Below are 72,089 nucleotides of genomic sequence, written 5' to 3'. Positions count from 1 at the left end.
TTCTTTCTTTTTCTTTTTCTTTTGTTCTTTCTTTTTCTTTCTTTTCTTTCTTTCTTTTTCTTTCCTTCCTTCCTTCCTTCCTTCCTTCCTCCCTCCCTCCCTCCCTCCCTCCCTTTCTTTCTTTCTTTCTTTCTTTCTTTCTTTCTTTCTTTCTTTCTTTTCCTTTTCTGCTTTCTCTAGAACATGTTGACTCTTCTCATTATTTCTTCCTCAGTTAAGGCCTTTTGTTTGCTTTCTTCTGGATAAATGATAATATTCTAATGAATAAGCCATCATAACATGAATTCAGATTCTGATTTTGTGTGAATATGAATTCACACAGAAAATAGAAAAACAAACAAACAAACAAACAAAACCCTCACCTTAGCAAATGTTAACCTTGTGGTTCCAGGAGTTTAATTTATTCATCGCAAGTAGATAAATTCTTGAGGCAGGGCACTTTTTAAGACTTCTAACTATTTCTAGGTTACAGAGATATTTCCATCCCAATATTCACAGTCAGCACCTCTACAAAGCAGATTTATACTGGTTGCAGTTTCCTGATAATAGAATAGCACTACTTAAGAAATTAATATGCTACATATAATATCAAAATATCTCCCTTGGGGATAGGGAAAAAATAGAACTAGCATTTTTTGTTGTTGCTTAAATTTTACTATCCAGCCTATAATGCAGAAAAAAAATGTAAATTGGGTTACGTTACTAAATCTCATGCCTTACCTTGTCAAATGTGGTCTTCAAGGTTTATTCATTGTTTAGGCAATGCCTTTAATCCTTTAACAGTGAAACATGAATGGGGAGAATGTACCCTGGACTTACTTTTTAATGACAGCTTCATACATGAGACAGAAAAAAAAGAAAAGAAAAAAAGTGCTTGAATTATTTAATTTGAAAATAAAAATAATTTGTAGAAAGGAATACTGAGTGTGTGAGAAGGTCAGATGTTGAACTTTAGAAGGCAAGAGAGCTAGTCATGGCCAGGTGAATCTTAATTGTGTATAGTGCAGATCTTTAGCTGGATGGGGAAGAGAACTAGTTTTTCATTCAGTTAACTGAAAACATAACATTACCTCAAAGTTTGGGGAAGATTTGAACAAATCATCTTTTCTGTGTTTGCATTATGTTTGCTAAAGGCTGAAACTTTTTTTTTTTTTTTTTTAGGCAAAGATGTCAAGTGAATTTTGCGAGGAGAATTTTTAGTTAAGCCTACTATTGACTTTCTACATCTCAGTGGTTGGCTTGTCTACCTGCAGTAATAAAACGTTTCTGGTTTGGGAAAACTAGCCTGTCTTATATTTACACATTCAGACCCATTTATATTTTTGGATTGGTACAAACCTACTTTCTCATGGATAAAGCCCTCCTCATTTTAAAGGAGAATGGGTCCACATACACCTCAATCCTATGTGGAAGAGTGGAGGTCTGTAATAGAAAGCCTTTGCAATATGGATATCTTAGCCAGTAGCCTCAGCCACTTCACAGGTGCCTTTTTGGAGTAAACAAACACTTTCTCACTGGCAGTGACATTTGCCTGCTTGAAACTGGTCTTGTTGTGAAATATGGAAATGTTGGTTTCCCATCTGCAAGCTATGTTGGGCTGTTTCATGCACTGTCAAAGAGCCTTGGCAATCAGTGAAGTGATCTCATTCTGTAGTTTTTAAATCAACCAGAACTTTTCATTTTATTTAAAGTACATCTCTTACACTGTCTTCTTTTGTTTTCTATACTGTTGACCTGCTACAGCTGCTTTCATTTCTGTTGCATGCCAGATTGCTTGGACTGTGTTTGTATTATGGGACCAATCACTTTTATAGGACTGGATTGCAATTTTTTTCCTTTTTTTTTTTTTTTTTTTGCTGTAAGCATGTCAAATAAGATACCTTACTCACCTGTTTCTTACTGAAAATTTAATATCTTTGAATATTTTTCATTTTTGATGAGGTAGTTTTTATCATGCTCATTTTTGCTAAAGTAGCATTTCTTCAATATGAGATACAGCTCCTGTTACAGTTCCGATGGACATAATTATGGAAAGAAAATAACTCTGCTAGGTCAGAATGGGTTTAAAATTACAGAAGTTGCTTGATTACACTTCAAACTGCCACATACGTTACATTTCAGTTCCTAGCTGTGTCCCATGAAGCGGGCTGCATGCCATTGGGCAGTATCTACACAGAGACAGAAAGATCAGACCTGTGTTGGTATTTGTATCAACTAGAATATTTCTACTTGCCTATCACCTCACAAGAAAACCTTCCTCTAGGAAAAAAAGGCAATGAATAAGAAAAGATTAAAGGTGCTGCTTTCAAAAACAAAACAAAACAAACAAACCAAAACAAAACAACAACAACAACAAGAAAAAAACATCTACCACACATTGTTCCTCTGCAAGGCAGTGATTTCAATGCAAGCAGAGTCAGGCTAATGCTGAACTCTTTTAAACCATCCCTGTCCCTTATGAGTTTCTCCCTTCCACTTCTGGACTTTCTTGGGAGCCTGACTAAACCTGTTCATCAGATAGTATTGCTTAGATCATACCATTAGATCATACCATTTTATTACTGAAGTTTTTCATTTTCGGTATTTTGGTATTCTGAATGTCTACAACTTCTACAGCTCTCTGATACTCCATGCACTGACAAAGAAACTCATCAGCTGTTGAAAAGCTTCTGCGGCAGTGTGGAGAGCATCCTGGAGATATCCAGTGTTTTCTTTAACTGACCATAAAGAGCAGCCTCTAGACAATATAAAAGATGCATTAAGTATTAATGTTTCATAGCAATCAATAGATATGTGAACACAGTTGAATTTTTTTTTTTCTTAACTGTCAGCACCACTTCTCCCAGGATGGCTTCAAAGCTTACATTTTGGAAAAGCTGACAGTTATAAGCTTGTGCAATTTTTTCTTTTCCTTTCATTTTCTATCTACATCCTTCATAAGGTGTATTAAAGTTTATGTGTTTATCTTGAAGACTTAAAATGTTGATATATTTGGGGGGGGGGGGCAGGGGGAAAACAAGAAAGTATTTCAAAGTGAAACAGCTTTAGCAGGGGCCATAGCTGTCACACATTGGTGGGTGACAGTACATTGAGCCAGTTCTGGTTGTTTGGTTGCTGGTATAGAATTTGTGTATACGATTAGATTATAAGCTGTATATATGTACATCTGAAATATGTACAAACACTATAAATGAGTACTGCTGCATGAGTACTACACATACTGGTAAAAAAGACCAGTTAGGCATGTGAGAGGGTCACAGACCTGAGCTTTTCCCAGCAGCTCAGCCTCACAAGAGGCTGTCTTGTCCCCTTCCTTTGCTCTCCTCCCTCCCCATGCAAGCAGCATGGGCAGCTGGCAGCCCAGTTCCTTACTCAGAATCCTTTCAGTACTTCTCTTGCAGCTTGACAGAGGCACTGGGACTATTCTCTCTTGTGCTGAGAGAAGAAATTAGCTCCCTACCAGTTTTTCAGGTGCATGAGGCAGATGCCTAGTGTTTCAGCTATATTGGAATAGGCATTGCTGTGCTTGCTGTCCACAGATAAAGACTGATTAAATGCCATGTAAGCATGCTGTAGAATGAATCACTGCTGCCTGCGAGAGTGACCTAGCACTCTGCTGAAGGTAAGGGCATCACGTTGGTTCATATGCTTTCAGGAAGAAAACTCTTGAAAACATTTTAATGGACTTTCTTTCATGAAATACTTACATCTTGGGATCTGTGAAAAGCAATCGTAAAAGAAGTGTCTGGGTTCACTACAGATTGCTTTTTTCTGCTTCCTTGAGTGATGGGAGAATAATAGTTTTGTTTATCTCCCGCTGTCCTAGTTGGCTGGCAATTCCTATTCTCCTTTTCTCTCTAGATTGTTTTTTTCCTCCTGCAGGACAGATGGGATATGAAGACCTAATTTTCTCCTACTTCATATCCTATGCAGCCACTTACAGGTGTGCGTGTAGTGTCACCTTACCCAAATGGCAATGTTTTACAGAGGTATAAATTTTAAGGTACAAGCAGTACAAGAAATTTAGAGAGCAAGACAGGAGATAATCAAGTCCCAGCGTGAGAGAGGAACTATGTTTAAGTCTTATACCATCTGGACATGACTTTTTGCGAGTGCTTATGAGTTTAAAATATCTGTAGGTGCTGAGGCATCTGAAGGTTCAGTGGCATATGCCATTTTCATGTGAGAAGCAGCTGAGTCCCAGATCAGAGATTTACTAGCTGCTAAAGGGAGACATTCTGTAAAGAGACTGCAGCAGACAGATTAACCTTCCTGTTTTTTCAGAAGAAACAGCTTTTATTTCTGTTATTTTCCTCTCCTTCAGCCTGGCTTTTGCATAAAGCCACGCCAGCTTTGGTATCGGGAACACACGGTTGTGCAAGGATATTGTCTGCACTGGTAACACAGGGCTTTTTGTCAGGAGTTGAGAAAAACCTGGCTGTAATCTGCTCAGGCTGGAAAAGGCTGAGCACGAAGCTTTAAGTCACATAAAAGCAGGATGCAGAAAGAAAAGGACCCAGAGGAAGGCTTGTAACAGCAATGTCCTACAGAGTAACCAGTGAATCATCACACACTACACGTTACCATTAAACCCCATCTATTTGGGCCTGTTTATTACAAAAATCTTGTACTGTGTCTCATCCCTTTCACAGCAGTGCAACACCAATCACTCAAATATTCCTTAATGTGGCTCTGAGCTCCCAATACCACCTCTGAGTATCTTTTGCCCCAGCCTTTTCTTTTCAAGTGCTTTGGTGGAAGGACAGCATAATGCCACTTAGGCTAAAATATGCCTGCACTGGTAAGGACATAATAAAGGTTTTGTTGTGCTGCTGCATAGCTGAGCCAAGACATAAGACAATGCTGAGGTAAGGCATTGCTGAGAACTCTTCACTAAGGGAACCAAAAGGTGTACAAAAATAATTTCTCACAGTTCAGCTCATTAAGGATGTTACTGAAGTATAGGGGAAAACTGGCTCCCGAGTTACATTGCTCCTTTCCTAATATTTATTTATTTTTTTTTTTGGAGGGGAGGAGAGCTGAATCAAATTTGCTTAATGAGCTTCGACATGAAAAATGATCTTTATTTCTTCCTTCGTATTGTTTTCTACAAAAATAGAGCTGAGAGAGGAAGGCTACCTGGCAAACAAATAAGTATGACCATTAGGAGAGGAAAAAAAAAAAAGGAAAAATAACACTTCCTACTGCTTCTACTGTCCCTTCCTTGAGATAAAGCAAGTGTCAGGACCCAGCGGGGCCATGCAGTGGGAGCCGCAGGTGCTCCCTGGGAGCAGGGCAGGTCCTTGAGGTTTTCTTCTCCTGCCTCTCCATCCTGTCCTCTGCCTGAGATGCTCACTCCTGTGTCCGTGCTGCAGTTTGCTCTGTTGTGCTAAATTAGGTTTCTGAGGCTCTGGTGAAAACAAGATTTGGTCTACTTTGGGTTGAAAAGGAGAGTATTTTTGAAATATTCATCACTTCAGGATGCAGTGTAGGTCTTGTGATGTGGGCCTACAACATCTTCACTGACCTGAGCAAGTGCTTACTGGTTTGGTAAAAACTTAATTTGCTCTTGCATGTAATCTGCCCTCACAGGTTTATTCTGTTTAAAAAAAGGTTTTAAAAGGCAACAAGCTGATTAGACTGTTTTTCAAGAAGTAGTGGACACATGTTCTGGAAGCAATTGACTCCTGACCAAACTCTCAAGCAACAATAGTAAGGGAGGATGTATGCACAGATATATTTAAAAGTCTTAAAAAAATAAAAATAAAAAGACTTTTAAAATGAAGAACGAATGAATGCCTCTGCATTTTTAGCATCTTTTAAAATTTGAAATACTACACCTTTTATTTCACTCTTTGAAGTTATCTTTCATTAAACTGCCACTTAGAGATTTTGAGCGTAAGTCCTTTTATTTGCCTTATTAAAACAGCACTGTGCTTGCTCAGAATGAGATCAGAATTACAGCACGGGGTGACTGTTTCCCTGTCTGCACTTCAGGTCAGGCTTCTGCTCTGCCAGCCCTGCCGAGGCTGTAAGCGATCCCGCTGCCTGCAGTGCACCTCATCAAGAGCTGAGTAATATTTAGCATGTGGATAGCTGTTCAGATAACCACTAGACCAAACAAATGTGGGAATGTGTTGACACACTTTGATTCAGAACTGCACATGACTAAGGGGCATTTGCAGTTTCCAAGGTCTAGAAATAGGATTGCAGATTTGCTTTAGTCCCCATCAGATAGCTGGATGGAGTCCTACTCCATGCAATACCTGCAGGATAATGGGAAAATTCTTATTTTCTTCCCTGCTGGGAAAAGAAGGGAGAAGAACAGTCCAGTTTATGGGCTCCTTTTCTTTTCCCCTGGCTGCTGGTTATTAGCCTTCTGTCATGTGAGAAGGAATGGGGGCTTCTCACCCAAGCGAGGAAGGCGTATCTTCCCAGACAAATGGACCTTGGCAAAAACTAGGGAAGAACTAACATTAAATAGAAATCTCACCTTCTCTCCCTGTTTTTGAATCTGTAATATTTGAATAGGTTGTGATTAGGTGAAGTGAATTCACTGGCTCTAAATGGTACCACAACTATTTAAAGTGACTAAATACAAAATGAATTCATTTACTTGCAGTAGTCTCAAAAGAATATTCCCTGGTTCTTGTTCAGGAAACTATCCCATATTCACTAGAAAATTGAGTTTCTTCAATTCTTGTTTTAAGAACAAGGCTTTCCAAAATGCTGCTAACAAATATATATATATATGTGTATATATATACACATACATATGTATATACATAATTTGGTTTTCCTGACTATGGAGAAGCCGGATGAAAGGAAAGCAAATGTGTCTCGACAGTGGCATCTAGTGGCCAAACACTGTACCAAACACAATGAACATTCAGTAGTATATGAAAATGCATTTTTCATGATGAAAAAAAATACTCATAAATTTTCAGTAACCTTAAAGACTATAGCCACGGTTCTGTGGTGATAAAAAAGTACAGTGTATATTTATGCACTGTAAAGCAGTGGTTCATAAATACGCTGCTGCTTGGTTTTGTAGTTAGAATCCGCAGCAGAAAAATCAGACAGATGTATCAAAATTGCTATAATCAAACTTGAAATCCGTAACAAAAAAATAAATAATGCATTTCTTTTTAAAATGTATAGGTATATATTCTATATATTTCCTGATACATTGTCTGAAATATAAATGTACATATGCATGACCTTTTTAAAGTGGTCCTAGATGATAGCTGGGTAAGTTGGAATTACTTGAGAGGAAATATGAACCTTTTTAACACCTCCTTCTCTCCCCACCCCAATTTTGGCACAGCTTTATTTTAAAAACTGTAGAAAAAGAAACTCTACTCATGCCTTTTATAGTTTTGCCTGCATATTCATTTGTACTTTTGTCATACACTAAAGCAAAAGTGAATCTCAAATTGTAAGTAATGAAATGTTTATTATTTCACATACAGCCTTTCATTCACAGGTTTCAACACAATTTTGGACAAACAAAATCGCATTCCACCCTATTTTGCACTGAGTCAACGGTCAGAAACTGTCTCACACAAGGGACAATTTAAAGCAGGTAAATTAAATTCCTGTTTTGAGCAGTCCTAGCTGAGGAGCACATTCTCTCTCTGATTTTGTATGGAGACAGACCATGCTGGGAATGAGGAATTATGAACATGCCCCCAGTATCTGACACAATACTCAGTGTGCCACTGGCACAGCTGAGATTAGCTCAAGACAAGTGCCTTAAGTCCTTGGACACTCAGTGAGCTCTGAGTATGAACAAAACAGCAGTGCTCTCAAGTGTTGTTGCAGAATTACTCTGCTAACTCTAAGCTGCTAACCAAATAATACTGTGGTATCATCTGTGTGTCAGACGAGTTTTTAGACTGTAGATGGCACTGCAAGGTAAGTGCAAAGGTGTGTCTACTGGCTGTGGGGATTTCATTCTCTGTGCATTCTCTGCAATTCTGTACAAAAGTGGGACTGCTTTCTTATTGAACACAGCTTGTATTGCTCGTGACTAACTATTCTTTCTGTGTCTCTGAACTAGCATAGTAACACAAAATATACCTTGGATATCAGAAATGCTGTCAGGGTCTAATTTGACGCCCTGGAGATCTCACGCGTTAAAGAAGAGATGTCAGAGTATCTGACATGCCTTGGCTACATTGGAGTTCCCAGTCTTGCAAGGTGAAGAAAATGCTTTCCTGAAGCTTGTTGAGTGAAAGCTCCTTGATACTCCTTGCACCTTCATTTCCTACTTTACCTTCACAGGGAAGCTCTGAAGAAGACTGAGTAGACTTCAGGGAGTCTCCACACGTCACCATCCTCCTTTCTGTGCTATTTTAGCCTCAGACTTCATATTTTCTCAGACACTATTGGTATATAGAATTCAGTAAACCTGTCTCTCTGATTTAATAGGGTTTCTTAAAGCAAAATGCATTTTTGTTTATGTATTTGGAGATCCCTTAGTGGTAATAAAAATAGCTTTTTTGAGTGTGTGGCTATCTGATAAATAGTTTATTTTTTGCATTGCAAAGCACAAGCTTTACCTGCTAAGGGGTGCTATAGTGAATCTTCCTCTGTTAGCTTTGTAATACAAATTTCCAAATATTTTATATTCTTCTGCTCTTTTCAAGTTCATAAAACAAAAAGATCGTTGGAAACTTATTTAGTATGAGCAGAAGATAAGCCTGGAGTTGATTTTTTTTTTTTTTTCAGCAGAGAGTATTACTGCTGCCAATAAGAATTATTACTCAAGGCTCCAGAGGACACTGGTAATAATTAGGCCATCTGAGGCACATAAATAGAAATTTGAAGGCAGAAATCCATCACCAGACTCTTAGTGTAGCTGAAAAGGAAAAAGATTAATTATGTTCACTTTTGATATATAGTCTGAACTTTTGGATTACTGGCTGATAAAAGTAATTACTATCTTTTTTCAACATTCAGAATCAATCTCAATAATCTGTTATGAGATTGTTACAGAGATAGCACAAAGTGCAGAGTACATTTTTTCTTTACGATGACTTACACCTTCTCCCCTAATTCCTCCGTTGACCTAAGCTTGGCGCAGCAGACAAGGCACAGAACTCAGTATTTCTGCAGACTGTTCTGGATGGATCGAAAGGATTCATGGATTGCCGGAAAGCTGCCTAATGGGATAATGTCTGCCCTATAGCCTAGGTTAATCTCCCCTTACCTTAAATGAGTATACACATTTGGAGCACAGTCAATCTATAGCTCCTTCAACAGTCAATGAACTGAGATGCATACTAACACAAAAAATACACTCTGGAGGCTAATTAAGACTCTCAAAACTGTTGTTCCTCTGCAAATTATGGAGATGGGTAAGTATACTGTTTTTCCTTTTTAAGTGTTGCTCTTTCCATTTCTGAGGGATTTTTGGCTACAAATCTATTCTTACTATAAAAGGTAACTGCAATGGTCAGAGACATATTTTTTCCTATACAACAATTACATATTTATTTGTGATAATTCAGACCTTTCCACCATAGACTGAAAAAAAAAAAAAAAAAAAAGAAAGATGAACAGTTCCAAACTCTCAGACATGTACTACATGCTTCAAGAACCCAAAAATCTTGATATTGGATCATCCACTTAGGAAAGATTCTTCAGGGTTTTGCTACAGTTTTTTCATCTCCACTGTTTGGAGATGAAGCCTCCTGAAAGGCTTAAAATAGCATATTTTCCACAACTATGTTGTAATTTTCCATTGCTGAAAAACAAAAACAAAACTGACAAAACCAGTAATTTAAACAGAGGTTCAAGTTAGCCTTTTTTTGTTTTATTACAAGTTATTTTATCACCTCAACATATCTCTGCAAATCAAACTACATCATCCTGATACTGTGAATGGCATTCATTAGTTGGCTGCTCTTGCAGAGGTGATGCAAGATAGAAGGAATTTCTACTGCAGGCCTTTGAGCTGAAGACAAGTAGGAAAGCCTCAACAATAAACAATAGGTAAAGTAGTTAATATCCTGCCTTTCTACCAAAATATTAAAACTCCTGCAGAGGAGATCAAACTTTTGCACTGAAACCCATTGCTAAAAGACTGTTGGTTATTCTGCCAAGGCTTTTTCTGACCCAATGGACTACATCAGGTCCTATTCATGACTCATGATTATTTTCAAAGTTTTCTGTATCCCCCGTAGTTTTCTATTCTTTACAGTTGTATTTTGAGCTGTGTGAAAGAGTAAGCACCTAAAAGGCACTCCAGCATGTTAGAAATTATTTTTCTCATATAGAACTTACCACTGTTGTCTTGGGCCTTGTTCTCTTTTAAGCCCCTTGATCTTTCCACTGTGCTGTTTACCTCTCCAAAGGATGCCTGCCCAAGCTATTCACTTGAATTTATTATTGTACAACAAAGCATTGTTTATGGCTGACTTCAGCTGTATTTGGACCTCCTTATCTCCCCAGATGGTCATTACTGTTTGTAGGCCAGCTGGCAGCATACTTGTAGCAAGGCCACCTCTGAGACACGTTCGTGACTGAAGGAGAAAGAAGCTATCACTAGGAAAATAATGCATAAATAAACTTCACACAGTATGCAGAGTTAGTTACAAAGAGGAATGACTGCTGGCAAACTGAACCTTTGTACAGTGAAATACAGAAGGCTGACTGCAGAGTTCACATTAACTGGGGCAGATGGCCTGAGTAAAAAATGCCTGTGATTCACCTACACACAACTTCTACTCAATTTTCCCCAAATTAAACTGCTGCTGAAGAATACTTTTTTTTTTTTTCAACTTCAAATGTTTTGTGGTTAAAAAATAGCTAGGTTGTTTTAAACTCCTTAATGCTTTCACTAATCTGGTAATAAAATTGTGGCGTTAAATAAACACAGAGAAATTCTGGCCATTGGCATAAATATTAATACAGCCTGTCTTTCCTTTCTATTTTGAAAAAAGTGGTATTTTTTTTTCTATTTTACACTGGGTACTACTTGTTCTGGTTCCTAGCTTCCCACCCAACAATGCAAAATCCAAATCCTATTCCAGATTAAACTGTAATTTGCACCTCCTATTACATCATCCAAAAATATATATATATATATATTTAAAAAGTAGAAGTGGAGTTTACTTCAGACACCCACTAAGTGAACCATAGGTAATTACTTTGCAAGATTGATTTGTCAAATCCTTGCGCACTTAACAAGCTTGCTTACGAGACTGCCCTGTGGGTTGGTGTCAAAAGCCTCACAAAAATCAAGGTGTATCATGTAAACTAGACCACTTGCAGTGTCAGTGAGAAATTTCATTGGCTTCAGCTTCAGACAATCTGTCTCGATAAAGCCTTCTGGATGCTTTCTCTTACTTCTTTATTTCCTAGAGACCTACAGATGGGTTATTTAATGATTTGTGCTTGAGACCTCCCAGAGAGGCACTGCCCTGTCAGAAATTTTGCTCACAGCCAGGCAAGCTGCATCTCTTCACCTTTTGTTCCTTTGGGACAGCCTAAGATGCTGATAATAATTCTTCCGAGATGGTTTTAACATTTTTTTTAGGCAGGGGCCTGTGTCCTTTGCCTGTTTCATTCTACCAATTGATAGTGTTTCACGATCTCGCAGCCAACACTTCTAGCTGCGTGGCCACAGTTTTCCTTTTCCCATGAAAACTGACAGGAAAAACCCGTGAACCACCTCATATGTTTTTCCCTCACACACTCCTTCCCCGCTGTCCTTTCCCGCGCTCAGAATACGACGCGCACTACGACCGCGGCCGCCATTTTGTTTTAACCCTTGCGCGCCCCCCCGTGGTAGCGCGGCCGCCATTTTGTTTTAACCCTTGCCCGCCTCACGGCGTCCCTCCACAGCCGTGACGCGCAGGCCCCGCCCCCTTCCACCCTGCCTGTCACTCAATCCGGGCCCCGCCGCGGCGGGCGTGGCCGTGGCGTGAGCCGCAGCCAATCAGCGCGCGAGCTGCGGCGGCGCCTTGGCCAATCGGCTGCTTGCTTCTTCAGGGGTGCGGCGGCCGCTGTTCGTTCGCCGCTCGCTGCTCCGCTGGCACCGGCCGCCGCCTCCTGAGGTGCCGCGGTACCCGTAGCGGCCTGGCCCTGTCCCGGCGTCACTGAGGATGAGCCCCCGCGCTGCCCAGCGCGCCTCCCGCCCTGCCCGGCCGAGTCCATTCATCTAGCGACTGGTAAGGGGCGGGCTGCCGGTGTGTCGGGGGGGACCGGGACGGGGACACCGGGGGGGGCTCCGCTGGGACAGCCGGGGAGCCGCGCGGTCCTCGCTGCCGCGCTACGTGGCTGTTAAAGCGGCCACCGGCCCCCCTGCCGCCCCCCAAAGTCTGGGGCTGGCTCTGAGAGACGCGTCAGGCGCTGGCGGCAGCCTCCGCTCTCCTTAGCTGGAGGTTCCTGGGAAGCCTTTGCTGTGTCTGGCCCTCCCGGGGGTGTTTGCCTGCTGTCTCTGGTAGCAGCTCACGGTGTTGCTGCCGAGCTGCAGCATTGAGCGCTGGAGAGTTGAAATCGCCTAGTTGGGTCAAAAAAATGTCTGTGTGTGGCCTGGTTGAGGCCGGCCACCTGATCTTCGGCGTCCGGCCCTTTCATTGCTGACGTGGTCAATGTAGTTGTCTGTCTTCAGGGACCACAGCTTGGGACTTACAAAAAGTAAATATAAAAGCACATAGGAACATCTGATGTGGGTACTTTTTAACAACACTTTACTAAAAGTTCTGAGTTCATACAGAAAAGTCTGCGAAGTCTAAGACTTGATTTATTTATCTCATGGAGCTTTAAATACAGTGAAATTCTAGAAGGCACTCTTGGTTCGTTACTCTTCACTTTTACTGAAAGACAGATATTCTTAAAATCTAGAGCAGGATCCCAGTGTATTGTGGAAACGTGTGTAACTGTGCTTCTGTGTTACCATTTTTTCTACGTTTTAATTTTTGCTAATGCTATTAAACTATGTAGTTTTCACTGTTTCCAGAAAAGCGAAGCACGGTATTTCACAGTTTCCTGTTCATGAGGTGTTAACAGAGATACCTTGTTATTTCTGATAAGCTGAACTTCTCTGAGGTGTTGCAGCTGAATTTAGCGCTCAGTGATACTTTGGTGCTTGTTTGACAGACCGTCTGCCTTCGATTCAGAGTGTTTGTTAGCAGTCTTGGGAGCAAATGGGCTAGAGTCGTTGGCATTCTCTTAAAGAAAGAAGTTATGTCAAAAGGCTGAATCACTGATTGTCTCATCCCGATAAGGATCATGCCGTCCTCAATGCAAAGGCAAAAGTTGCAGAAAGTCTGGAGAACATCTAAAGGCCACCAGCTGCAGGGTTTCTAAGTGGTAGCAGAGAAGCCCCAGCCTAGTAAATGCAGCAGCTTGGATCTGCCACAACTAAGGGAGCATAGCAGGCATAGTGGAACCTGCTATTTTATAAATTCAGTTGAATTTTGTCCGTAGCTTTACTTCTAGGCAGGTGATATCTATTTAAAATTTGCCAGGTTGCTTGTCTAGTCCATTTTGAGAATACCTGTGGGTAGCCTTATTTGCGATCAGCGTATCTTTTGAAAGTGATTCCTGACATAATCTTAATCTTCTGTGAAATTTGAATGAATGAGTACTTACTCCACTGTCAGGGATAACAGATTGATATTTGTTCTTTTTGTAAATAACCTTCCTGTTTGAAGACTGTGGTCTGTAGAAAGCACAGCTGAGGGATAAAACAGATCCTGTTTGTTCAGGCTATACTCACAGGTTGTTTTGTAAACCGTTTGAATCCTAATTGCTCTTTCCACAGTCGTCTTCCACTTACCTGCTTCTCTTAAAATTTAATATCTGAACTAGAGGCAGAGTTCTACCTGCTGCTTTGTGTATTGAGAAGAGCAGAACCATTACTTTCCATGTCTTGTATGCAATGCCCCATTAAAATTGTTGAGAAAACTATGTTTTTAGGATTCTATTTGGGACCATCTTGTTTCCAAATCACCTGGAGAAGGCATCTAGCTTAAATTTCTTAATTTCCCCTTTTTTGATACTCAGACACCACAAACCCGCCCCCCCAATATGTTCAAATAATATTGTTCAGGGGGTTCTATAATCTTGATTGATGTGTTCAGACTTCCAGCAAATGTGTAGAGGATTTCTGAACAGGTTAAATGCTTTATGGAGATGTAATCTCCTGAGTAGGAATTAGTAGTAATCTCGCTCTTCTTTAAAGCCTTGGTCAATGTGCTGCTTATAGCTCAAGGGTGTGTTTGCTGTTATTTATCTAGGAATTCATCTGTCTTCATTGGCATCTTGCTATGCATCCTTGAGGATACGTTGCTTAATGTCAGTGCTACATTTACTGCATTACCACCTAGCTTCAATTTGCTAGTCCCTTTTGTCAGATTCTAAACTGCTACTCTAACATGTGTTAATGTCTTTAAGTAAGACTTCAGTCATCAGAAGATCCTGGAAAATCAGTAACATGCTAGCAAACAACCAGGTCTTCAATTCTGTAAGCTGTAATCTTTTTTTATGATTACTTCACAAAGCAGATTACTTGATTAGTAAAGTTTTCAGATTTCCCATGCTGTTATGTCTACAGGTCTTCTGTAATGTTATGAAACCACTGTGAATGGACTAACTTGGAGAATATTAGTAAATATCAGTATACTGGTTCGAAAATCAAAACAAAAGCGAAAAAACACCCTGGAAATCTTTAAGAACTCACAGTGCACTTAGTAGGTTCGATTTACCATATTGAAGTCTGATGTTGCCAGTCGTAAGTCTTCGTTTAAGCTTCTAGCAACTTACTATCAAAAGAAAGAGTGAATGAATTTTGCATTTTCTTAAAAGCAATGTTATTTACACTAATAAAAAAAAAAAGAGGGATATTAGTATTGACAAAGAAATCTCTAGTCTTCTTTCTTTTATGAAAAATAGAAACCGTTACACACTTTGATTATAGGAGAGCCCAACATCAGGTAATTTTTCACCAAGTGCATCCTGGATGCAATTGTTAGTTAGAAAAAAACCAATACCACTTAAAAATAAATTAAAAAGAAAAAAGAAAACAGAACAGTGAATGGGATGAGGACAGGTTACGCTAATTTAATGATTAAATAAGGTCTCAAGAAATATGTTCTTATTAAAGCGTCCAGAAGCTGGGTTTCAAAGCCATATCGCTCTTTCAGCAGCTGAGTTACTGTAATGCAGTGCACATGGGAGATGCAAGCCCAGCAGTCCGTCCTCATGGAGCATTGAATTCTCCCTGCCGGAATCTCTTCTTGTTTTCTCTTTTACTTCTGTGCCAGGGCCATTGTCTTTTGTGCTATTGGGAACAACAACAAAGAAACTACCCAGCACTTGGCCACTGCCTTTGTATGGTGTCCACGTCCGTGTTAGCCAGATTTTGCTAGATACAGTACTTTTTCTTGTAGACATAATTTCTGATTGTTCGATATAATAGGCTGTCCTCAGGAAGAATCTGAAATACCGTAGACATGAATTCCAGTATCAAATGTGTGTGCACCTCGCAGGCTGGCACTTTCAGTGTCTGTTTGTGGCAAATGCCAGGTAGGTGTTGGTTACCCTTCTCTTCTGAGAGCACCCCTGTACTTTTAAGCCAGGTGTGTGTGGAAACACTTTTTATGAAAAAAAAAAGTGTTAATAGAGAATAAGGTCGTGCAGAAGTGGCTGTGAACAGTCTGGTATTTTCCTTCGCCTATTAGCTCGTGATCTCTCTGTGCTGACTGTCAGTGTTCCAGACATCACAAAAATGTTGTTGGATACGCTCTGCCATTGCTGGATTTGGCTTCTGAAGACAGTGACCAGGAAACAGATCGGGAGTTCCTAAGGCTGCCTCTATGCTGGCACCTCTTTCTTCAGGCTTTATTGTTCTGAGATTTCATGTTACCAGAATATAATTGATTATATATTTTTATCTCTTCTGGGAAGCATCTCAGATAATGAGAAAGCTCAACAGAACCCTTGGACTAGAAGACCCCTAACCCACCAGCAATCCCTTGTAAGCAGCTTTGATGTGCTGCGAGACTTCTAGAGCTCCCCAGTGGGAAGCTGCTTCTGCCTGCTTTGTTTATTGTTCCAAACGTTGAACAGAATCTCAAGATGCACTCTGATGGTTGCAGGAAAAGACATGTACCATTGTCATCCTTAGTTGTTATAGGATTTCTTAGCTTACTCTGACAGATGTGTAGGATCTTAGTTTCATACTTGAGAGAGATGTGACAGCTTTGAGCTTAGACTTCATAAGAGTGACAAATTTCTGCCTATTTGCAGTAACTCCTTGAAAGAAACAGAAATTTGAGACAGCATAGTAGGTAGAGACTTCTCCTGCTGGAGGAATTCTGACTCTGTAAAGTCAGAGGGCTCCTCTCTATCCATAGCCCTTATACTTGGTAGCATGTAAAGAGAAAACATTCCTTTAAAGCAGCTCTGCTTGGAGGGAGGCTGGCAGCTGAGGAGCGGTGGTGCTTGGCCCTCTCTAGAGAAAGAGCCAAGTAGGAGGTCTCACTTCCAGGAGGCCAGATACCACAAAGGCTTTGTTCCTGCTTTGCAATTGCCTCCAGCTTGGCGGTAATCTTTTTAAGTTTTCTTGGGCTGTGAATATTGTACTAAGTAGCTCGTGTCTCTTGAGGGAAAATGCAGAAAACCACTTGATGCTGAAATAAAGACATCTTCGAGATAGTCTGAGTATTGTTCCAATTCCTCCATTTTGTGTCAACTTTTTTCTATAATGAAAATGCTAATCAAGAAGAATTTGAATTCCAACCCATTGTATCATAAAAATGTTTAAAGGGTGTTAATCTTACTTACATATTTGCCTTTCAATAACTGCAGTGTTAGGAAGACACTAGTGTTATTACATGAATTTAGATAATGGTGAAACATCTATAGAAGTATCTGCTGGTGCTGTACCCATTTTGAGCTTGTTTTAGATGCTGGTCATTAAGCTGAGACATCATATACTAGAACTAAGCATTTTGACAGCAATCGCAAGATTTTCACGCAGACATGAGCATCACTTCACAATTTTAAAGTTGAAAGGTTTCGCTTAAGGACCTACTTCATATTTCAAAACAGCAAGATCTGATTATCAACTCCTTTCAGATATTGTAATAATGTGACTGTTATTGGTGTGTCATTATTGTGGAGGGTTGAAACCTTGAGTGACAGCCATCTGTCTTGAAACGCAAGGTGCATGTATCGATGTACAAATATAGTACCTAGTGTTGCAATGTTTATAGAAAAGGAGGGCTGGGTTAGGATGACTTACAAAGAAGTAATTCAGCAGAGTCATGTTTCACATAGCTGCAGTAAGTATCACCATAATGGCATTCATGTGAGGTAGGCAGGGTTGTATTTCTGTCTATTTGAAGACATTTCATCCTTTTGATAATTGGTTTGTTGTCCACAGTGTTTTGGTGTTTGGTTCCTTAGGCTAGAGCTCAGGTGTTTTAAAGAAGCAGTTTTTCTCTTGCCCGTCTGTTCCTTTCTTGTAATGGCACACTTTTGGAACCAGGATGTACGTTCTCATCTTGAACCCTTTACCCGTGCAGTTCAGTGTTGTAAATAGATGAGTATTTGCCAAGGGAAGGTATGCTGTGGGGCATGGCAGGGCTGCTGCCTTGGGTGGTGGTGCCATTTCGTTCCACTGGGCCTTACAGATTAGTCAACTTTATTTATGACTTCCCTGAGGAATTTTTCTTTGTGCTTTTTATGTTTACTTTTCTTTGTAGCACTACTAGCAATGTCTTAAAAATTAATAATACGTAATATGCGCTTCACAAGGCATGAAGTGAAATTCCTACTTCTTCCACAGCATGATTTTATTGCCTAGTGGAGTATTGATGAAATATGACAAAGTGGTTTGAAGATAATAATAGCACTTCTGATGTTTTTCCTATAGATGTTCAAATAAGTTTTAGAATGATTGCTGTTTAGAAGAGTGTGTGATGCAATGGCAATCTAAAAGTCAGAACCATTTTTTGAATGTTGCTCCCAGACAGATGAGGGACTAAATTATAGGGAATAAAGACTTTTTCTCCACTGCTCTTAAATTGTTTTTGAAAGTACCTAGTGAATGACTGTGATCTGTAGATTTCCAATCCAAGTACTTAATCCCTTCTGAATGAGGAGGAAGAATAATTGTTGGAGGCTTTGTCATGAGATGTTTAAATGCTCTTGGATTAGAACTGTGGGTTATTTATTGGTTTGTTTATTCTCTCAAAAGTTTAGATTCCATCACTAGCATTTGCTTTACACTGATCGTTTTAAACTGTGTGGCAATCAATGATAACTCTTGAAACAGGAGGAGGACTGGGATTTCTGATTTTTCTTCCAAACAGTCATTTTTCCTTGAAGTATCTTTGCAGGTAGAGGCAGTAGCAAAATGTTGTTATATGTTCAGCGCCTGAGAACAAAGGAAGCTGAGATCAACAGGCTTTTGGGGAGAGGGCAAGGAGTGGAGCATGCATGGCTGTACTTATGCAGGTCTACATTGACTGCTGAGCTGGAATGATAGATTTTTTTTTTTGAGGATTTGTTAACATTTTTAGTTTTATGTATCCATCTTTCATGGTAACACTGTCTGACTTCTTCTGGAATATTTTACTCGCTGGTAGAATGATTTTAAACTGCAGTTTGAATAGCGAGCAAAACCATCAAGGAGTTTGATGTGATTTAACACTCCTCAACTCAGTTTGATGCTTATGCTTGAAATGTTAGTGTGAAGTGTTTTGGGACTGAATAGCAGTTTGCTTTATGCAATGCATTGGTGATGTGTATACTTCACTTTTTCTACTTTAGATGGTTTTATGTGTAATTTTTATTCTCTCGAGTTTGTGAGCTGTAACACTCTAAATATACCTGCACATTTTTGATAGGCTAGATGAGTGCTTCTGTCAGGCCTTGCTTACATTTCATAAAGTATATGCCAAAGAAGGATAGATATGCTAAAATACAGTAAGCATATCCATAATATCTGCATATTAAAGTATACATATATAAGTATGCACAGATATGCGCCCCATCGCCATCCAACCTAGACCATCATTTCTTCCTGCCAGTTCCAGGAGCTTTCGACCTTTGCCTTGCATGACTGCAGCAGTCTGAATTCATGTCTCTTGTACTAGTTGCTTTTCTTTGATTTCTTGCTGTCCTCCCTCTCACCTTTGTCAGTAGCTCTGGGAGTGGTGGAGAAAAGCCTGCTTTGTGGGGAAATGGGTGGACGTTCAAGCCAGGGAAGACAACCTGAGGATAATCCGTCATTGAAGTTGCCAAAGGAAACTGCGGTGGTTCCTCCCTCTGCCTGGGTGGGACTGACAAAGCTTCTGTCAGCCAAGATGTACTCAACACCTGTGTGTTTTTTGTTTGTTTTTCCCAGCAGTCCTTCAGTTCAGTCTTTGCTTTATGATCACAAAGTAATAATATGATTAGGAAACTATTAGGGTCCTAAGGAGGCTGGGAAAGGATTTTTTTGTTGTTGTTGTTCTTTAGGTTACTTTTTGCAGCAGTTCACTGTGTAGCCTCAAAGACTTATGTCAAAGGAAGGGAGGAGGTATTTTCTGAGGATGGGGTGGGGAAGGGAGTCATGGATTTTTAGACCGGCTGAATGCCTCATTTAAGCTCAGATGGCATGAGGAGTCAGTTAACCTTTGCCACATTGCTCTTGTATTCATAAGCTCTAATTTGATGTGCATTTAATTTGGTACAGTTGATGGGGAAAAGATTTTCTGTTGACTGATCTGTTCTGTTTTGTTCTCTTTCAGGTCTCCCTTGCAATTATGGAGTTTTAGAAGAACAAGGGTGTGTGGAGGGGGAATCCCCCTCCCCACACGTGAGGTAGTTCTCTTTGGAATTTCTGTGGACAACAGTATTTGTTATATATGATGGTGAAATAAGACTTCTTAAAGTATATATTTATAAATATTTATTTGGATCAAGTGCCAAACATAAGTTTTCTAATGGCAGCTCAATAAAACTGGATTTACGTCCTTGGAATTACAACTTTTTGAAGGCACTGTGTTGTATACTGAATCGGAGTGCCTTGATATACCTTGATGGTTGTTCCCCTTAAGGAGAGGAGCAGCCTCCGAAGTGAAGATGAATTCTCTCATGCCAGACTGCACTTCAAAGTGTCGATCTCTACAGCATGCCCTGGATGTGATCTCTGTAGTAACCAGAGGAAGTGAAGGCCAGATCAAGGCCTTTCTCTCTTCTTACTGCTACAATGCTGCAACTATAAAGGATGCCTTTGGTAGAAACGTTCTACATCTTGCTTCATCTTGTGGCAAAAAAGGTGTGCTAGACTGGTTGGCTGAGACCAAAGGAGTAGATCTCTCAGCAAAAGACAAGGAATCTGGATGGACAGCTTTGCACAGAAGTATATTTTATGGGTACATTGATTGTGTTTTGTCATTACTGAAGGTGAGTAATTTGCAGCTGCCATTTTCCTTGGTATCTACAATTTTTAGAGTTGTATAACTTCTAGAAAAGTAGATTTTTAAACTTGATGGAAAGCCTCTTGAGACTTACTTTGTTTAAATCACAGTGCACTGATTTACTTGAAACTTGTCTTTGTATTTATCAAAGGTGTCTGTCTTTGCCCATACAGAAATCAGCACTGAGTCAGGCTGCTTGATCAATTGGAGACTTCCTTAAAGACTGGTTTGTACGAACAGTATTGGTGTTAGGATCTGAAAAGTGCAGAATGAACTTGATGTGAGACTAAAGACGTTGCAAAAATAGACCCGTGTTGTGGTTTAGCCCGGCTGGCAGCTAAACACCACACAGCCGTTTGCTCACCCTCCCCCCTCCCTCTCTGGGATGGGGGAGAGAAACAGGAAAGTGAAGCCTGTGAGTTGAGATAAAGACAGTTTATTAAGACAGGAAAATAACAATAACAATAATAATAATAGTGTTAATAATAATAATGTGTACAAAATAAGTGATGCACAATGCAATTGCTCACCACCCATTGACCGATGCCCAGCCTACCCCCGAGCAGCCGGCCCCCCCACCCCGGCTAGCCACCCCTATATATTGTTCAGCATGACGTCAGATGGTATGGAATACCCCTTTGGCCAGTTTGGGTCAGCTGTCCTGGGTCTGTCCCCTCCCAGCTCCTGCTGCATCCCTAGCCTGCTCGCTAGCAGGACAGAGCGAGAAGCTGAAAAGTCCTTGGCTTGGTGTAAGCACTGCTCTACAACAATTAAAACATCAGCATGTTATCAGCGCTCTTCTCATTCTAATCCAAAACATAGCACCCTGCCAGCTACTAGGAGGAAAATTAACTCTGTCCTACCTGAAACCAGGACAACCCGCCAGTAATTATACCAATTAGTATTTTTAGACAGCGTAAAATAATATGAGCTTGGATGGAGTAGCAATTAGCAATGGATCTTAGGTTTGAGAGAGAAGCAGTTCAAGATGCACAGCATTTTATTAAGTGAATCTCCATTTCATTTATGGTTTAACCAGGGCTTTCACTCAGTTCCCTTCCTTCCTTTCTTGCAATTGCTGTTTCTTCCCTGCTTCTCAGCAAGTTGGTTTTTTTTAAGTTTTGCTTGCTCTTCCCTCTGTTCCTCCTACCCCAAGTACAGCAACAGGAAGAGCTACATGTGGTTGAGAGGGTCAGGCTCCCTTTAACCATGTGAGATAATGAAATATTTGGTTCAGGGTGACTTAAAGTAAACTTATTAAGGCTGAGATTTTTCCATTTTGACTTTAGCCTTTTACAAATGGCTAGTCGTTGGAATTTTAAGTGTTAAACTCTCTGCTTTCAACAAGCAGTTTAACCAAAATAGCTGTGGCTCCAGTAGTTATTCTTGAGGTTCTCATAACTGATAAATACGTATTTCATGTGCCATACTCCTACATAGTGAAGAGGTTTTCTTTTCAAAATAAATGTTTTTACGAGAATTGTAAGTGATTCTGTTCTTTAGAAAACTCAAAACCGTATGTGATATTTGAAAAGGTATTCCATCCTCTAACGTGTGTCTGCATTTTTGATGCTTGCTTATATGAGATCTGTGCTGGTTTCCCCAAATGTATTCTACTTTTCTATCATTTGCATAAATGAGTGAGGTTTTTATGACAGGTGGCTCTGTTGATATTTCTTTAAGAAGCAGGATGAGTCATAGAGAGTGCTCTACCTTCCAGTTCCTTAACCAAAGTCTCTCTGCTGTACTGTGTTATTAAGAGCAAGTGTTCTTAAGGTATTATAGCAATGACAGGAAGGGATTATAGAATATAATTATGAAATAGCTGAGCTATAAAGGGATCTCTGAGTGATCGTCTCATCCAAACACCTGCATTCTGGTGTTCTAACACCAGTCCAATAAAAATGTTTTTATATGTTTAAATGGAATTTCTTGTACTTCAATTTGTGCCCATTGCCACTTGGATTATCACTGGGTACCACTGATAATGCCTCTTAACCCATCTCCTATCAGGTATTTTTTTATACCTGTTGATAAGATTTCCCCCCCCCCCCCCCCCCCCCGCCCAGTAAATCTTCTCTAGGTTAATCATCTTGTCTGGCTATTTGTGTCCTCTTGCTTTTTTCTCAGCAACTGTGAACTACTGTTCCCTGCTTGTTTTCAAAGTCATAGTAGTTTTTTTCAATCTTTTCACTTCTCTAGCATGTCAAAACTTTTTTTTTTAAATAACAAGAAAAAAACTTGCCAGTAGAAGAAAATGTATTTTTCAAAGATAGTAAATGCTTTTTTGGTACATAGTTGCTTCTTGCCTTTCCTAGATGGCGGTGCTTTACCTTCAAGTGAGTTTCCTCTGTGTCTCCCTGATTACGTCTTATTACTCAATCAGTTTTCATGCAGTAATTTCACAGTTAATGAATCAACATGAAATGTGTGTAGCTGAACAGAATTAAACTATTGGTTTTTTGTCGTGTTATTTTTTCCCCAGATCTACTTAAAATTAACCATAAATATTCTGAAGATTTTCTTTTATCACTATTAAAGTTCAGTTAAAGATTTATTTAGCTTTGTAAATGTTTACCTGGGTTACTTCGAGCTGTGGAGTTAACCTTAGCTTTTCTTTTTCTCTTCCCCTTCTCTGCTTCTATTTCAGCATGGTGTTAGTCTGTATGTTCAGGATAAGGAAGGCTTATCAGCCTTGGATCTTGTGATGAAAGACAGGCCAATCCATGTGGTGTTCAAGAAAACTGGTAGGAAATCAAATAACTTAAATTGTATTTTACAAGGTGATATACGTCAACAGCATATTAATGTCTATACCAGCACAGACAGTATTTTCAGTTTCTGATCAGGACTGTATAAGTTATCAAATACCTGAAGATGTGGTGTCACTAATGTCATAAGACAGCAGGTGCAAAATGTTGGCAGTAGATGCTGAATGCACATATGTAGCCTGAATGGACAAATAATGACTGGCATAGAGGTAAAAAAAAAAATAAATAAAAAGAGGGGGGGTGGGGGGGAGATGAGGAGAGCAAGTGATTTAATAGGTTGCCCGGAGACATTGTGGAGACTCGGACCTTGGAGATACTCAAAACCTGAGAAAGACGTGGTCCTGGGCAGCCAGCTCTCGCTGACTGCGTTTGAGAAGGGGTGTTGGACTAGATGGTTTCCAGAGGAATCTTCCAAGCCATTCCACGATTTTTCTCTTTATCTCAATTCAAGTTATCAGAGAGACTATCAAGTTACCAAAGACAATGTCTTTGAATTCAGTAGGGTAGTTTACATCACTTCTGTGTCTCTTGTGAAAAGAGGGGGAATATGTTCTTGAAGCTTCAGAATACTTCTAAAGTAAGATAACTTGGTATGTTAGCTACAGTCACTCTAAATACAGTAACTTGAAATAGGAAATGATTGTGTAAGAATAACTCATAGCACACAAGGTTTTCTTTGACAGGAAACAAGTTTTTCCGGTGTTTTTTACTTATTTTTATGCTATTTTATTCTTTTTGTACCCCTCTTCTATGTCCTTTTCTCCATGTCTCCAAATGTAGTGTTGTACGGTGAAAGTCCTTTTCAGCTTTTTTTTCCAGTCAATTTAAGTGGTTTTGGTTATGCAAATCCTGAGTTTCATGTATTAATTTTACATTGCAATGTATTGTGAAATTCTTTAGTTCTTATAATAGTAGTGCAACATGATCGAATGTGCATTGATTTCAATTTCCTACTCATCAGAAAATGGTGTTCGGATGTCACTGTAACTGAGAGGTTATTTAAAAAATAATAAAGGATAATGAAGGTGCTTATGGCTTCTGTGCATAAGAGTTTCTGGGAAAGGCTTTTTACTAAATTGAAAAAGAAAAGCATATGTAACCTAGGGTGGTAGTAATGATCTTCTGAAAACATCTACAGTAAATCTACTGCTGTAGAATGCTTGCATTTTATGCAGCTGGAAAATAAGCGTGAATAATGGTGGTGATTTTCTATACATTGTAGTCAAAGTATTTTGTTGTAGCATCTTACTTTTCATAAGAATATATCTTTTTAAACAAATTTTCTCTTCAAATCTTTAATAGAAACAGCAGGAGTTACTTTTCAAATTCAGTATGCATGAAATTCCTATATTGACAAGCTGCAGAGATAATATTTTTCATTGCAGATCCCACAGAAGTTTACACCTGGGGAAACAATATAAATTTTACTTTGGGTCATGGCGGTCAACAGAGTAAACATCATCCTGAATTGGTGGACCTCTTTCCTCGTAACAGCGTTTATATCAAACAGGTATTCTGGAAGTATTACGTAGGCATCTTACTCAGTGAACCTGGAGGGGTGTGTAGGGGGAAACAACTATCAAAAATGTCAACTTTTGAAAACATACAGAGGAAAAAAAATCTTGGGTCTGATTTTTATTTTATTATTACATTTTTTCATCCTATTTTTTTTCCTCGGTAAGCAGTCTCCATTGATCTGGCAAGCAGCTTAGAGCAGCCAGGGAATATTTGACTTGGCCTGCTGTATTATGTTTTTGCTGCTTTGTGTCCCCATATCCCCCAATGAAATTATGGTTCTCTGTGTTTGGTGGGGAGAATGCTTTTTGATAGTTATTGATGATTTACCTTGGATATATGGCTTATAGATGACTAAAATAATGCAGAAGCGTGATGCTTCTGTAACTTCTAAGTTTCTAACCTCTTATGCAGCTCATAGTGAACTGAAGTGGGATAGTGAATTTGTTTGGTATGTGTTTAATTAAAAGTCATCTTGTGTTGAAAGCAGCTTGTGCTGTTACAGCACTTCTGTTAATGTAGTTTGTTCCTAATAACTTGTGACTTCTGTTTAAGAATAGTTTACAGTAGAAGTTGAACAAGCGTTTAGTGCAAACAATCTGCAGCAGTTTTAATGTGTTTCTTTCAGCAATTCTGAGTTGGTATTGTTGCACTTAAAACTGAATCTTTTGGGCTTTTGCTAGCCTGCAGGGCCCGTGCCTTTGATAAATACAAACTCTTCAAGTAAGTTAAGGCAATATATACTAAATTTAAAGCGTTTTGTGTTCCTTGTGACTTGATTTGGTAGTGCCTGTGCTATAATACTAGAATCTTACCCATATTTTCATGAAAAGGTAAATCATAACCTTTGAGAGTATTTGTTGTCTCACTTAAATCTTAGCTTTTAAAGAGGTTTACTACACAGGTAACACAGTGAAATAACTAGAAGTATGCCTAAATCTTGGTGTCCTGTACCTTTGTCACTTAAAATCATGGGAATTCTTTTATAAAGTGGCCTACACCGTAGTTTAATCTGTTCTGGGGACTCTGTACTGTGGTCAGCCTAGTCATCAGATCTGTATGACAAGCTGCTGTAACTTTGCTATCTAAGCAAAGGTCAGGGAGATGCATGCAACAGATGCGTTTCACTTTCAGTTGAATTCTCCCTTTCCTTGTGAGGTGGTTTGTGTTGGTTACAGCGGTAATAGAAAAAATGTTGGCTAACTGAACTAACTTCAGGGCAGGTTTTGCAATTGAGGGGACCAACAGTGTGAGGCTGTAATCATGCCTCTTCCCTGCGTTTTTATCTATTCAGTAATTACAATTTCTCTTCTTTAGTTTGTTAGCATTCAGATGAGATAATTATAAAAGCATGCTAAACAGGATATCATAGTAACAACTTTTGATTATTTGCCTTTTTGAAAACACTGCTTAGGTTATTTAAACCTTGGGTTAAAGATTCTGTATTGCAGCATTGCATACAGTTTCATGGTTACAAGTTCTGTCTGTATCGTGATAAGTTATCTTTAATAAAGCTGAACTTGTTTGTGAGGTAGTTTTCACAGGTGTTTTGGGATTATCTAAGAAAACTAATGTGTCCTGTGTTTCCCTTGACCTGCCCTTTTTTTATCCCTTTTCTTTCAGGTGGTACTCTGCAAATTCCACTCGGTGTTTCTTTCCCACAAAGGTCAAATTTATACGTGTGGACATGGACAAGGAGGACGTTTGGGTCATGGTGATGAACAGACGTGCCTGGTATCTTAATCCTGTCTTGTGTGTAGTCTAGCATGATATTTCTTTGATATCAAACAGGAAGTCTGAATTAGAGTTTCTGTGAGTGTACTCTTAAAACTTTTTTAGTCGATTTACTGTTGATTTTAAATAAACAATATCCCCTTTCCCCACCAAATAACAGAAGAAAACTGCTGCAGTACTAGAAGTGGCAAAGAGTAGAAGAACATACATTTAAATGTATTATAATTTAAGATAACTTTATGCTGAGGTGAAACTTTCAGGTTAGGGTAAAGTTGGATCAAAAGGTAGATGATGTCAGATAAGTGGAAGCAAATGGTTTTCTGTGGGGCTGGCTTCTTAAATAGGTTTATGATGCTGTCAGATGATTGTCAAGACTGGCAGAAGCAGTACTGTGGAGTTGGTAGTGGTTGCTTCTTGTTAGACTTGCACAGCTATTAAGTGAATTCATTTGAATAGTAGTGTTGCAGTATACAAAACCAAAGTTTGAGAAGACAGATATGATGGCAATACAATTCAGATTTCAGTATTTTATCCTGTTTACCTGGTAGTGTGTATTTAGTTTACAGCACAGTACTTCTAATTTTTAAAAATTACTAATATTGGGCATCTGGTAGAACTTGATACTATGTTGCTGGATGCTATGGTGAAGACTGGAGATCTCTTTTGAACACACTTTTTAAAGAACACAGTTCTAGAAAATCAGATTTATTTTTTTTTCAAAAGGGATGCAAACTGGTGTTTTAAAAATGGGATGTTGCCCAGTCAAATAAAGGAGAATTCCTGGTAGAGGGCATAAAGCATTGAAGATACAGAACTGCTTCCTTATTCTGTGTTATTTTCTTTGGATTATCCTGTATTTGGGTGGAAGGGAGAAACCTGTTGCTCATTGTAATTTAAAAAGAAAAACAAAAGATGTAACAGTTAATACATTTTTACCTGTCCTCAAGGTATAGTTCCCACCCTGATTTCAGAGCAGGTAGTTTAAAAATAATCTCTCCCTTGATAGCAAAGGATGTGTTTCACAGAGCTCAAAGAAAGTAATTTGTCTCATTGCATTGGAGGTGGTAATTTTGTTAACGAGTATATTGTATTTTCACATAGGTTTTCATCTGTATTTCAATATTTTATGACTTTGTTTGTCATTGTAACTACTTATGTGGCCAATGATTAATATTAAACTTTTTTTCTTGTTTAGGTTCCAAGGCTTGTGGAAGGCTTAGCTGGCCACCAGTGCTCCCAGATAACAGCAGCTAAGGATCATACTGTTGTTTTAACAGAAGACGGATGTGTTTACACGTTTGGTCTAAATACTTTCCATCAGTTGGGTATTCTTCCTCCTCCTGCTAATTGCAATGTTCCCAGACAGGTAAAAATCAGCCAAAAACTTACTTGTGGTGTGGTTTGGTTTTTATTATTATTACTTCTTTTAACAGAAAGTGAAATATAAAGATTATATAAATAACTTTTAAAGCTTTTCAGGACAGTAGAGTGGAATTGGAATTCAGATAAAATCTTGATTCTGTTATCATACATCTCAATCTTAAATACTTACTGATGTCCTGATTTATGTCTCAGTTTGTAACCTGGAAAATGCTAAAGTTCTTAGTAACAAGCATAGTACAAGCTCCAATTTCCAAAAACCTTTACCCCCAAACAGTTCTGTAGCTGAAATGGACTAAGAATAACAAGTATATATTACTTGAGACTAATAATCTTAAAACTTTTACATCCATCATTCAGTGATCCAAAGAGTTTGACGTTAGTGTCCTTTGGTGGAAGCGCTGATTCTGGAATTGTAGTACTTTGGAAAGAATAGAAACAGGGAGGAGGAATAACCAGAGAGAACCCATGAGGCTTCAGGAGAGGTTAAACATCTGCAACTTCACTATATTTCTATGCTCAATCAATATATATATTTAAAGGAAATAAGAATTACTTCACCTTTTATTGAAAAGAAGTTTCATCTGGAGTTTAAAAAAAAAAATGTACTGTCAGTGTTATAAAAGTAGGGAATAATATTTGGCAAAAGTGCAACAGGGCAGTGTTTTGGGGTACAATGGGATGCTCTTCAGTTGTGTAATGATAACTGTTTATCCACGGTATTTACTTTAATCTTGATCATCAAGAATTGTCTGGAATATCAAGTCAAGTTTGACATGTGGAATTAGTACTATAGTGTTCTGCAGTGCGTTTAGGGCATTAGGGCTTACAAGCTGAAACTTTAACTGATGCTTCAGCAGCACCTGAGTTGTCTTTGCCTGTCTTACATGTGTGCTGTGCAGTCCTGTTTGGCTACATATGAAGACAGCCTAAGAAGATTAGATTCTAGTTCTAATGAGACACTGAAAAAAATATTTTTTGGTCACAAATGTAATAGTGTCCCACTTGACAAACTTCTGAAATAATCCTGACTTATTAGACTGTACATGGATACTGTACCAATACTGTATTCTTAATGACTTCGGGAGTTAAATGTTGTCAGAAGTTTGTACATGTGAAATTTACCCATCGCTGCTTAATATTAAGATGTACTTTGGATTTGTGCTTAGGTTCAGGCAAAAAACCTGAAAGGTAGAATGGTGATTGGAGTGGCTGCAGGCAGATTCCATACAGTGCTATGGACTAAGGAAGCAGTGTATACCATGGGGCTGAATGGCGGCCAACTAGGTAAGGTAGAAGCATTCTGAAAGTAAAACCCAGCCATTAAAAGATGTTACTCATACTAAAGCTGTTGTTTGCTTCTTCCAACAGAAGCCTGGTTAAAGCTTTCTCTTTTTTTTTCCTCTTCCAATCTGGTGATTTCAACCTTCCACACTTCTTTTGAAGAATATTTTTCATTACTGGCAATGACTTTCCCATTTTGAGATAATGGGAGCCAGTCTGATTTAGCTTTGGTATTTGAATTCTTTATAATTCATTTCCCTTCTGTGTATCTGGTGTGGTTCTGCTACTGAGGACATTCAGGAAAGAAAATGTTACTGTTTGTGTTGCAGATTACCCCAAGTCTCACTGATACTGTCCTTAATAAATCATAAACTAGCGCTTATCGATCCTGCCTATGTTTTTTTTCCCCATGCACTGTAAACAAGCTACTGATAGCTTTTTCTGTACTAACGTTTTAAAGTGAAATGCTTTCCCGTATGTAGATTTTTTTCAACACCATTACCAGAATCTTCACTTAATTCAATATTATTCTGAAATTAAGAAAACGTTTAAAAAAATATTTTGCCAACTAGTGAACTTCCTAATTTATTGTACGAATGGGATATTTGAATTGCATTTGTCTTTTCTAATAAACAGATGTTGCAATGTTGGTTTGGATTTTGCACTTCCACAGTTCTGTATCTTTGTGCATACAAAACTCAGCTAGCTTGGTACTTAGTTAACGGTACTTAGTTAATCTTTGTCGCTTCTGACGTCAGGTTCAGACACTTTTGTGTTCCTATTTAAGATTGGAAAGGCATGTGAAAAAATGTCTTTGAGAAGTATCTTACTACTGCATATTTGTTCTCTTTTTGATGCATTTTTGTATATGCATCTATCACATTTTTTTGTGGTTGCGTGTGCTGTTGAGATTCTTCTGATATGCACGTGGCCCAGTGCAGGACCATATGGAGACTTTTATCATAAGTGGTATAGTTTTATCAGCTGGGAACTGTGATGGACCTGTGGTAATAAACCTTGTCCCTCTATAGGAGGTTTGGGCATAGCACTACACTGTCAGAACAGGGCTGCTTTCATCTTTAGAGGTAGCTCTGCTGCTTATTCCTGGATTTTTGTACCCTGATCCACTCTGTGGTGCAGACATAAGTGCACACAGAGCAGGATTATGCTGTATACCTTTTTATAGATTATTTGTTTTAGGATTCTTAATGCAGTGGAGCAGTGATGACCTGATTTTTGTTTTCAGAGTTCTTACATTACAACCCCAACCTTATCTTTTCTTTCACATTAACTCCCTGCCTTCGTGCTTATGCTCTTACAGCAATTTGTATTACAAGCTTGCTTAGTTTATTTCAGTGGCTGGAATAACCCATAGTTTATGCCAGTGTGATAGTACTTCGAGTGTCATGAACTGTAATATGATCAAACAAATGGTCTTTCTTTGGAATGAAAGGCAGTACGACTGTAGAGTCTAACCGTATTAAGTAGCTGGCCCTGTAGAATATGTCTGTCTTTATTATTTGTATCAGATCTTGCATATTTTCTGGTATTTGTGGTAAACTAACACGTGTATGTGTGGTGCATCTGTTACCTGTCTTACTGTTTTGAAGATGAATTATCTAACTACCGAGGAAGTCTTAGAGAACTTAAAGGTTCTTCAGAGTAGCATAACAATGTTCTTTAAATGAACAATGTGTGGAATGTGAAATAATGCTTTTGGGGTGGGTTGTATTTTCTAGGTTATCTGCTGGATCCTAATGGTGAAAAATGCGTAACTGCACCTCGCCAAGTTTCTGCTCTACACCATAAAGATATCTCTGTGTCCCTGGTGTCTGCAAGTGATGGTGCTACAGTATGCGTCACTGAAAGAGGAGATATATATCTGCTTGCAGACTATCAGTGCAAAAAGATGGCTTCAAAGTATGTGGTACTCTTCTAACTTGTCATGAATTATGAGGTGAAGATTTCACTGTAGTCTTATGCTTGCAACTATTTTAAAGACCTGTGTATAAAGTAGTGCTAATACAGTGTTTCACCAAGTTTTCTTCATTTGCAGTTCTTACATACCAACTGGAGCCATCCTTTTTTTTATTATTAGATGAGACTAAGATCCACTCATAGTACACCGAGGAAGTTTAAAAAAGCATATTAGTAAGAAATATTCCATGCTGTAGGTTTTAAAATTTTAAAACTGGTATCTTTTGTTCATCTGTTGAACTCAGTTTGTTTAAATTTGTCTTAGCAGAGGCACTGAAGGTCTGCTATTGTATTTAGTTATGTTGTTATGATTTTGAGTCAGTAAGTTTGGCTCTGTATTTCATAAAGAACATGTGGATATATCATGCTATGCAGAGTAATTTAGGTTTGAAAGGGTGACCTTGTGAAGTCATCTGGTCCATGTGCTAAAACCGGCATGTAAAACCTGTTGAAGAAACTAGGCCTATGACTCATAAATTACTATTAAATCATATGGTCCTATTCTCTCTTACTTAGTTTGCATTAACTGTTCAGAAGAGGTAATTAACAAATTTTGACAGCTCCCAGTTATATCTTCTCAGCTACAATTAAAATTGTAGCAATGTTCATATACATGTGTCAGCTTAAGGGTTATTTTATGCTTTTTTTTTTTTACATGTTAATTAACAGCGCTGATACTTGGAAAAACTTAACTCCATTTACTACACTCCTGTATTAGGAAACTGAAAAGTGTTATCTTGCATGGTTTTGATCGGTTAAAAAACAATGCCCCCAATGAAAGTGAGAAACAGCTTACTGGGATAGAATAGGTCTTTTAATACAAACTGCTAAATGAAACTCTTAAGACTGTAGTTCTTGTAATGCTTAAGATCAAAGCTAAACCATACAGTCGTTTTCACTCATGGAATTTTGTGAAGAACGTGTGGATATGATGCGACTTACTAAAAAAAAAACAAAGCAAAAGAATGCAGTCTACTAATAAAATAGCAATTGTTAGTTGTACCATCAGGGGATAACTAAACTTAAGTAGCCTTTCAGTGTCACTACTTCAGCTTTTTTAAAATTGTTTCTCTAAATGAGAGAACTCATTTTATCATAGGAGCAATGTCTGTACATGATGAAGAAATACTACTTTAATCTTTTATGTTCTTTCAGACAGCTGAACCTTAAAAAAGTTCTGGTTAATGGGGGCTGCTTGGAATACAAGGTAGACACCCAGCATCTTAAAGAAAATGGGGGTCAGAAGATATGTATTTTAGCACTGGATGAAGCTGGAAGAGTAAGTTGTGTTCCTAAAATCATAATTATATAGTAAGCTGCATAAATAAGCTGATTCATAAGAATGAAACCATTTGGGCTCCCTTGGTGAGCCTGTGTTTCAATTTAAGAATGGAAATAAAACTTACCTTGGGTAGGATTTAAAATGCATGCTGAAATAATAAGCAAATAACTATTTTTACTGTTCTACTTTAAGTTGATGGTACAAAATCATTCATAAAGAATATGCAATTCATTAAAAAAACTACCAAAGTAATGTACAGTAGTTCACTTTTAAATCTGTGAACATCTAATACTTTTTCATTGGAGGTTGAAGCTCCTTTACTTTTGCCTGCTAGTGGCTATAGCATGTGTGGTGTTTTTTCTCTCCTGTTATCCCACCTCCCTGGTCACTTTTACGCCCTCCAGAAACAGTCTCAGAAATAGCCTCTGGAATATATGCTGAAAAGCAGCAGTTCTGTAAATGAAATGTCCCTTGTATTGCTGAAAAGTTTTATAGCTAAACCTGGTAAATAGCTTAGGATTTACAGCTAAATGTAGACGCTCTGTTTTCTTAAAGCTGCAATACTATGGAAGATTCATTGTTTTCTTTCCTTGCTCTCTAATAGAGGAGTAGTTTATGGGGTACTTCAATAGCCTTTTCTAGCATAGGTCTGTTCACTGGGAGACCTAAGCCTTCAGTGCCATCTAGTGGCATTTAAGAAAAGGTTTTGTTGCTGAAGTGCTGCCTTAAGGAATGTTAAAAAGTGACTTTGTACATCAAAATGGAGATCAGTGTGTGTATGTTCCTTTCTCTCCTTGCATTTATTTGAACAGATCTTATCAGTTTATTAGGTCATTAGTTGTATCAGAGACGATAAACTTCCAGTTCAGTATTTGTTCATATGAGGCTTAGCCTCTAGCATCTGTACTATTGGTAGCATCCTTTTGACATCTTTGGGATACCACTTTAGCAGTGAGAAACTACTTATCTTCCTTCATCAGTGGAACTGTGTCAACCGACATGGCATACTTTCCATGCTGAATGCTGGCAAATACTAGGATTTGCGATTTAGTGATACAGGCATTGTTGAGTAAAGAGAGGCATGGGATCTTAGTACTTCTGTTTCCTGAATTAACACTACCTAGTGTAGTACTTTCTTCAAGAGAGACTTTCTTAGCCAAGAGAGGAGAGGCCTTAGAGGGAATCTTACCAATGTCGATATATATGTACCAGAAGGTGTGTGTGTGTGTGTGTGTGTATATATATATATATATATATATACACACATATGTTGATATAACTGAAGGGAGGGTGCAAAGAAGACAGAGCCAGTCTCTTTTCATTGGTGTCCAGTGACAGGACAAGAGGCAGTAGGCACAGACTGAAACACAAGGAGGTTCCCTCTGAACATCAGGAAAGTTTTTCCCTGTTAGGGTGACCGAGCGTGGATGTAGGTTGTCCAGACAGGTTGTGGAGTCTCACACCTTGAATACGCTCAGAAGCCATCTGGACATGGTTCTGGGCAGCCTGCTGTGGTTGGCACTGCTTGAGCAGAGCAGTTGAACTACTCTGATTCTGCAAGGCACAAGAGAGGGGAAATGAAACAGGTCACTCAAACTCCTTTGTCCCTTATGTAGGTGTTGACAGACCTTTGCACCTCCTTCAATGGGACGAGAAGAAAGCCTGACTAGCACCACTGATGTCACATCTGGGCTTACTTTCCACAGGATTGTTGCTGTGTGCCCACTTCTTACAGACATCCACAGTACACCTGTGTGTGGGGTCCTGCTGTGCATAGAATCATAGAGTGGTTTGGGTTGGAAGGGACCTTAAGGATCATCCAGACCCAACCACTTGCTAGGGGCAGGGACATCTCCCACCAGACCAGGTTGCCCAAAGCCCCATCCAGCCTGGCCTTGAACACCTCCAGGGATGGGGCATCCACAGCTGCTCTGGGCAACCTTTGCCAGGGCCTCACTGCCCTCTGAGTAAAGAATTTCTTCCTTATAGCTAATCTGAATCTACCCTCTTTTAGTTTAAAGCCATTACTCCTTGTCCTAACCCTACACTCCTTGACAAAGAGTCCCTCCCCAGCTTTCCTGTTGGCCAACTTTAGGTATTGGAAGGTTGTTCTAAGGTCTCCCCAGAGCCTTCTCTTCTCCAGGCTGAACAACCCCAACTCCCTCAGCCTGTCTTTGTAGGAGAGGTGCTCCAGCCCCTTGATCATTTTTTAGGCCCTCCTCTGTACTCATTCTAATAGGTCCATGTCGTTCTTGTGCTGGGGGCACCAGAGCTGAATGCAGGACTCCAGGTGGGGTCTCACGAGAGCAGAGTAGAGGAGGAGAATAGAATCACCTCCCTCAGCCTACTGGCCACGCTTCTTTTTCATGCTTGTAGTCCTTCATGTTTGTATTGCATGTTTTCATGTTTATATTTGGTTATAGTCTCCACTGCAGAACCTTGGATGCTACAGAGAAACTTAAGTTTTTTTTTCAAACAATTAGCAAGAAATGGTTTGTTTTTGCTCTGTTAGCTTTGAATTTGACCTAATTTATAAGCAAACCAGGGGAACAAACTTGTAAATCAAGAACTGGATTAAGCTTGTTGCTTGACTTGACTTGTTACCTTTTGCTGTCCGTACTGAAATGGCAGTAAAAGCTGTCCTGTAAATGAGTGTTACAAAAATGTTTAAATATTCAGAGAAGCTTTTCAAATGCTCTTCGTGGGCAAATGGATTAGATATCGTAATAGGGTTTCCCCATTTTACTTGTAGGTTCTTTGTAATAGATGCTCATAATGTTTTAGGATAAGACTTTAGAGGATGTCATTATCTTTTTATATGTGACTTTGAGGTGGCACGTTCTTGTGTTTAAAAAGTACTGTGTTGTATAGTATTAACTGTCTTTATATCGTATGGGTGTTTTCCCGTTCTCTGAAAAAATGGTACTGATGTTACAGGTGTTTTGCTGGAAGTCATCTAACAATTCCATGAAGCAATGTCGTTGGGTGTACGGCCGGCAAGTCTTCATGTCCGATGTTGCTTTAAATAGGAATGAAATGATGTTTGTCACACAGGATGGTGAAGCCTTTACTGGCAAGTGGCTGGAAGAAGGGAAAAAAACATCAGAAAAGAAAGGTTAGTTATGACTTCCTAATTAGAAGTACTTTAAATCAGTAAAATAGTTTAATCAAACTTCTACAGTCTTTGTTTTCTGCTGCTTGATCTAATGGTACTATGTGTCAAGTTCTTTCTTTTCTCCATGGTTGGTACACTGACTGCTACTGTTTTCTTTCCTCAGTAATCCTAAGGCTTACAGTTTGGTTAACCTTCAGGTAGAGATTTCCAGGAAGAAGAGTACTTCTAAAAACGCAGTGGTAGTACAAGGGTCCACTGTAACAATTTTGTCACATTAAATGACCAGTCCTAGAAAACTGGCATCGAATTAAAAGAGGAGCACGTACTTGCTTGTCGTTGCTCAGTCAGTGAAACCTTATTTTGCTTCACAGACCCTTATCTGAAAGTAGTATGGTCTCCAGAGCAATTTCTTCCTTATTCACTTTTCTCATATTGCTGAGAATAGATCCTAATGGATTGTTTTTCTGCAAAGAAGATACCCTTCTACTACAGGACAGGATTTTAGTTGAAACTGTGGTCTCTATTTATTTAGATGTCTTAAAAATCTATAGATAGCAATGGATCTACTCCCAACCTGGGCTGTATTTGAGCTTTACAGCTTTATTTTGTAGTTCTGCCTCATTTGATATATAGATTCCATCTTTAATTTTTTGCAGAAATTGACTTATTTTTTGACAGCAAAAATCTTTTCCTCTGTTGCTCATTGCAGAGTTGCGTACTAGTTTTGCTCTGTCATTACTTTCCTTTATTCAACATCATATAGTAGTTCCCAAACACACCTTTTTGCATTCTTTTTCCTGGTGCTGGTATGTATCTGTAGGCACTCTGATCTTTCTGCTTATTAATGTTCATTTTGTGGCTTTGGTATCTTTAAGGAAACTTTAGAATCCAGATCTGTTGACTGGGTGAATGCCTAGTTGACATTCTGACTGCTTGGCAGTGAATGAGAGCTTTCTTTGTATTACTGTTTTGAAAGTTTTAATAAACATGTTGATATGTGAGCTGAAATCTTCAGCGTAGTCCAGACTTTATCAGTGACTGCATCAGTGGACTTGAAGTCATAAATCTTGCCTTCTTTTATCAGTTGCACATTTTAATTAGCTTGACCATCTCGTGTTTTTTCGCATCTTTTTTTAGCAGAACTTGTATCGAGCCCTCAGAATGCTTCATGTGAAACGCCTTCTTCATCTGAAACAAACAGTGTCTATGAAAGAATTAGACTTCAGAAACTTACTTTTGTCCACCGAGCAGTTAGTGTTGCTACAGATCCTAATGGATGCAACTTTGCTGTTTTACAGTCAGATCCTAAAACAAGGTATATTTAAAATATCTAAACCATTTAAAATACCAATGATTACCATTACATACCAATGACTATATTTCTTCCTCTGTGTTTATGCATGTGATAACAAATTGTTCTGCTTTTCAAAAAAGCTTAATTTTCAGCTCATATAGAAGTCACAGTATATGTGGTTATCTATACTGCCAGAGAATAGCACTTGTTAGTAATCAGCCATATTATGCAAATGAATAAGCTGAGTTCTTCGAGTAATTAGGTAGCGTTGATATCTTTAGATAAAGAGTTTAAGGCAAGCATTTGCAATGTAGTTCTTAATACACTCTGAGATCTAAGCACTGTAGAAATTCATCCCTTCAGTAATCAACTTCTAAATGAAAGTGAAAAGTGGATCTTTGTTTGGAAAAATGAATAGACTACTGAATGACATTCCTTGCGCTCCTGTAATAGTTTCTAATACATCTGATACAGGAGTAGATATTAGCTTTTTTCTTATTGCTGTATTTCACATTACAATTCAAAGCAAATATTTGTGTCCTGTTGTTGGAAAATTGAGAGAGATCTGATAATACATGTATATGGGCTTAATTATAAAGATGAAATGCTGGTTTTGCTATTCTGAAACATGATGGGTTTTACGTATGTGGTTTAATAGTCTAAGTAGCATATTATTGGTTCTTTTAGTAAAGAATAGGGCATGAAATGGAGTAGTCCAGCAACGTAAGAAAATATAATAATAAAAAACAAATGAGAACGCCCTCATCCTCTTCACTAACTGTGCTGTGTAAAATTTTATGGGATTGTAAATAATGGCTTTTCTTTGATGGGATTAATTTTTTTCTAGTCTCTATGAAATTCCAAGTGTGTCATTATCAAGTTTTGGAGAGGATTTTGGCAAGCTGCTAGATGAAACAGATGAAATGGACAGCATCCATGATGTGACTTTTCAGATTGGCACAAGAACTTACCCTCTGCACAAATACATCTTGGCTGTACGCTCTGACTTCTTCAAGAAGCTGTTTGTTTCCAGTGATGATCAGCTAGACACTCCAGACGTCTACCGTAAAGATGAAGATGCTGTTGGATGTGATCTTTATGTAATAGAAAAAGTTCATCCAGATCTGTTTGCATACCTTCTGCAATTCATTTACACTGATACTTGTGATCTTTTGACTCATGGTTATAAACCAAAAATCCTGCATAAAGAAAAATCAGAAGAATATGAAAATACTTTAATTTCTAACCTGAACAAAATGAGTTTTGATGAAGATATTAACAGAAAGTCTGCATTTGAAATTTACAGAAATAATCAAGTGCAAGTTCTAAATGAAAAACAGAAGAACAAGTCTAAAAAAGGCAAAATTGTTGGTGAAGAATCTAACCTCATAAAAATGCTGCAAAGTACTGCAAAAAAATTTGGACTCAGCAATTTAAGTGGAAGGTAGGTGAAAGGAAATACATTTATATTCTGGCAAGCTCTTCATGGTATGTTATTTAAGCTGATTTAACTTGTTATTAAAGTTGAAGACTAGTTAGGGTTGCTGAGTCTGCCTTTTTTGCTTTTTTTTGTTTTTAAGTATAAAAGCTTACAGCATACACTGTCACCTCTTTGAAGCAACATCAGTTAGTTTTGATGTTCTTTCCTAAGACAAAGCATACATGACTTTTTTGAATAATGTCAGAATTAGACTTCATTAGTGCAATTCTGTACTTAAAGCAACATTTTCCAGTAAGCTTTTACATGATGTAGATGTACTGTTGGCCCTAATTCTAAGGGCCATGACTTGGCATCTGTTGCAAATGACCCGACTTTCCAAAAATGACTGTCATAAAACATTATCTCTTTTGTAAGACTCAGCTGATCTGATTGAGTTTTGGATTGATGGATTTCTATGCTGTGGTCCATAGTCTACCTATTTTTCCACAGATAACTTTTCTTTTCTTTTATTTATTTATTTGTCCAAATTCCCGTTTAACTGATGCACTCTTAGTGTTGAAACTAATGGAAATGAGATCAAATATCTCTGTAGAATTATATTACTCTTTTTCCTGCATTTGTCTTTCCGTTCTGGAGGAGGTAATGAGCTGTTTTGTGGCAGTTGTCTTCACTGTATTTTTCACAAACACTAGAATTAATCAGCAAAGATGTAAAGCTGCTGCTAAAACTGAGTTTCCAAGTAAAATTGTCATGATAAAACACTTTCTCATTGAAAGTATATTGCTACGTAATCCACCAGCAACACTCTTGCATCTTCACCATTCTGACTCACAAGCCTTCTTCATAAATTAGGATGTTAAAAAGCCTGTGCTGAAACATACGCCTCTTCCACACCACTGTCTTTGCTCAAATAACTGACTGGTAGTAGAATACATAACTCTTAGATTTTTTGACTGTGTAATATTGGACTTTGGCCTTAAGTATAGTGTTCATTAAAGATAAATAAGATTGCTAAGGTGTAGAAAGAATGTCAGTTATATTTTACAACTGGCCCTTTGCAGTTTTCTATGAAAAATTGTTTTGATTCTTTTTCGTATTTACAGTATTAGCCCGCTGAAGTGCTATTAATTCTTGAAACTGTTTTTCTTAGTAGTTTGGACTGTATACTAATTATATTACTTATAACTGATATTAATGATTTGCAGATTGGATGGAGTCAGGTTAGAAAATGGAAAAATTAATGTTATCAACAGGAAGAATGGGAACAAACTGAAGTTTAATCAGAAGAAATGGTAAACTTTTAAAATTAAGTTTTCCTCAGCTCTGCCATCTTCCTCTTCTGCCATCTCATTACCTGTTAAGTGTATGCTAAGGTTGATTAGCCATGTTTTTAGCTTCTGGTGTACCCTTGTCCCCTTCACGGTAACAGGTATTTGGAAATTCTCTGTAGATACCCTGATCTGTGATTCGATAGTCTGGGATAGGTCATATGTAGTATATTTTGGCTTCTTTCTCCTGTACGTTAATATGTTCCATTGATTAACTGTCATAGAATACTAATGCCAGGAGAGATTTTGTGGGTAGCCCAGTCAAAAGCAGTTTGACTTCTTGCAAATATGCTTGCTATGACACTGAGATTACATGGATTTGGAAATAAGCGAATGTGTGATGCCTTTTTCTAAGGAGAAAAATCTCTGGAATATCTTTCAGTAGAAGAAATTTGTTACCCTTATAAAAGGGCTCATTGTTCTTTAATTCCCTTGGTATGATTGGCTTGAATAGCTTGCTTATATAGTTAATAAAAGCTATGTTGTGCAAAAGTAACTTTTTAAAAAGAAGTTGGATTACTTTACTCTTAAAATGCTTTGCCAAAGCTTGTAGTAGGTATTAATTTAACAGAAATAACTAACTTAATATAGACCACTTGAGATTAACTAAAATTAGCCATAATTAATTATTTGGTCGTAGCTGTTTGAAACAGTACTTGACAAAGTTTTGAAGGAAAAACCTGAGATGGAATGACTGCCTTTTGTGAATCTTTTCTTTGCCCCAAAAGCCCTTCTCCCTTGAAACTATCGTGTCTTTACTGTTATGTTCATTTTATTTAAAATTATTAAAATTCAAATGTATTTTATGTGAAGTCCTAACTTGCTCACGTAAGAATGTATTTGTATAGCATACAATTGACAGTCTCCTGAACAGTCACAGTTCTGATCTTATTAAATGTCTTCTAGCTCATACCTCTGTGATGTGACCCTGAAATCTTCAGATGGAAAGGAATTCCCGTGTCATAAGTGTGTACTTTGTGCAAGACTTGGTATGTGTGTGTATATATATATTAAATATATATATTTTTAAAACTGAACATTTATTGCATCTTGAACTGAAATGCCTTTCTTTACAGATTATTTTCACAGCATGTTAAGCAGCTCATGGATTGAGGTAAGCTTGCCAATAAATGTGTGGTAGTATGTTTTGTGACAGGTTTTCAGTTTTTTTCTAGACTAATGTATCTTAAATAATGGGGAAAGGGAAGGGCTGGATTCTTGGCTCCCATTTGCAAGGAAAAAAACATGTTTGGTTAAATTACATTTGTACTGCTGAGATTTTGTATTATATGAGAATAATAAATGTAAGAATATATATAAAAGGAGATCAAATTATTACTTTGCAGTTTATTTTGAGCTCGTTCATAGGTTGATGCTGGCCTCTTCATATAAGACACTGATGCCTTTGGTTGTATTATCATATCTTTTCTGTGAAACATCTTAAAAATTAAGTAGTATGCATTATTGAGTAGCTTTTCATAAGTACTGAGTGAAAGGTACAGCAAAACTGAAAGTCAATGTGTAGAATCTCTATTTAACTTCTACTGTTAATAGAATAGAGTATATCAAAGGCTATTCCACTGAAGTCCCCAGATGCTGCTTCAAAAGGTGTTGGTATTCTGTGTGTCTTAGTTTCTATTTGCTAGTTGTGTGTATCAATGTCTCAGCTGTTCCTGGACATTGGGATTTCACTAGATGCTTCTGTTTAAGTGTCTGAATACTCTTGATAATTTTTAGTGGATGAGTGGAAAGGTGTAGATGGATGAGTGTTTTTCAGAGACTGAAAGCTGAAGCAACGTTCAAGAGTTTTCTCAACTTTCCATAGCTTTTTGGCAATACTTGAATCTAAGAACCTGGTGAAATTCTGGCAGCTCTTTTTGCTGAGTAACAGAACTTTACATATCATTTAAGTTACTGTGCTGCCTCAGTCATCCATGAGAAAACATATCTGAAACACTGGGAGATGAGTGATTTAAAAAAAAAAAAAAGTGTTGAGGTGTCGAGTGTCTATTTGTGTTGGTGATAGCTGTATCAGCTGTATGTAGATTCAGTTGTCTATTTCATAAGCAAATCTAAATCATACTGTATTCATAAGTAAATATTTTGTGAATCAAGTGCTATAGATGTTGTATAAAAATCTTAATGTCTGTAAGAGTTTTTTAAACCTAGGATGGGAGATGTGTCAGTACCAGTAACGCATTTTTAAGCAAAAGAAATCTTTTAGTATGAAACTTTGTTTCAGCCCTGACTGAAATAAATAGAAATTGTTAAGCAGTGACACTGAATAAACTTGAACAATGACAATTACATGATTTAATGGCTAATGTTTGCTCATATGAAAGCTTTGCCTTAATGGTTACAATGGTTCTTCAAATGAAGGGTTTGATGAGGGCATTCTTTACTGTTAATCCCACAGAAAATGCTAAATTTAACCTTACAATTCTATTCTTAAATGATAACTTGTGATTTCACTAGATGTGCTGCCTTGAAAGGAAAGAAGTTCAGTTCTCTACTTTTGAACAGTTGTGTTTAAAATAATGTAATTAAAGAGGATTGTTAGAGAAGACCCTTGAACTGATGAAAAACACTGAGCAGTTTCCTGGTTATTTAGAAGTTTGGACAGACTTTAATTGTACTGCTTCAATCAATTCTTTTAAGAATTTGAAGAGATTTTGTCCAAATGCTTAAATAATTATTTAATGTTGAAAATGTGAACTTCAGCCTGAGTGATTTGCTAAATATAATTACTGTCTTAATTTATTTTATTCTAAGTAGTCAACTTTTTACCTTTTTTTCCTCTCCTTTTGCATTTTAGGCTTCCTGTTGTTCTGCTCTGGAAATGCCAATCCATTCTGACATACTGCAAATAATTATAGATTACCTGTATACAGATGAAGCTCTTGCAATAAAAGGTGCCAGTAACATATTTTTAACTCAACTGCAGCTTCTGCATGTTTTTTATTTTTAAAATAGAAATTCCATGCTTGCATTGAAGTTTTATGTAGAAAATCCAAATTGGTGTGTCTTTATATTTTGAGGCTGTTTACCCCAAGCTGTGTTGTACCTTTTTTCCCAGTTTGTCACTCTCCAGTTTCCCTTTTCCCGTCGTCTTTAGCTTTAAAAAAAAAAATAAAAATAAAAACCACCTTTTATGCTTTTCTATTTTATTCCTTGTGTTGTGAAAACCCCTATCAGAATTGGCAGAGCCAGTACGTTTGTCTCCAGCTAAAATCTTGCTGAAGCTCTGTGTTACAGTTGCTCATGACTTGCCCCCATTGTTTATGTGATGCTTTGTTTTCCAGATTCTCAAAATGTGGAATTCATATGTAACGTTCTTGTGGTAGCAGACCAGCTACTTATATCCAGACTAAAAGAAATGTGTGAAGTAGCCATTGCAGAAAAACGTGAGTTCTTCCACTTCTATTATAATGGCTCAAAGATTAAAATAGACTTTTTTAGATGTTGGCTTTTCGTCTTTATCTCAGCATGGAATTACTTATATTTCTTTGCTCTGGTTACCTTCTGCCATTAATTGCACAGTGCTAACTGTTGCTTGTTTAGTTTGGGTAAGGTTCTAGATTAGCGTAATCATTTCTTTAAGCTTCCTTTTCTTTATTCCTTTTCTTCATTTCGCCATCTTTAATTATTATAAAAAAGAAAAAAATCACAACAAAAACCAAACTTTTATCAGAGCTTTATTTCTGCCAATTTCTGTTCTCTCTTCATTAAATTCAGATTCCTTGTCTTTAAAACATGACGAAATTTGTTTTGTTTCTATTTCTGTCCTTGCATTGAGTTCTCCTATGTCGTCTGTTTAGTTGACTCAGTAGTGTTCCTATATGGCTATGAAGATCTGTCTCTTCTAGAAAACATTAGATGTTGCTCAGCTTCATATGCAAAGGCAGCATACAATTTTTGCTTGTCATTTCTTGATGACTTCCCCTTCCCCCCAGCTTTTTTTTCTTTTTCCCACCTAAAGGAAGATTTGGAGATTAATGAAGCGTTTTGTGCTGTGTGGATGAAAATTGCTGGTTTTAACTTTCTTTTTCGCCTTGATCCACTGAATTTCAATATACTGAAATTAATATATCTGTAGATAGGATCTTTATATTTCTGTGAAGTAGCCCTTGCATTCAAGCTGCTATGAAGTTATGTGGAGCTTGCTGTAGTTTGAGTATTTGAGCATTAGTGTTTTTTCTAGGAAGGAAAAATATTTCTTGATGTTTTATTAACTTGTTTTTGTTGTGCAACAACTCCGAAAAAATGCTACATGAGATAGAATCATAGAGAACAGGATAACATGTTACTATTTAAGGTTGTGGTTTAGTGGGGGATATTGGTGGTAGAGGGACGGTTGGACCAGATGTCTTGGAGGTCTTTTCCAGCCTTCGGGATTCTATGAGCTTAGTTTGTTGTTTTTTCTCTTTGCAGTTACTTTAAAGAATGCTGCTGAGCTGCTGGAGTTCTCAGCAATGTATAATGCTGAACAGTTAAAACTGTCCTGCCTGCAGTTCATAGGACTCAATATGGCAGCTTTGCTTGAAGCAAGGTAAGGAGAGATGCATACGTGTTTGTGTACTAGCTGTTTAATTCAGATATTCCAAAAAGGCAGTTTTTGCAAGAACTATAAGGAACAGTTAAATGTTAAAGTGCAACTGAATGCTGTTCCTGTAAAGGAAGGCTCATTTTTGCCAAACGGAGAGAGAAGCTAATTACATATCTGTACGTACTCTGAGTACAAAAAACTACGTTACAATCTGGCATGAAAAGCCCAAATTAGGGGGAGAAACTTCTCTTTACATCTTCATACATATGAAGTCATACTCAGTCATTAATAGGTAGCAAGAATTCTGATCTGGTAGGCCTGAGACAAAACTTAGCCATTATAGCCTTGGACAAGGAGAGCCATTCATGCAGACATGATAAAATTTTGTTGCAGAACTTGTTGTTATAGTATTACTTTCTGGCATAAATGTCAGAGGATATTGTGGCTGAGTTTTACAGAAGAATTTGCTTAGACTTGGATGTTAGATTTGTGTCAAAGACACATCTATGCAGAAACAGGTAAGGCATTAATCAGTTCATTGTAATCTAACTACGTAGGTCTGTGTTGGCTGTGGCTTTAAGGAAATGTAGACTGTCTGGAAAGGTTAGGGTTTTAATCCTGCCTTATAACAAGAGCATTAACTAGTTTATACTTCCTTCCATTTGTGTGACTACTATGGATGTGTAATAATGCATCTAAGTGAGATTTATTTAGGACGTTCATTTGAGCTTTTCATTAATGTAACTTTTATTTTTTATCTTTTTCAAGCTAAGCTTATCTTCAAAGCTTGAAAAAGCAATATTTGTTTTTTGTTTGTTTTTAAGGACTCTGGATGTCTTAAGTGATGAAGTTGTAAAGGATCTTTCTGTTTATTACAGGAAAATGGTAAGTTGAGCAACTTGAGTGTAAGGTGGTCAGATTTAAAGTGAGAACAGGTGGATAATACATACCTGCAGGGTCTGTAGATGACAGGTTGCAAGTGGAACATATGACTCAAAAAATGAAGGTTAGCTGCTGCTATTACCACTCTCATGGAGCTGATATTTCCTTAGTTACTAGCCATTGCTACAACAGCACAGTCATATAAATCCATTAAATGCTCTTTAATTAACAATTGTGTGGGAAAAAATTAAGGAAGATTTGTGGAAAAGGACATCCCTTAGAAGAAAGGAGAAGAAAGCAAATAAGACTTTCACCAGTGAAAAGTACAGTGTTCTCATTAGATCTTAAGGGCAATAAGAAAAATAATGTGAAAGTTGAACTTCCATGCATAAGGGGAAAACCAAGGTGCATTATAATCCTGTATTCTTTAACTGTATGGAAGTAAAGGACAAGAGTTCATGCAAACATGAAATGTCTTCTGTCAGGAGTTAGAGGCAGCTGAAACATATATACATTTTGAGTCTGTGGCTTAAATGAAAGAATTCTTCTTCCATTCTACTTAGAGAAGTAACTGAAGTTTGTAAACTGGTTAAATAATCAATTGCTTAATGTATAAAAGTGTTTTAAATAACTATCATTTTTGGTCCTTTCGCAAGAGATCAAATATTTACTAGCAAGCAATTAAAGAGCAATGATTTTAACAGCCTTTACAACTACAGATTCCAGCTATGGTCAGGAGGGTAATTACTCCATATCCAGATGGACCTGATTTGAGTTCTTTTGAGCCTGAAGATGGAGAGAACTTTGTTTTTTTAAAGGAAGAAATGAATACAGAACAGAGTTCTCAGTAAGTATCTGTTTTACATCAACATCTGTAACTAAGTGAGGTACATATGGTATTTATACCCCTTTGTATGGTGCCTGACTGACTCCCTTCGGGTTCAGAATTGAAATATATTAGGAAATAGGAGCAACGGAGATTTCAAAGACTTCTCAGTGCCCTTAAGTATTACAAAATGTTGTGAAATTGCAGTGGAGCACTTTCCCCCTCCCTGTCTGATTGACAGAGCAGTGCTGGACACAGGTACAGACTGGGAGACAAGTGGCTGGAGAGCAGCTCAGCAGCATGGGATCTGGGGGTGGTGGTTGGCAGCAGGCTCAACATGAGCCAGCTATGTGCCCTGTCAAAAGAGGTAATCCTCCTGCTATATTTAGCACTGGTGTGGCCTCTCCTTGAATATTGTGTGTAGTTCTGGGCTCCACAATATAAAAAGGATGTTAAGGTGCTTGAAAGCATCCAGATGAGAGCAGCAAAGATGGTAAAAAGGGATGGAAGGCATGTGCTATGAGGAGAGGCTGAGGACACTTGGGTTGTCCGGTCTGGAGAAAAGGAGGCTGAGGGGCAACCTTGTGGCTCTCGGCAGTCTCCTGAGCAGGGGAGGAAAGAGGGAAGTGCCGGTCTCTGCTCCCTGGGAATCAGTGATAGGATGCATGGGAACAACACAAAGCTGCTTCAGGGAAGGTTCAGACTAGATAGATCGAAAGGGAATTTTTGTTACTGTGAGGGGTGGTCAAATTCTGGAACAGGCTTTCCTGAAGAGGTGGTTAATGCCCCATGTCAGTCAGTGTTCAAGGAACATTTGGATAATGCCCCCATTAATATGCTTTAACTTTTGGATAGCCCTGAAACAGGCACGCATTTGGGCTTGATGATGTTTGTAGGTCCCTTCCATCTGTCCTATTCTGTCCAGCAAAAGTAGGAAAATGAGTATTGAAAACAATGTTTAGGCATTGTGCATATGTGGCAGCACCTATGTATGTATGAGAAAAAACTATGAAATTCACTGAATTAGGAAAAAAGAGAAAAATACATATTTTTAATGTACTATATATTTGGAAAATACTGTTAATCTGCATTTCTTAAGGTTAACAGAATGTCATGTGAAATAGTTTTGTAGCATGAGTTTTTAAACTGTTGGTACTATCTGCTGAAGAGTGATTAAAACAAACTGCCTATGTTTAAGAAGTGTTAGAAAATGTGATTCAAACAACTGTAGATCAGGTAACTTGTTCTTGGTAGCTTTCTGGACTTCTGTTATTCTGCTTTTACACTTCTAAAGACAGGGAGGTGAGACCAATAGGATTTGTAGAGTCTTGTCAGGCTAATTTAATATGCTGCTTTTCTGATGAGCAAATAAACTTACAGCTACTTGTTTTGGTACAGTTTTTAAACTGGAGAAATTGACTGTGACATGTTCACAACTATGAAAAATTAATAAGGTATGATGACTTGGTAATGTGAAGTTGTGCTAAAGTGAACTAGTTTAGATAAGAGCTGGTAGATCAAAGGAACTGAGAGGCTGTTTTGTTATTAGACCTAAAGCCTTTCATCCTTTTTTCATCCTTTCAGTCTTTTTTACAGGCTATGTGATAGCCTTTAGGGGATAGGGAAATTTTCTTTTAAAAAGAAAAATATTTTAAGGTTACAGTATTGATGCGGGAATGAATAGGTTCATATATATTTATCTCCCCAAGGTAGGAAGAAGTTGAGGTACTGTAGCTGTGATTCATTTAATTCTGAATTTCTAGTAGTTTTGTTAAAATAAAAGAATCCTTTTATTTGATTCCACTATCCCTAATGTTGTAGGATATGTAGGAACAAGTGACGTTCTGGTTACATGACCACATACCTACTCTATTGTAGTGGTGGTGCTAACTTGGTGTCAGTGTCTGTGCTGGGCATAAGGAACTACTTTGCTTTCTGCCAGTTGCTGTGATGTGTAGCAAGCTTAACCTGACCTAGGTGGCAGTGCCAGCCTATGCAGCTGCTGTATCTTCCGCTGTCTCAGCAGAAGTGTTTGTGCAGTAGAACAGATCAGAAACTAGATCTACATGAGAGGTTTTTTCTTTTCCTCCTATTTTTCCCCTCTGAATCATTTACTAAATATTTATGCCAATGCATAAACAAGGGTAATGCCAGAGGAGGAGGAAGCAGCTAGTGACAGCTGATGGGAGCGACTATTACTACTTAAAGTATAACCACGGCTGCTGCCTGAAAAACTTGACATTGATACTTCTGAGACTAGATTTCCTTCATGGTTTAATCCATCTTGTAATTTTTTGTTTTTAACAGGGAAGCCCTTTTCAAAAGAGCAAAAACTAAGGCAAAAAAGAAGCCACGGAAACGCTCTGACAGTTCTGGGGGATATAATCTATCAGACATTATTCAGAGTCCAGCCTCTACAGGTCAGTGGGAAAGAGTTTCCTTTCAGGTATAAAAACAGAGCATAAAGTTTAACATGCAATGCAGTTTTTATACTTCAACCATTAAACCTTGCAAAGATTTGTTTTCTAGCAAACACCACAGTTGAATTTGAATGGTGAATTCCTAAGACTAAGTTGTTTAAAGCGATGGTTGTCATCTTAAGCTTGTGTGCAAAGTTTTCTATAAAAGCATGGCTTTTGTAAAAAAAAAAAAAAAAAAAAAAACAAAGCTAATGGACACTTCAGTGTAACAAATTAGTTATTTTGTACCCATGCTATGTAGCTAATAATTTTTGCTTTGCTTTTTTTAAGCATTGTTTAGTCCTGCTCTCATGATATAATAGTTTTACTTCCTGTTCTTATTTCTTAGGCTCCATAAAGCTGGATAAAACTAACTCCGTAGAATCGCTTCCAGAACTCCTAACCTCTGACTCTGAAGGTAGTTATGCAGGAGTGGGTAGCCCCAGAGACTTGCAGTCCCCTGACTTCACGAAAGGATTTCATCCAGAGAAGACTGAGGTTGGATCTATTTGTTCCTAGCAATTTATTTTTATGTTTATCTAATCCATCAAAAGCAGGGTTTGCATCTTTGGAGTGTTTCTGAGAAGCTGTCGTCCTTAAGACGGAGAGACTTTTGCTTAACTGGCAAAGAAAAATAATTTTGAGGTAATTCTGCCTACATTAAGTGTTAGAGCTTTAGAAATGAACATCTCAGAGTAAATTTTCCATTAACAAGATGCATGTTTGAACTTAGATGATGCAGGGTGAAGTGTGAAGCAAGAAAAAAGGGGGGGGTACAAATAATAGTCTGAGCAGGGATTCACTTTTTTTTTCTGGGGGGAAAAATTGTGAGAATATTTGGAGAATATTTATGCAACATTTTTTTGTCTTTTTTAGATGAAAGACAAAGCATGTAGTCAGCCTATGAAAGCCTCTCAACCTAACAAGGAGATGAAGTCATACAGGGGATCGTCAGCATTGGTACAGTCTGTTCCACAGTTCATTCCCAGTACCAAAAACAACTCTGCAACCTCTCCCAATTGGGTAGCAACCAGTTTCAGGTGGAGTAATAGTTGTTGTACCTACCTAAGTTACAGTCACTATTCTTCATGTGCTGGTGAATGCTATTCAGTCTGCAAAGTTCATTGATCCTCAAAATGATCATAAGTTACTTGACATGCATTAAAAATGCATTCTTCGAGAAAAGCTATTGATAACTTCAAGTCTTACCAGTCTGGACTTGTGCAATCTTATTTTGAAGAGGCCTGCTTCATTAACCTTTTGTAAAATACGTGGCCGTTTTCTGTGGAATCAGATGACGCTTGCAGCCATTGGAAGCACTTTGGCAATTTTAAGCCATTCCTTTAAACTTAAATGGTCTGTGAAAATCAACACCTCAGCTTTAACTGGTACTGTAATAAAATAATTGAATATGATATTTTTTATCTGTAGTAGTATCTACATGTGAAAGAGCAGCAGTACTCTAATGGGCTGAAGTTCCATCCTGCTTTGTGTCCTGACTCTGACAGTTGTCAATAAAAGCTGATGAGGGAAGAGGGTCAAGGATTTAGGGAATCATACAGTGATAACTTGCCAGAGTTTTCCCAGCCTCTGTTGGTTGTCTGATGAGCTTTGTGAATGCAGGGGATAAAGCTGTAGAAATTAAAAATCCTAGCTCTGAAGTATATGATTCAGCCTGTAGGGTCCGTTAGGTCTCGACTTTTGTCTTGTCACGTAGTCTGTGCAGAGAGGGTGACACATCCCCCAGCTGAATCTTTAGTGTTCAGACTAGTTGGAAGCACCACTCTCTCCGTTTTCTGCCTTACAATTTTTCTGGGATATTTTTTAGAGAGTTACAGGAAAAGGGAACAAAAGGGAACAAATAAAGCCAAAGGACTTCGGTGTTATATCCCTGTACCTTTACGGGTTTCCCTTGCACTCTTTTCCTTTTTCTAGTATTGCTAGCACATGATGTCCAAAAAAGGCAGGCAGCACTGTTCTGTTGAGCGTTTTAAGGATTAATAGCATAGCATATTTGGTTGAAGTACGGCTCAGGAGCAGTGATGACAGGATTTGGTGTGACTTCCTACTGATTAATTCACTACTTAGTCCACGGCAGTTGGTTTTATGTAGAGAGAGAGAGAGAAAGTGCTGCTTATGTCTGATTTCAGGGTCTGTCTATAAATGTAGTTAATTTACAAATATCTTCAAATACGTAGGTTTTAATTCATAGTTTTACATCTTGGAAATGTCTGGATTCAATTCATGTTTATTTCCATGGAAGTTTAAAAGTAGGCAATTTACAAGAAAAAAAGATTGCCGAAGTTTGACAGTGTAGCTGGTGTTTGTACAGAGCTTTAACTGGCAAAGAAGGTTCTGTGCCATGTGAAATATTTTTAAACAAGTTCTTCAAAGAAAGGTATTTCAGCCTGCATGAAGAAGCTGTGAACAATGCTCCTCTAATACTTAACACAAGAAGTTGGCTACTAAATAAGTATCCTGGATTTAGGTTCCTAATTTTTTTTAAAGCAATCACAGTTCACATCTTTGTTTCATAGTATAATGAGTTTTGAGAGTATTTTTATAGTATGTTCTTAAATATGTATATATTTATAAAAGTTTTGTCAGAAACATTGTATTTGAGGTTTGCCATAATTGAGGAAACGGACATAAATTATACATCCGGTTACCAATCTTATGTATGATTTAGAGGATTTCAGTGAAGGTTGGAACTGTGGAATGTAAGTAAAAATGAGTGCCTTGTAAGGTAACTTTTTATTTTTCATTTAGTCCTGCCAGCCCTCCTGCTATGGATCTAAGAACCATCATGGAAATTGAAGAAAATATGCAGAAATGCGGAACCATGCCAAAGACAAATTCAAGGTTGGTAAAAAACCAAAATCTATAAAAGAAAAGTGTGATAGACTAGGCCATTATGAATTTACTTAGTGGTTCTGGCAATTCAGAGTTGAAAACGAGTAGGAGAAAAGATGTCCTCTTTCTTTGTTGAAAAACTTTGTTTACTTATAGTTCATTATAGTGTTTTTTTGTTTGTGTTTTTATCATTCAAAATTTATCCCCTTATTTTCACTGTAGTCTTGCTTGGTCAACTACTGTGAAAACGTCCTAGCTTTTGAAATGAAAAGCAAGAAAGCAAGGAAGTGCTAGGAAGCTGCTGTCTTAAATAATTGGTTTGTTCTGCTGAACTTTACTATTTTCAACCAAAAAGAATTAACTGTTGTACATAGCACTTAGCAAATTACTTGCGGACTATATTGTAACTGATCCTGAAGTTTTATCTTGTCTCACATTCTTTCTGTTACGTTCTGTCCCCCATCACCTCAACATATCAATACGTTGATATTGTCAATTCTTAGTCAAGGGTGGTTCTTGCTCTGAGAAGCACCTGAAAGACATAGTGAGAGAAATGAGGCATTTATTACATGGTGATGTATGGAAGAGAACTGGAGATGACTTGCATGGACTTTAAAGTGTGACATTCTTGTAAAGGAGAGCTAGGAAAAGAGTCCTGGAGCCTTTTGATCAAGTTCTTTGTTTCACAGGAGAGAAATGTATTATGCAGTCAGTAATATATGCTTATGGTAAATTGGAAGAAACTATTTGTTGTGGTCTTGTTTTGTTTTTCTTTGAGCCAAGTAAAGGATTGCTGTCTAGGTTGATTCAGAAGCTGTGAACCAAACATCCGAGAATGAAGAATCGAAATAATTTAGAAAACAAATTACTACACATAGGAAAAAATGGCTATATTCTGTTGTGTACATTTTCTTAATACAAGAATATTTTTGGTTTAAGGGAACTAAATTTCTGTCAGTCTGAAAAGTCACAAAAATAGTCTTAATCTGGTGGAGGATCTCTCTTAGAGAATTATTCCTACCCTATATTTTCTCTTATAGGAATTGGTATGAGGAGTCATTTTATAGTGCTTTTCTTTCCATCACTCTTGATACTTACTGATCCTCCTTTTGCTCCCCATCCAACCAACCCCCCTGCCCACCATCTGCCCATCGTCACCATACTGGATAAAGTATTTTGGTCTAGGAAATAAATTTCTCAGTTTAATATGCAATTTTAAAGACAAGTCATCTGAAAGGACACTGATCTTATGTCTTTATTTGCAATATCAATTTACAGCAGAATGGCTTCTCATGGAATCAAGCTTTCTCAGAAGCAGAGGAAAATGATTGCCTTGGCAGCAAAAGATAACGGTTCAGTAACTACCAGCACGGAGCCTACTCCACTAATAACCGCACCACCCACACCTACAAAAGTTGCAAAACTGGGGAACGCATGGTATGTTACAAGTCAAATATCGCTTCTGGTTTTTAGAGGGTTTTTACTGTCTTAAAAGCAGTTTCTTAAATAAAAATGACCTAGATTCTGTTCATTGAAAAGATTGTTATTTGTATCTACATTTGGTAGTAATCCAGAAACTTGAAGGGGGCAGGGAAATGCAGTGGTTGCTATAATGAGTCAGAGGGCTGCATCCTGTCTGGCTCTTGCCTGCGTGTGATGTGGTATTTGCAGATGTTATCAAAGGGACGTATAGAAAGAAGTTAGAACTCAAGCTCTGAAACTTAGTCAGGAAGAGGTTATTAATAACCATTAGCAATGCTGTTTTTCTTTGTCAGAAAAAAAAAAGTTTGTTCTTCCTGGGGGAAAAGGCTAAACAGATTTTGGAGTAGAGCAAGGGAGTGATGGATGCTGCTATTAAGGACTCTTAAAGTGGGAGGAGGTATAATGTGTGTAATCAGCATTAAGTCATTTTAAACACAATTTAAATGTTCAAGTAAATATCAGTATATCAAACAAGAATGGTTTATAATCTGTTCAACAAACTGAGTTTACAGCAGTGAACAATTACAGCTAGCCTGATTCACGATTTCTTTTTCACAATTAGAATTGGTGTTGTATGATGCATAGAGGCATAACTGAAGAAGTAGCCATAAGCTTTGTGAATTTGGTGTGTTTAATTACTACAGAATAAATGCTTATGTGCATGCTTTTATGTGGAGGCAAATGTTGAATGGTTCTCCTGCTTTTCCCCATTCAAGGAGGTCTAGTTTTTCATTGCAACTGCTTCTGTACTTGTTATACAGAATACCTAGAAGAATTTTAGGCCGTTTGCTGTCTCTAGAGTTTACCTGTTTGTGCCTCAGTGGGAACAAAGCTTGCTGCATACCCACTGAAGTAACCTTTTTTGTTTTTAAAGGAACTGTTACCTAGACAGTTTAGCTGTTTTAGACACGTTGTAGTTTCATATTGAATAGATATCAAAGTAAAATTGGAGTATGTCTTTCAAAGGATAGACATGCTTTCCACAGTTAGAGCCACCTCCCTCTTGTGTCTTCGGACTCTTTTCTTTGATCCTCTGTATATACTGCTTTCTCCTTTCAGAAAAAAGAGTAGTATGCATCTGCTGGAATCTTTGCCTATTTGCTATGTAAGTTGAAAACAGACATGTAGCCTGTTAACTATTTAATGAGTGTAAGGAGAAGAAAAAAAAATCACATGAAGAGCTGGCTGAGGAAAAGGTAGGCTGCTTTCTGGCAGTAGCTGCTTCCTGAGTTATCCTGTGTCAAGAGATTTAAAGTAACATCTAGAACTTCTTGCTTCCTCTGTTCCATTTCATGTATTTGTTATCTCATCTTTCTTGCACAGATGTTAATATGATCACCACCTTGATTTTGGGGTGTCCTTTGATTTATTAGAGATTCCACATAGGTCTGTTGGTATGCTGTTACCTTAGTTTAAGATGACAGTAATAACAAAAATATTCCAGAACATAAATAGTAGTAGAGTAGAGCTGGGGTTACAAAATATTTATCAGTAACTCACAGGAAAAATTTGAGAGCATGTTGTAATCATCTCAAAAACACGCACTTTAAAACAGATACGTGGTTCTAAAAATAGTATCCTACTTGCAGTTATGGCACCAGAACAAGCTTCGCTTCTCTAGTGACACCAATCAGTACATTCAGACTTATGGTTAAAGGGCATTAGTATTTTATAGGGCCTTTCAAGGATCGCATCAGTCTGATCTGAAATGGGCTGTTGTGTGGTAGATTCAAGGTATTGTGGCATGAAGTGTCCTTCAAGTAGTGATTCTGACAAAGTCTCCTCTGTAGGCATCTGTTTATTACGTGTTGATTATAATTACAAAATAAATTATGGCGTATATTTCCAGTGTCCAACATACAGAGTTACGTTACTACAATAGTATTTTAGCTACTATTCTTAATCTTACTGCTAATGTTACAATTATGCATAAACAGCGTGTGTAACCCAACATCTACAGTGACGATGCATGCAGTCTTAGAAACACGAATCGGTCGGGCTCACTTACGCACCAGTTTGTGTTCTTAGAAACCTACCACATTTGTACCCATCAGTGACTCAGTGTGGCAGCACCAGGGAAATGATGCTCTTGTGCACCATCTGGTGGGTGACTTGGGGGATGTCCATGGTGATGTTTGTATGGGTGTCTGTCTTACTCCTCTTCCCTTCATACACAGCTTTTTAGATACAAAATCTGAAGTAGGCTTTGGAGGACATTGAGTGACTTATAGAGTTACCTGAATTTCTTCAGAAGTTTGTGTTCCTGAAGGCCTGTTTTTCAGTGTAAGATAAATGACCTTAGAAGTGTTTGTGCCAATGAACTTAAGCACGAGATAGGTGGCCTATAGTTAAATTATTTACTTCTGAATACAGGCAATGATATTAAGAGAAGCTCTGATAAAAGGTGTATCAAAATATGGAATGTAACTTCATTTGTCTGACATCTGAGTAAGCTATTAGCACTATTCATTTACTCTCCTGTAGATAATTCTTTACTTATTGTGTTGTTCAGTTTTAAGCTACCAACTGCCCATGAACTGTTCCTTACATTTAAAAAGCAAGTATGGACTGATTTTTGAGTATGTCAGATAACTCTCTCCAGAAAACACTAAGGTTCTGATTTAGCAGGTTTTGAAAGTAGCTGGGCTCTATTGTGTTATGCAAATAGTCTGAAGTGGAAAGGCCAGCATCTACTTCAGGAGGATGGAATCCGGTGTAATGCTCATGTGGTCACCACACATGATTTTGTATGTTCCTCAGCAGTGTTCCCCTGGCTGCTGAGCTGGAAAATGCCACTAGCTTGAGCTCAAGCAAAGAACCAGTGGGAGGTATATGAATATTTTAATGTATGCCTAGCTGCCGAAAAAGAGCATTTGTTGAAGAAACTTTAAGCTGCTTCAGGCAAGCCAGCAATTATTTGATTGCCCCTGCTAGTTGTTCGAAGTGGTTTTTGTACATGAAATAGAAGGTTGTTACTGATCTGCGCTAACACCATATTTGCAAAGTTCTATTCTGTAAATTCACAATGGACTGTTAGAGTGTGTCTGGCAATGGAGTGAGATTTCCGTGCATGCAGTATAGTCAAAGCCCTAGAACTCGTGTTCCAATGAAATGAGATACTCATCTTGGATGCGCAGCGAGAATGCTTGCCAGAAGGGTGTGGGACCTTCCGGCTCTTTTTTCGTTGACTAAAAGGCACAGTATATCTTCTACCATGCCCTACCTTTTCTGCCAAAAGTAACCTACAGTTTCATAGTTTGGGGGGGAAGTGAATCTATGCTACTGCTATGCTACCTTCTCCAAAGAATGGTGGAAATTTAGGGAGAGATGGGAGAGCCTATGGCTTTTCAAGAATGGAAACTTTCTCTTCAGAATTGATACATACAATACTTCTCTATTTTAATGTCTAGGTTTTCAGTTTGTTGGTATTTCAGCTTACTCTGAAACATCAGCTGTTTTGGAATTTCATGCTTTGAAGTTTTGCAGTTACAACTTAGAGAAGCTTTTTTTTAAGGATTTTTTTAATGTTACCCTGTCATTTCTATCTAATTTTATCAGGAAGAACAAGCTTAAACTCAGGGCTGTTACTGTTGGGAAAATGCGTAAGAGTTTAAGCCAAACCATTTTAAGCCATCTGCATTGTTTCAGATAGAATCACAATCTGAGAATGACACAGTTGGGTTGTGTTTTTGTGGTGGTGGTGTGCTTTTTTTTGGTGCAGTGTTGGAAGTGGATCTGATCGCAGTACAGAATTTTCATGAAGATAGGTAGGTAGGCTATTTAGATAGTATCAGAGGAGGCTTCTGTGACAGCATATCCCAAGGTAACCATTTGCCTAGTCAGTATAGTAAGTTTTGGGAACTTCTGGTCAAACGCTTGCCCAGACTCTTGGATGCCAACTGGTAGTACAAATAGAGGATGTGGGGAATGGCTCTGAGTCCTATTTGGTGGTTCCCATTCTGCTTTATATGTCTATGTATAAAGTATATGGCATATGTGCTGCTTATGCAATAGGAAAAAAAATACTGCTGGGTAGTCTAGTGTGGTTTAGATATCATATATAGCATTCAAGTGCTTTTGTTGTAACATTTTAATTGCCTAATGTTTGTTTTCTTAATTTATATACCACATTGGTGTAGTTCAAACATCTTTGACATCAAATGCTTCCCTGCTTACAGTAGTTGCACAATTAATTAGCATCGTATAGATAGCTTGTTCTACTTCAATGGTATTTATAACTAATCTTATAATCAATCTATTATTTCTTTGAGTAGATGATGAGCAGATCAGTTCTAAAATGTATTTCATGTTTTTGATACTACTGTGAATAGTTGTTTGAAATGAGTGGGACTGCTCTGGTTAGTAAAGTTAAATGTAAGCACATATATGTAGAATTAAATCTAAAGCCTTAATGGGGAGGGATGAAACCAAGGGTAAGTACCTTGATTTCTGTAAATAAAACTTTGGATCAGAAAGCATTAAGAGTAGCTATAACTTTAAAGTGCTGTATTTTCATGAAACTTTATTTTTGAAAGATGATACGCAGGCTCTAGTTCAGTAGCAGTGTACATTATGCTTATGCAAGTAAAAGAAAATGAAGAATATTAATTTTCTGAATTTCACTTTAGGTTAAGGGATTTTTCCAAGTAACTCGTTCAGTATCTTGGTTCTGTTTGACAGCTATGTCTGTTAATTCTGCGAAAGTCCAAAATGCTTAAGTACCTCAGAGTAATGAACTTATCTGATGTTTACCTGTTTGATCCAAAGTAACGTTTTAGTGGGTGGGGTCTAGCAGGCATAAGGGCTAGATACAGAAACTAAGATATATTACTTTGTGTGTGTATGTATTTATTTATGTATTTATTTAAAAGGTCATCTTCATCACGTTCTGCTTTGCCGAAGTCATTCCGTGATCTTGTAATGGAAGAAGAAAAATGCCTGAGTGTGAATAATTCCCCTGGTACTGGTATCAAAAGGGCTGCATATAAAGGAACTGAAGATTCACTGGTCCAAAACACCGTAAAGTAAGTTTTTTCCTAATTGAGAACAACTCTTTATACAAGAACCACGATAACCTATTTAAACTTTTGCTGCAATATGAAAGGATGAAATTGCCATATTTTTAAAATCCTTTAAGCACTCTTCTAATGATTCTAATGGTTTTAATGTCAATAGGATTTTATGAATGAAATATTATGAATTGGAAACTTAAAATAGACTAAAGGAATTTAATGCTGCTGCTAATATTTTGTTTGAAGTGTTTGTACGTATGGACACGTGTACACAAACACTTTGGACTACAAACAAAATACATGCACATTTGTATGTATATAAAAGTATTGGTGGGAGAGAGGAGGGTTTTGGAGAGTGTGTGTAATGGAGGGGTGTCCTTCAGAAACAGGGATAAAGCTGAGGTTGCTGTGGTGAGTGGAGATGCAGGATAAGTTTCATTGCTAGCAAAATAGTAAAGCTTTTCATCCCATGGAAGATGGCATGGGGTGGTGATAAGGGAACTTGCACCGGATGCCATTGCTAGTTTTGTCACGTGGTCTATGATCTCCATAAAGCCACTTCATTTCCTTTGCTTTGCTCTGTCTAGTCTGTGCAGTCTGGCCCGTCTGCAGGCTCGCAAACTGGATTCTTTGAGCTGAATCCAGGCATAATATGTTAGTTGTCTGAAAATGATCCATTAAGCTAGTGGGAGCCTAGATGACTATCATCAGTCGGAAAAAAGGGCACTTCCAAAGCTATTTCAGGTTGTTTTGAATCGTCTCTGAAGATGCTTATTTCTCTCTGTTAGGTATAAAAAGCCTAGGTGACTAGTTCATCCATCTGAAAGTTAGGAATTGCTTTTCTACTTTTAGGTAACTTTATTCTTTGATTGTACAGTTCTTGTCACAGCAGGCTCTGACTTCTGCCAGTGGCATTCAAGAACTATTTCACTGAAGATTAATTATCCGCATCCTTTCCTCTTCCTTTTTAAGAAAAGGAAATCGAGTGTGTGTAGAGCATAAGTAATTCTCATCTCTCTCTTGATGTCAGACTTACTGATGCTACACAGCTACTGTTTCTGCTTTCTTTTTTTTTTCCTGGATTAACTGTGTAGTAATTAAACTGAAACTTCTTAAGTCACTAGATGAAATTTTGAGATTTTTGGGGGGTTGTGTAAATGTGCTTCCATACACTGTCTCCTTCCAGTTTCTGCAATCCAGAAATTTTCTGTAGATGAACAATGTCATGAATGTGGAGATGAGAACTGGATGGGGTCCAGAGGCAGATCACTGTTGTTTCCAGGGACAGCTCAGCCTTGGGAGTTACGCTGCGCAGCTGTGTATATGTAGCTCATAATGCAAGCTAAAAACATAGGCCTGACATGACTTAACTTTGTTGTGGCAGCCTGGGTTGTCTTCACTGTGTTACTCCAGGGAGCAGTGAAGAAAGAGTCTTAGTGGAAACATGTCTCTGGCTTCGCATGGGAATGGCCTAGTTTTGGCTTGGCTAATATTGAGCTAATAACTAGTGCATGAGTGATATGGTACAGCAAAACCCAAGAGGTTCTGCAGGAGACCAGCCTCTGTGTTCTTTTCCTGAGAGCAGTCATTAGGTCACAGAGGCACCAGACCTGACATGGCTTCAAGTGAACAAATCCTCAAGAAACACGGGGAAGTCGAGTGTTGGGACATGTCGGTGGCTGTGCAGGAGTCACAGCAAGTTCAGCCAACTGAGTTAATCAGGCTGGTTCAGTACCGATACTTGGCTGGTTTGTTTCCATGCAGAGCCACTTACATCTCTGCATCAGTCTTTAATTTTCGAGACTTCCAGGTTTCCAAGTTTTATGTTTTTAGGGCTTTTTTTCCTTTTTTCTATATATCCTTGCTTCCCATTTCCCCTCTGTTCCATTTCTCCTAGTCATTTTGGTGCCAGCTGAGGAATTAATCTAGCATGTTGAAATATCTGCAGTTGATTTAATATCTGGAATAAGCTTCTTTCTAGCAAGAAACACAGATGTACATATGTGTAAACAGCTTCAAAATATCTGGACTACTTCCTACATTTTAAAGCCCTACTTAAATTGAGGTAGATGACACAGGTACTTAAACTTGTCATTTAATTGATCACTAGAGTGTGCTGTGATACTGGAACTGTGAATAGCAGTCAGTGGAAGTTTGTGTGTGTGTTTTGTTTTTCTTACTCTGGAGAAAAACTCCTTATACTTGTAACAGACTGGTTAAGTACAGCAGCCTATTTGGACTTGTTTATAGTAGTGCTGTGAGTTCTGTGGATTATGGGTGGGAAGGGGAGAGTATCATTCAAATGGGCTGGATAGATGCAGATTACTGTCAATGTTCAGGAAGGTGAGCATTATTAGAGCGGGTGGAAAAAGAGAGAAAGTAGAGATGACACCAGAATAAAGGCATTCAGTAAGCTGTACAAACATGCTCTTAATTAAATGAACTAGCAAGGAGAAAATCGTCGTCTTTTCCTGTTCTCTGCCCTTCCTTTTCTTTGATTCTTTACTGGTTTTTATTCTTGTATTATTTTTATGATCTGTAGCAAAAGCTGGAAGCTGATTTATCTAGACCTCAGACAAAAGCAGTTCCCTATGTTGAAATCATAGAATAATTTAGATTCTGTAGTCCAGCCTCCTGCTCAAAATAGGTTTGGCTAGATCACGTTGCTCAGGGCCTGGCCCAGTTGACTTGTGGTACTTCCAAGAATGTAGATACCTCAACCTTTCTAGGCAACATAATCGTAATCATCCCTATGGTGTTTTTTTTTTCTTACATCTTACTGGGACTTCCCATTTTGCAGCCTGTATCTGTTGTCTCTTATTCTGCCTCTGCACACCTCTAAGAAGATTCTTGCATCTTTCCTCAACCCTCCAGTGAGGTAGCTGAAGGCGGCAATGAGATCTCCGCTTTGCCACCTTCTCCTAGGATTGAGCAAACAGTTCCTTCAGCCGTTTCCTGCCATGTGTCCCTAATCTTGGTAACTCTCCTCTGGACTTTTTCCAGCATGCCAACATCTTTCTTGTATTGAGGAGCCCCAGAATAGATATGATACTCTATAACCTCATAAATAGAGCGCAGAGGGGAAGAATCATTTCCTTCGACTGTATGGCTATGCTTTTGCTAGCCCAGTATGCCATTGGTCGTCTTTGCTGCAAGGGCATGTGCTGGTTCATATTTACCTTGCTGCCTGTCCAGACTTCACAGGTCCTTTTCTGCAGAGTTAGCCTTTTCTAGCCAGATAGCACCTGTCCTGTGCTGCTCTATGGGGATATTCTCTTCCAAGTATGTAACTTTACTTTTGCCTTTGAATTTCATCAGTCCTCGTTTGCCCATTTTTTTCAGCCTCTTGAGGCCCTTCTGAAGGGCAGCCTGGCATTCAGCACATGGACTGCTGCGTGCATCCTCAGCCTGTCCCTATCCATCTGTGGACTTGCTAAGAGTGCATACCATCCTTCCATCCAGATAACTGAAGACATGAAACAGTACTAGTTCCAGTATCAGTCCCTGTGGACCACCACTAGTAATTGGTTTCCAGTTGGACTTCATATAGCTGATCCAGAACCCTTTTGAGCCTTGCAGTCCAGCCCGTTTTCCACACATCTCCTAGTATGTTTACCCAGTCCATATTTTTCAAACTGATTGCAAGGATGCAAATTACATGAAGGCTGTATATAACTATTTGGTTTGCAAAAGCAAAAAAGAAAGATAATGACATCATCTGCTCTCTGGTTGTGTCCAGAGCCAGTCACCCTTTCGCAGAAAGCAGGTTACAGATAATTTGCCATTGGTGATAAATTCATGCGGGCTCTTCCCACTCACCATCTGGTCTCATGTGCTCAGAAATGACTTGAGGAACAATTTACAACGTTCCTGGAGATAAAGGTGAGACTGATCAGTCTGTAGTTCCCCACATCCGTCTTCTTGAAAAGTGGGTATTATAACATTTAGCTGTTTGTAGTCATCATGAAACCTCTGTGGTTAATTGGTTGTTTTTTCTTCCTGTTACTGTAGAAGCACTTCTCTTTGCCCCGCATATCTGCAGGTTGTTTCAGCTCCAGCTGAGCTTTTGGCTCTTACAACTCTGTCCCTGTACAGTGAAGTAATGTTTCCATCTTCCTCCTGTGTAGTCTGTCCCCGCTTTGACTGTTGTCCCATTTGTGTCTGAACTCAGTCTAGAGTTGCCTGCTAATCCATGCCAACCTTTTGCCATACTTGCTTGCCTTCAGGCACATTGGAATGATTGGTTTGGTGTCTGGAGGAGGCTGTTCTGAAGATCAGCAATCAGTCCATGTCCTGTCTGTGAAGTGCAGTCATATTCCCTCTCATTTTTTTCTTTGCAAGGTTAGAGATAACTTGTAGTCTCTCAGAAAATGATTGTTGGAAAACTCAATACCAGTTTTTCCTTCTCTGCATCTATGACAATTTATATTATTCTCCATTGAATCTCGAAGGCAAAAACTGAAAGCTCTTTCAAATAATATTCATCCTGCGTGGTATATGGCAGCAGAAATATTTGTTTCAAATGGAAACTTGTCCAAGTCAAGACATACTTCTCAGTCAAGATTGTTTTTTCCCAGCCACATACTTCTGATTCATGAGCAGTATACCCTGGATTCTTCTCTTTCTCCTCAAGCTGAAAAATTCCTAGCTTAAATAGCTGCACTTCACACAGTCTCTTTTGTTTGTACTTCTGGATTTTCTTTCCCGTTGCTTTGTTTCACAGACACTCTGTTTATATTATTCTTTGCTAAATTAATAGTTACTATTAATTTTGTTGGTTTGAGCATTGCTGCTTGTTGGATTCACCAACATTAATTTATGGTAAGATTTATTTTAGTTAACTTATTTTTTTAAATAATGATTAACCCAGCTGTAAAGTGAGTAAGAAATTAGCTAGGGAGGAGAGGTAGAAGACATTCATTAAAAAAAAAAATTAAATCTAATGATTATGCGGCACTTAATGTCTTACAGAATTCCCATATTGGTTTATTACACTTACCTGGCGTGACCTGATACCTTTATTGAAGAAAGTAGGATTGTCTATCCTGCCCTTAGTTTTCTTTTACCAAAGATAAAATGGAAAAAAAAATACAAGATACTGTTTTTTTACCTTTTTTCCCCCTATCTATTCTTCAATCCTCATGGAAAAAGAATTGCAAGTTAATAATGTCAAACTAAATGAACTGCGGCTCTATAGATACTCAGTGTGGAGACTGATAAAGCAGATTTGACCTCTCTTGCCATGCAGCTCTTATTTCTTATGTCAGTCCCTTCAAAGTTCTGGAACAATGGTTATCCAGAAACACTCAGTTTGGAAAGTACCACACCTTTTTGGCTTCCTCTCCATACAGTGTCTCACTGGCTGTCTTGCTAGAGTCTGATACGATCAGCATTACTGAAAATGGAGGCAAGTGATCATCTTGGCTCATATGAACTGTACTTTTCCAGTGGAAACACAGAAGCAATATGAGCTGGCAGAAGGTAGATCTGCTGGGTTTGATTCATGGGAGTGACACTGCAGAGATCCTCTTCTGAAGTCCAGTGTTGTGCCTTGGCAGATGTTAACGTTTGTGTTCATTCTGTTTATTGAGTATTTGGCTGTTTGGTGGGCAAAATTAGCTTTTGTGACAAAAAGCTGGGCATGGTTTATTTAAATGTCACTTCTGCTGATGGATGTCTTTCAGCTTTTTTGACATCCCTGCTCTCATTGCTTAGCAGTAGGAATCGTGGTTCTTGTTGTCCTTGGAGTTTTTTTCTGGGGAAAAAATTCCCGGCAGAGAACTTAGCAGTTACTGGAATTCTCTTATTAGATAGCTTTCTGTAGATGTTTCCTCTTTTCCAAGAGTTTGTGGCCACTTTCAAAGGATTACCAAAGCCTTAAAGAAAATTGAGACTGATTTATTAAAATACCAACACCATTAGAGTACTTCAGTGCCATAGAATAATTCAGAAAAAGTCTGCTAGCATTTCATATTATGCTATAACACTTTATTAGAGTTCTGGAAGTTGCACGTGTTGCCAAAGATAGATTTTAAATAACAAGAATAGGTTTCTCTCATCTTATTGATGTAGGATTTTTTTTGACACAAATACTTGTCTCTTAAGGCATAAAATATACCAAATGTGATTTCTTTTTGTAGACAGGTTAACGTTTTACGAAGGAATAAAGTGTCTTCTTGTTGGGAACTCTTTATTGGTATTTCAGGATAGGATTTGTTCAATTCCATTAATTCTAGTTGTATGCTGTCCTTAATGAATATAGGAGGTGTTTGCAGGATACATGCTGAAAGTCCATAATTTCTGGTCTTACACTTCAGGAAATAATTTGCTAGTGCTTTTATAGTACTGGCTCTCTTAATGTTTTGATTTGAATACAGGGGTTTTTATATCTTAAAGACATACTCTTTCCACGTGAATTGCAAACAGATCTATACTAAATGCTGTTAGTGTATAATTCAGTTGACTATTTTCCAGGTTTAAAAAAAATAAAAACAAAAAAACACGTTCAAATGCTCAAAAGTTGGGAAATGCCAGACTTAATGCTCAAGCTGAAAATCTGTCAAGTTCTGGTAGTCAGAAATGAGTATCAAAGTGTCCCCACTAGCCACAATGTCACATTTAAAGACAAACTCAGCATTGTTTCCCAATGCCTATCTTATGGAGAAAAAAATAAATAAATTGACTTTGTAATTCATTATGATTTAGGAGAATGCTTTGTCAGTAACTTTTACTTTACTTTTCTTTCCTGCCTTTTTCCAGATGCACAGCTAGAAATAGCCCAAGTCTGGAAGACCGTGTTCTGGATTCTCCACCACTGGAGAATCATAAGTAAGGCATAAACTCTGGAGTTTGTTTTCTGTGTGTTGTGCTAACCTTGTTCCTGATGTTGCCTCATAATATCACTTGCTTTTTTTTTTTTTTTTTTTGCAGCCCTTGGTTAGCAACATCACCAACTAACTCTCCTGTGATGGCACCTGTCATGTTTGCAGCTATTGTAGAGGAAGAGCTCCAGCAAGAAGCTGCTCTTATTAGGAGCAGAGAGAAACCTTTGGCTTTGATCCAGGTAAAGTGCTAAGTTACTGTGGTTGGGTACACAAGGATTTTCCACTAGTTGTTTCAGAGATGAGTTTTTAGGACTAATTATGTATTGATACATTCAGTATCATTTATATAATGATATTAGATATAATTTAATAATAGCTTTAAATCACTGTTTGATAAGGCAGGTCTATATTAAAGTCAAATTGGCTATGGAGCCCACAACTGATATCCAGAAGTCCATAGGATCACAAAATGGTTGAGGCTGGAATCTCCATAAATTGCCTAGTCCAAGTCCCTGCTCAGAGCAGGATCAGCTAGAGGAGGTTACTTGACTTTTCCCTGAAAGCTTTTGAGTATCTCCAGTGATGGATGGAGACTCCACAGCCTCACTGCGAAGCCTGTTCCAGTATCCAACCACTCTTACAGTTTAAAAAAAAGTTTGAATGCAATTTTCTGTATTTCAGACTGTCACTGGACACCACTGAGATGTCTTGCTCAGTCTTCTTTACTCTCCCATCAGCTGTTTACACCCATTGCTAAGATCTCCCTGAGTTTTCTCTTCTCCGTGCTTAGCAACTGCAGCTCTCTTAGCTTCATGTCACTTGCCAGATTCAGCTCTGTCTGGGCTTTGGCTTTACTAAATCTGTTCCTGCACGCTCAGTGTCTGTGTTTTTCTTCTGGGCCACTTCTCTGCTTCCACCTTGTATGTTTCCTTTTTGTGATTGTTTTTTTTTAAGGAGCTCTTTGTTATCGATGTAGCCCTCCTTCCATTCTTGTTTGACTTTGTTTGTTGACAATGACCATTCTTGAGCTTAGAAGCAGTGACCCCTTAAAATCAAATAGCTTTTCTGGACTCCTCTTCTTTCAAGGGCCATTTTTTATGATTTCTTTTCCAAGCAGATCCTTTATCAGATCGTCATCTGTTCTCTTGAACGTCTGTGGTTGTGATTCTGCTATTTGTCATGGTCCCTTCTCTTGAGATCCTGAAGTCTACTGTCTCGGGTCACTGCAGCCAAGGCTGCCCTTGACTCTACAATCTCAGTCCTTCCTTGTTTGTGAGTCTGAGATCCACCAGTGTGATCGACTTCATCGGCTGATCACCTGTATTAGGAAGTTGTCACCAATGCAAACCTTCTGGAGTGTTTGTGCCCTGCTGTGTTTGCCGTAAGAGCAGATATTAGGGTGGCTTAAGTTTCCTGTGAGGACCAGGGCTTGCAAACACGAGGCTTCTTCCAGTTGCATGAAGACCTCATCTAGTATTACTTCCTCTTGAGGAGATCTGTAGCAGACATACTCAGGGCTCCAAAAACCTGTTTGTAACTGTATAAATGTGGGTCTGGCACTGAAATACATATTCTTTTTTTCCTTCCAGATTGAGGAGTGTGCTATTCAAGATTTATTGATGCACTATGAAGCTTTTGACAACCCTGATGAATTTGTGACTGTTGAAAGGGCTCCGCAGGGACCTATGGCAACACCTATGTGGAACAAGCACTAATTTGTACTGTTCACAGTCCATATTATATGTGCACTTCTGAAATCCTAATTCTTTTTCAATCAGAATGGGACTGGAAGAACACAAATCATGTAACTTTTAACATCAGCATTAAAAATTGCACATAATCAGTAGGTATTTGGTAGAGAAAATGGAAGTAATTTGTTCACTGTGTCCTTTACCCACAGTATATATTGTATGTATGTTTTGAGAGAATTTCTTTAACAAGGCCTATTATTAGTAGTGTCACATGAAGCTGTAGATTGGAAATGCGTTTGCTAATTTAACTTGTAAGAGTTTTTTGTTAAATTCACAGGTGGCTGAAAAGCGAGTGCTTATTTTGTGATTTAGTGTGGAATTGATTGTGCAGGATTATACATCTTTAAAGTTTTTTGGGGGGTTATGTTCTTCAGAGCGTTCTGGCAAATTGGGAATATGATAAAGTTTGTGCTTGAACTTAATGTAAAAGTACAGTTTGATAATGCAGTTTTTCCTTAACTTCTGTATGTAAGTACTGGTTCTCTTACTGCTGTGACCAGTACTTTTTACTGTTATGCTCCACAACGAACCTCTATGCTGTACCTAAGTGCCCGACCATTGCCTGCTCTCAGTTCAGTTGTGCATGTTTTTTTCACTTATTGTGAGACTGGCCTTAGAGCAGTCAGTTTCTGTTGTGAAGTAAAGTACACAGTTGAATGCAACATGGTGGCACTTAATTAGCTCATCTATAGTCTTATTCTGGTAAATATGGTACAGTTTTAGCACCACTGTGTTTAAGGTACAATTCACTTGAAGTGCTGAGGAAGTACAAGATCTGTATGTTCATTGTTAAAGCTATGGGGATGAATGTTTGATTGTGGAATTTGCAAACTCCTAACCTGCAAAGAGTATCATAGGTGGCTTTCAGTATTGTGTTTTCTGAAGTTCTCTGTGCCTGGTTTAAACAAATTTATATATATATATAAAGAAAAACGAAAAAAAGGATAGCCTTATCTACAATATTCTGTCTAGTTTGTTTGTATAGGTGTGTTTGAACTTCCACTTTTTCAATAGTGTCAGTACTCATGAACTCTGGAAAACTGGAATTGAGAGAGCTACAGAAGATGAATGAAGAGAATTGATCACTGTGTGATAAGAGTTGAATTGTGAAAAAAGCTGTGTAGATATGTCTAATGGTTTCAGGTTAAGCTACACCAAAAATCCCCCATGGAAGTTGTAAACAAATGCAATAAACCATAAATTCTTGCTTTACACAAAGTTAATATACTTTTTTGTGCTGTTTATGTATAATCAATGCTTTAGGTAACTACAGAGTAATATAAAAGTTTCTTCTATGTGTGAAACAAGAACTATAGGTGTTGTGGAGCTACGCAGAAAACAGAAGATGTAGATGTTAGTTCTGTTTTAAATTCTACTGCTGATTCATTCGATATACTGATGAGGATACTTTCATTAAGTGCTTTGCTTGATGCAGTGCAGTGCCTTAGGGCCTGCTGAAACTATCCTGAATTAAAAGAAAGCTTATGTACTCTGAGAAATAGCTATAAAAGCACTGGCCTTTTCCAGATATGAACCCAATTTGTTCTCAAGTATAAAGTAGTCACTGTAAAAAGAACTCACTGGTTCACTTTGGGGATAGCTTATACGGTACACATGAAAGCCCAAACAAAAATCTGTTACCTCAACAGATAAAAATGTCTTTTTGTGGAAGTGGTAGAACTTTAAATTCTCAGTTGCATACTTCGCTTTCATCTAAAACCAATATCATTTCCTGGGATTAATGTGATGTAGGTGTATATTTTTTTGTATAGACATTATAATCGCATCATCATCAAGACTGAGCAGAACCTCTGGAGATTGCCCAGTCTGATGTCCCCTGGCCAAGCAGGCCCAGCTAGAGCAGATTTCCCAGGGCCATGACCAATCAGGCTTTGAATTTCTCCAGCAATGGAGACTCCACAAGCTCTCTGGGTAACCTGTCTTATGTTTGACCATCCTCACAGTAAAAAGGCCCTTTCACATTTCAACAGAATTTCCTGTATTGCAGTCTGTGTTTTTTTTGTCTCTTCTTATGTCACTGGGCACCTTTGAGAAGAGTTTCTCCATTTTCTTCCCTGTCCCTCCCCATCAGTTCTTTATACACATTAAGATCCCTCTGAACTTTCTCTTCTCCGGGCTAAACAGTCCTTGCTCTTTCAGTCTCTCCTCATACGTCAGCTGCCCCAGTCATCTTTGTGGTCCTTTGCTGAGCTCTCTCCAGTTTGTGCAAGCTCACCACGAGAGGTATTTTACCAGATGTCTTCTGAAAAAATATTCGGGGGTATTTTAAGACTTCTAAAACTCTATTCTATTTATACCTGTTTGATATATAGCACTGGATCTGTATTCATCTAGTGAAATATGCTGAGATGTGCAGCTCACTTCATTCAGTAGGTAGGTGGGTGTCTGATTTTAATGATCTGTGTAAATGTGCCTGTGGATGTTATGCTGGCTTCATCTCTAAATGGATTTTCATATGACCTTTGAAAATTTGATGTCACAATCTTTTTTGGCAATCCTATTTTTTTGTTCTAGTCTATCAGAATTCTTAAGGCCAAAGAAATAAGTATGTCGTATATAAGGAGGAAATAAGTAGAACCATTAATCTGGTTACAGATTTTATACGTGTCAAGTGAATGAATATTCACAGTTTGATTTCTTCTAGTTATTTTTCCTAGACAAATTAAAAACAAAATCCCACAGGGACATTTTCCTAGGCGTTTTACCTTGATAACTGTTTTTACATGAAGCAGAAAGTGACAGGCTGAAGTCATAGTTTAAGTTATTGACAGGTATCCATACCCGAAGCTTGCATATAAAGAAACATCACATTTTAGTTGTCTGTGCAACTGCTATCTTGCATCCAGTCTACATGAGGAGAATGTTCAGGGTTGAGGGAAGAGTAACCAGAAATTAAATGACCTAGTGCATGTGCTAGGTTTTCAGCAACAAATATCTGGCATTTTCTAGCTCAGATGCCTAAGTGTGGTTTTTCTTGTAATGTTAAAACATGAACTCCATATGTTAAACGTGAACTCCATCTTTCATTAGCTCTAACAACATCTAGTCATTTCTGAGCATGTTAACTCCTTTAGCTTGCATCAGAACAGCATCTCTATCAAAACTTGTTGCTAAGTCAAGGGTGGAATTCCCAGGTCCTAATGAACATAAGGCACCACATGAAAGTTTACTGTGAAAACTGTGTGTATATATGTAGGATGTTGGTGTATAATTTCCAGGAGAGACCTTATAGCTAGTTGGCTCAAGAAAAGTTGGCAGAAGCCTTCTTATGAAATTGTTGCTATATTTCAAAAACAAACCTTCAAAACAACTTTCTTGAGTACAGGTAAACACTTTTCCATCATTCATTAGCTCAAACCTCCATTGCTTTTTAAAAAATGTAAGGAAAAGTAGAACTTCAAAATACTGTAACATTAAAATTGAGACAAAATTGCATCTAAGCATCTAATATTCTAATACTACTGCAGTGTCTTCAGCACTTATTAAAGTCTGTGTCAAGGCACTTTTGAAATGTATAACTTTTCTCCATTGTGTATTGAAATGAAAATGCAGGAAAAGTAGGTGACTTCAGTCAATTTGAGAACCCTTCTGAGCCTTTGTTCCCTAGGAAGAGAGGCTATTTCTAGTGAATAAATTGACTAGAGTTTTGTTGAATGGAATCTCTGCGTAAAGACTGATTTTGCAATTTTTCAAAGAAGAACATTAACAGAAAATTACTAATCTCACTTGTGTTACAAGTCTGGATAATACCCTCTTAATGTATGCATTTTAACCTAATTTTTACACACCCCCTCAGCCCACGAGATGGGTAAGTCTTTATTTACAAGTGACAACAGGAAATTTTAGGTACAAATTCGTAAATTTCTTTATGAAGGCTCTAGCAAAGCTTTCTGCGGGAAAAGTAAAATTATGGTACTACTTTAAATATTTTGGGACTCTAAATGGTTTTGTCTCCCCCCCTTTTTTAAATGCTTGGAACAGGGGAATGATAAAAAGAGTGACTTTGTGTTCAACTTGAAAAGTTCATTTTTTGTTCCATTATTGCTAAGGAATTGGAGAACGTGATTCCAAATTGAACTCTCAACATTGCCTGAAGAAATGCTTCCTCCAATGCGTACAATTTAAGTCAAAATACATCACTGAATTACTAGATCTTGTTCTAAACATAAGATTTATACTGGAATGAAGCAACTTCAACCCTGAAGGTTTGACTTGGGTGATACCATCTGAGGATGGGCAAGATTGAGGTGCTACCATTACAAAGACCTTTGCAGTAACAGGGAACTGGTTAGCAAAGCTAAAACTCCATCAAGGAGCCTGTTACGTTAACTGAAGGGAAAATTCTTTCCTCTGCAAAATCCAATGCGCTTGACCCTGGGCAAGTGAGATGTGGATGAGGTATCCAAAAGGTGAGTCCCTCCTGTCTGGGGTCTAGCTTGTGGCAAACCTCAGAAATGCTGAGAGGGAAACGACCCAGAATAGCTGACCAGTTGTGCGCTGGAAGACAGAAATCTTTCCGACCATGGGTTAGTACGGTGAAACCCGAAAGTTCATTGTTAATGCATTTGTTTGCCTGTAACTGCTTCAGCCCGGTGAGAGCGATGTAGATAGTATTTCTATGTATGCTCTTGAAGGAATATTAACAGGCAGGATCTGTTGATACATTCAAGTTAGTTTTTAGTCTTTCAGTGTAAACTGTCTTAGAAAAGCATCTTTGAGTGTTGCAATGGTGATTCCCATAGGAAGCTGGGTGTCTGCACCTGTGCTGGGTGTAGGTGGTGGAACAGCCTGTCTGTTCGCTGATGTAAAACTGGAAGATTAGATTTGAAGCAGTAATTACCATCAATTCTTGAATGGCTCCTTTTGGCTCTTATTCATCTTGCTACCTAGAAGCAGCAGCTTTTCATACAGCAGCTGCAAGAAACCGTGCCTAGCAAAAAACACATTCCACTGTCATCCTGTGTGTGTGTGTGTGTGTGTGTGTATATATATATATTTCCCCCATCATTACCTGCTTTCTAGGTTAAAGTCGCTTTGAATACTTACATTCCTTCTGGAATTATTCTTGTAGTGTCATTTTAGGTATCTAACCTTTCAAAAGCACTTATTAATTGTAGAAGGCTGATAAATTCACAATTGCAATATATGTTTTATATGCTAACGTTTTTGTTTTTGATATAGCAAAGGAATTCTCTGAGTTCAGTCTTGGTTTAAATGAACTCTATTGGTCTATAGAACTTCTTTAAAATGCATACCTTTAAAAAACATTGCAGGCCAATTTTTCCAGTTCTTACATAAGCTTTTCAGATAGCAATGGGAATAACACTGTTAGAAGCCTGATGGTTTTTTGTTATTGTCCTGGTTTCAGCTAGGACAGAGTTAATTTTCCTCCTAGTAGCTGGTAGGGTGCTATGTTTTGGATTAGGATGAGAAGAGCGCTGATAACATGCTGATGTTTTAATTGTTGTAGAGCAGTGCTTACACCAAGCCAAGGACTTTTCAGCTTCTCGCTCTGTCCTGCTAGCGAGCAGGCTGGGGGTGCAGCAGGAGCTGGGAGGGGACAGACCCAGGACAGCTGACCCAAACTGGCCAAAGGGGTATTCCATACCATCTGACGTCATGCTGAACAATATATAGGGGTGGCTAGTCGCGGTGGGGGGGGCCGGCTGCTCCAGGATAGGCTGGGCATCGGTCAACAGGTGGTGAGCAATTGCATTGTGCATCACTTATTTCGTACACATTATTATTAATACTATTATTATTATTATTATTATTATTGTTATTTTCCTGTCTTAATAAACTGTCTTTATCTCAACTCACAGGCTTCACTTTCCTGTTTCTCTCCCCCATCCCAGAGAGGGAGGGGGGAGGGTGAGCGAACGGCTG

At 38.2% G+C, this 72,089-nt stretch overlaps 1 protein-coding gene across 7 annotated transcripts; it reads left to right on the top strand.

Moving 5' to 3' along the window:
- The first annotated feature begins 11,954 nt into the window (after positions 1-11,954).
- IBTK (inhibitor of Bruton tyrosine kinase) lies at positions 11,955-67,403 on the top strand. Of its 7 annotated transcripts, none has more exons than XM_035559435.1 (29): positions 11,955-12,179; positions 19,755-20,412; positions 23,077-23,173; positions 24,583-24,707; positions 26,336-26,446; positions 27,642-27,812; positions 28,996-29,113; positions 30,850-31,030; positions 32,243-32,366; positions 35,307-35,484; positions 36,622-36,799; positions 37,626-38,222; positions 39,425-39,511; positions 40,454-40,536; positions 40,624-40,661; positions 42,363-42,459; positions 42,850-42,951; positions 43,979-44,096; positions 44,918-44,978; positions 45,680-45,822; positions 48,109-48,221; positions 48,610-48,758; positions 49,137-49,300; positions 51,030-51,122; positions 52,392-52,550; positions 57,467-57,619; positions 64,367-64,435; positions 64,538-64,670; positions 66,021-67,403. In XM_035559435.1, exons 2-29 carry the CDS (start codon positions 20,089-20,091, stop codon positions 66,144-66,146), a joined length of 4,092 nt encoding a protein of 1,363 aa, XP_035415328.1. In that variant the 5' UTR covers positions 11,955-12,179; positions 19,755-20,088; the 3' UTR covers positions 66,147-67,403. The 7 variants fall into 7 exon arrangements, with proteins under 7 accessions (XP_035415328.1, XP_035415334.1, XP_035415329.1 ...); XM_035559441.1 differs by having other exon boundaries at positions 11,958-12,179; positions 36,625-36,799; positions 45,695-45,822; positions 52,395-52,550; XM_035559436.2 differs by having other exon boundaries at positions 11,958-12,179; positions 36,625-36,799.
- The last annotated feature ends 4,686 nt before the right edge of the window (positions 67,404-72,089 follow it).

This window comes from Cygnus atratus, chromosome 3 (genome assembly GCF_013377495.2).
Source record: "Cygnus atratus isolate AKBS03 ecotype Queensland, Australia chromosome 3, CAtr_DNAZoo_HiC_assembly, whole genome shotgun sequence".
Classification (NCBI taxonomy): domain Eukaryota; kingdom Metazoa; phylum Chordata; class Aves; order Anseriformes; family Anatidae; genus Cygnus; species Cygnus atratus.
This window is presented reverse-complemented; position numbering and strand designations above follow the sequence as displayed.

Coding starts and splice junctions, on each gene's coding strand:
- IBTK (XM_035559435.1), top strand. CDS start 20,089: ATGAATTCTCTCATGCCAGACTGCACTTCAAAGTGTCGATCTCTACAG. Junction 44,097..44,917: donor GCAGCTTTGCTTGAAGCAAG/GTAAGGAGAGAT, acceptor TTTGTTTTTAAG/GACTCTGGATGTCTTAAGTG. Junction 64,671..66,020: donor AACCTTTGGCTTTGATCCAG/GTAAAGTGCTAA, acceptor TTTTCCTTCCAG/ATTGAGGAGTGTGCTATTCA.